A 69,934-nucleotide genomic window follows, 5' to 3' on the forward strand; every position below is an offset into this window, starting at 1 on the left:
ATACATAATGCACATATAATATATGTATGTTTTAGTCCAATAAAATAATTATAGAAGTTGCAGCTATAAATTGTTTCAATTAATTATCAAAAAGTATAGATCTAAAGCTACAACAAAAGAATTATACTAAATCATATCATATTTTATATTTACTCTTTAGATATGCTCATGTGGAGTCTAACAAAATTATATTTTATATTTTTGTTTTTTCTGTAATTTACTATGATTTTTAAATATTTAGCCAAAATAAATAAAAAAAGAAAAAGATAAACCTTTATAGCAAAAAACTTTGTACTAAAGCATACCATATTATATGTTTATTATGTAGATCTGCTTATGTGGTGTCCAACAAAATTAAATTTTCTATTTTATGATTTTTAATTAATTTACTATGATTTTTAAAATATTTAGCCAAAATAATTTTAAAAAAGACAAGACCACCGTTATAGCAAAACCACTGTTCACTGTAGTAAAACCGTCTTCGAAACAGTTTTAGGAGATAAAATGCACGGTTAGAAAAGTTGAAAGAGGTGGCTTTTAGAGTTAGGGAAGAAAAGCGGACTTTTGTGAAAGTTGGAGGAGCAAAAGTAGGCTTTTTCCTTAATGAGACTATCTCCAACAATGATCACCCAAAATAAAAAGACCCATTGTAAAAGGTTTCATATCTATTTTTAGTCTTCTCCAACAACAAGACCTAAAAGACAACACTCTCTGCAAATGGGTCTCGAAGAGATAGTATATCCAAATTTAGGTTATGCCTCTCCTTATACTCAAAATAGGTCTTATGTATGAGTACTCTATTGGAGGCTATAGGTAGTATTGTGTTGGAAACCTATTTTGCTATTTTGGGTTTAAGTTCCAAATGGATCTCGTATTGGAGACAGCCTGATAACAAAGCATGCAGCATGTGTGTAGTGAATCGGATCCGCAACAATGATCAAAAGCCCAGCAGGAGCGCTCCTTCTACATGGGCAGGCCCGGCACGCTAGGATCCATCTCGCTCTCGCCTGCTGTGTGCCGATGCAAGTTTTGTGACCCAGTTTTGTTGTCCTGTTTGGAACTGCTCACATGAAGTGGATTATCGTTGAAAAAAAAGCAGAAGTTTCTTTCATAAACGTGAAAACTACATAAGCAAGAAGTTGGGGAAGAGGCTCCTTCTCAGCTTCTCACCTTCCTCTGCCTCCCTTCGCCCCCATGGCAACCTTTTCGCCTTTCCTTATTGGTTCGGTCACCTTTGCCCACCCCACGCATCTCCGCCTTCCCTCGCTTCGCCGATGACCTTTGCCTCCTCTCTCTACCGAGGCCCTCTGGCTCTCTTGGGGCTCGGGCGCTCGGCACACCTCTACCACTGTCCTATCCTCCCATCTCATTCGACACTGGCACTGGTGATGTCTTTGACGGTGCGAGGAGATGCAGGTGGTGGTTGTGGCGTTGGACACTATGGGTGCGTTTGCGGGGGCGGCCCAGCGGCTCGGCTGCGCCTTTGGGCTGCAACTTGCCGTGTTTGTTTCCCTGGCCCATTCTGAAGCCTGGCTTCCGGCAGCCAAAATCGCCGTCTCCGCCTGGCCCTGGGGAAACGCCGCTAGGGTTCGTTTCTTCCCAGCCTGGTCGCTCGCGGCGCGCGGCGGACGATTTCGGGGCGCAGCGTGGGCGTGGAGGGTGGCTGGCGGGAGCTCGCGCGGGAAGGTGAAACTTCCGCGCGCGCGTTCTCACCTGGTGAAATCTCCCGGCTATAAGTAGTACCCGCCCTGGCGCTTCTCCTCCTCCCCTTCCGAGCTCAAATCCCTTAACCCTACCTCGTGAGAGACCGGCGGCGGTGACCACTGCGCGGCTGCGGAGGCGGCAAGCGTCGGCTTTGTCTCCGTTCCCGGCGTTGGAACCTCTGCGCCGCCTTGGTGCTGCTTGTGCCGGGACTCCGAGTTGGTGGCTTCTTCTTCCTCCTCTCCGACTCGTCTTCGTCCACTCCCATCGGATCCGCTTCCCCTACTTCCAGATCTGCTTCCTCTCCGTTTCGCCTACCCCGAGCCCAAGGTGAAATCGAGCTGCTGCTGTTGTTTTTTCTAGGGTCATGAATGATTTAGGGTTTGGGGGGATACATGCTTCGTTTGAGATTATACTTTTCTTTTTGCTGTTGTTTGCACTGTTGTTTATGTTGTTGTTTTTATGTTGTTGTTTATCAAGGGTTTCAGATTATATTGTTGTTTATACTGTTGTTTATACTCCCATCGTATTTTTGTTTGTATGGTCAATGATGTTGTCCAATCTGTGCACCCGGAGGCCTCATTTCGATGTTGCAGCCGTGCATTTTTCTTTGAATTATTTCATCAGCAAGCTTGTTGATGCCTGGCAGGCCTTGTTTAGCTGAACAGTAATTTTTATTTCATCTGGATGTAGATGGATCCCTCTGTGAGCCATGACATGATGCGCAGACAAGCTGCTGCCTTGACAGTAGTGATGGTGTCTTTTGTGACCACCAGGCTCAAAAGAAAGATGCCTGACTCTGAAACACAGCCTGACCCTGTAGCACCTATTATTAGGGAACAAAATGAGCAACATAGACAGCGGACTTTGAGCCTCATCTACCATTCCACTGATGTAGAGTGCATTTCCATGCTTAGGATGAGTAGAGCACCTTTTTTGCATTATGCAGTACTTTTAGAGTTAGGCAGCTGGTGACTGACAGGGAGGGTGTCTCAGTGGAGGAGCAAGTTGCCATGTTTCTCCATGTTGTTGGGCACAACCAGAGGTTTAGAGTTGTACACCATCCTTTTAGGAGATCTATTCAAACTGTCCACAAGCACTTTCATCAAGTGTTGTATGCTGTTGGTGAGCTTAGGGATGAAATCATCAAGGCACCTAGCAGTGGCACCAACCCTAAGATTCTTGGAAGTCATAGGTGGAATCCATACTTGAAGGTAAATGTTTGCCTAGGTTTCATGAATTGTTGCTAGTTACTATTATCTTTCACTCACCACTGGTTTTTAGGATTGTATTGGTGCCATTGATGGCACTCATGTGCTGGCAAGGGTGCCTAGGCACATGCAGCAAGCTTTCAGGGGTCGAAAAAAGGATCCAACACAAAATGTTATGGTTGCTGTGGACTTTGATATGAAGTTCACATATGTGTTAGCTGGTTGGGAGGGTTCTGCACATGATGCACACATTCTTTCTGATGCCATTGAAAGGGACGATGGGTTCACTGTCCCACAAGGTAATTGCACTAGCACATCACGAAAATGAGGACATATGTCATTACCACACTAGCTCACAGTAGATATCACATTGTAGGTAAATTTTATTTGGTGGATGCCGGATACGCATGTCGCAATGGTTTCCTCCCCCCCTATAGGGGGGTCAGGTACCATTTGACCGAGTTTGGGGGCACAAACAGACCTACCAATGCCAGGGAGCTATTCAACCTCAGACATTCATCACTTAGAGTCACTGTCGAAAGGGCTATAGGTGCATTGAAGAATAGATTTCGTATCCTGTACAATAAACCCTTTCATAGGTACAAGACTCAAGTCAGGCTTGTGCTGGCATGTGCCATCCTCCACAACTGGATCATTAGCTTTGGTACTGATGAGCATGTCCCCGCAGAGGAAGGATTCACTGGCACTTTACCTGATCCTCTTGATAGTGTTAGCTTGGAACAAGATTCACTTGTCATGGCTCAGAAGAGGGATGAAATATGCAATGCTATGTGGGAAGGAAGGGGAACTTCTAGGGTGTGATGGTGCATGATGGTAAGCTTGTTGAAAGGCCATTCTGTTATGCTTCTTTGCCCTGCCATGGAACTCTTGCTTGTGTGATGAAAATGTTATCATTTCTTGGACTTGGCTGAGACCAAATGTAATTTCATGTAATTCTGGTATTCTGTTGAATTGTTTTTTTTGCAATCTGCGTTCTCCATTATGCCTTTGGGTGTCTAATTGCATTTTTATGTTGGTACCAAATGTTAGGATGCCTGAACTCGGTGTTGATTTGGTTGGTGTGGATGGTGGTGTTGATGTTTTAGAAGAGATGATCAGGGTTGGGTCGACTGCTGCCCACCCTATTCCTGTAGGTGCTGTAGCTGCCCCAGAAGGAGCAGATCCTGCTCCTGCTCCTGCAAATGCTGGAGGTGGTAGGGTTATGAGGTGGAACAACAACACTTCAGGTTTTGTGCTTAGGAGGATGGCTCAGCTTGTTAGTGATGGTAGCAGGCCTGACAAGGTCTTCAAGGACAAGGATGTCAACTACGTGGCCAAATGCCTTAAGGAGTTTTGTGGTGAGATAGTGAGCCCAACTCAGGTCTACAACCACCTGAGGAAGTGGAGGCAGAAGTGGGCTAGGGTTGCTAAGTTGAAGGACCTTAGTGGGGCTTTATGGGATAGTGACACCAATGCTATCATGCTTGAGCAGGAGCACTACCTTGGTCACTGCAAGGTAGATGAGTTCACCTCTTTCCTATGTGTACTTACCCTCTTTTTTGTAGTGAATCAACTATAACTATATCTTTCCAACCCCTTCTTCAGGACCATCCAAAAGATTCTGAGTTCCTAAACACTCCCATTAGGTTCTACACAGAGATGGAAGCCATTTTTGGGGGTAATCTTGCCACAGGTAGGTATGCACTAGGTTCAGGTGAACCACTTGGTCAGTCTCAAGCTGACAGTGTTCCTACCAAGGTTGAGCCCCCTCCCATGACCAACAGCAGTAAGCAAACTGAGATACTCCCTGAGGGCAGCAAAACCACTTTTGTGCCTGCTTCTACTGTTTGTGGAAAGAGGAAGAGGAATTTCAGTGAGGATGAGATGCTTATGCTGACCAACATGTCTGACGCAGTGAATAATGTGGCCAATGCTCTCAGGGAGACTGGTGCTGCTTATGTGGAGGATAACTTGTACCAGGCAGTAATGGAGATGGAGGGGTACAGTGAGGACGCACTGCTGGTTGCCTATGGCCACCTCCTGGACAACAAGGCACAAGCTAGGGGCTTTGTGCTAATGAGTGGTGCACATAGGACCTTATGGCTTAGGAATTACCTAGCCAAGCACTACTTCATGTAGTTGGACATCAATGGGTGCATGTCCATGTGGGGGTTGACTGTTGAGATGTATAGTTCCTCCACCCCCCCCCCCACTCTCCCTTTCTTTTGGAGTACAGGGTACTTGTTAGGCTTTTGTGCAGGGTGGTTCTACTAACACCTAACCTTTTGGTGGTTCAGTTTAGTTGGGAGTGTGGGCAGCATTTGAGCCCTTAGTTAATTGGCCAGAACTAGTATTTGTAACATACTTTAAGCAGCCTCTGTTGGCTGTTGTTTATTTCATGCTTGAATTCTGTCTACACTGTTATTTGTCTACACTGGTTTTGTCTTTCATGTTTCCTGTGTACTATGAAGCTTTTTGGTTTCTTCTTGGCCGATGATGACAAAAATTTATGATATGGGTTTCCTGTTTTTGTTGTGTCATTCATCACATCTGAAGGAACCATAAACTTTACTCAGCAACAATTGGGTCTATGACTCAAGGTGATGGCTAGAAGTTTATGGTCCTCCAGATGCCATGGGTGCCACAAATGTTTGGATTTTCCATTACAGCTACCAATGATTACTGAGGTGGCTTTACATTTGGCCTATGATGACATACATAACAATCTGAGGTGGCTTTACACTTGTAATTGCTCTTGTTTTGTAAGGCTAGCATTCACTCATGGTTATCATCAGGACATGGGATACATCCATCCCCAATGCAACAGGTCTTGGTCTTACCACCTGATGGCTGAGGATGGATGTATCTCATGGCCCCATGGTACTCATGAAACAGTTCTTTGGGATCCACAAAGTTGCCACCAGTGAAGATTGTCTTAAGAATAAATTGTGCAAAGTCAATAAGGTCTGAGGCCCCCCCTTTATGTGCTTATGTCCTAGCCTATGATGTCACATGATGTAGTAATGAAGCAACAAATGGTTGCGGCATGGAAGAACTTCCATTTGGTTCAAACCAAACTGAAGTTCTTCAATGCCGCAGTCATAGTTGTTTCAATTTGGTTCTTTATGACTGAGGCTTATTCAGTTCCATTTCAAAGACTAGCAGAATTGAAATCTAAATTGATGTTCGGGTTTTTTTGAAGGAACATGACTTGGTATGTTGTGTACAAGGGATACAAGCCTGGAGTGTATGCAGACTGGGCTGACTGCAATGCACAGGTTGCTGGTTTTAAGAAGAACTGCTACCAGGGGTTTCCAACAAAGGAAGAGGCAGTAGCCTCTTTCTTAGAGTACCTGGGCTGTGATGAAGATGCCATGGAAACCAATCTCTTTCCCAAACAACAAGGCATCACTGAGCCCAAGCAAGTTGTTGGTACAATGAACATCTTTCTTCCTATAGCTATATCTCTGATTGTGCTCTTGGTGGCCATGGTTATGTATGTATCTAAATCTTGTTGCACTTGTCCTGCAAATAAGTAGGTCCTGCAGCTTTTCTAGCTTTCAGATTAAGTATTGTATGCTGAACTAAATTAATTCGAATGGGCAATGATGTTAAAACTGAGGCCCAATTTAGATGTTGTAACAAGGAGGATTTCTGTGTGTGTTATGTTTATTTTGCTGCATCTTTGCAAAATTCAGTTCAAAACATGTGAATTGTTGTATTCTGATCATGGGCCTGGCCGAGTTTCATATGTGCCAAACACAATCTCCATAAGGTAGTTGAGGTAGTTGTCCTGTTAGCCTGGCTCCCAACTGCTACACAAACACCAGCTACTTTGGGCCAGGCTAGTTTCATACAATGACACAAACAACAGCACTTGCTCCAAACAAGCCTGGCTTGGCTGGGCCTGGGTCTGATGGGCTAGCCAGGCTGGGCTGGTACACCCTCACAAACGCACCCTATATGGGCGGGATTAGCGGGTTCTGCTAAACACTCCTGCTTGACTTTTTTTTTTCTTTGCAAAGTTGCTTACGTAAAAAGCCAGTGAAAAAGTTGACTTATTGTCCATTTGGCACAGCTCCCAGGTGCTCCGGCTCCTTTTGCTCGGTCACTATAGTGCACTATTCACAAGCCAAAACGGATCTAGCTCCAGCCAAAATATAATGAGAAAATGAAGGAGACGGAGGCGCTATATATACTTTTATAGTACTGCTATAGTTGTGGAGTCAAAGCCGCACGAAGCCTCTCCAAGCAAGCTCTTATATAAAAGAAAAATCCTGAAAATAAAATGGATCCAAACATGGTATCTGCACCTGTGACACCATTTCACTGTTTGTTTTCAGGAGCCTTCACTGCTGACTGCTGTTTGTAATTCTCAGTGGCACATATCCTAAGCAAAAAAAAAAATCTTTTGATGTAGCGGTGATGTACTTGAAGTCCTGAACATGTTGTTGTGCAGTGGTGTCCGTGACTTGCCTGTACAGTGATTAGTCGACTGTACATGTTTCCGTCTCCGCGCTTCATGGCGCTCATGCAATGCAATGTCCCTCCCTAACAGCACGCGCAGTGCAAACAGGGACGGATCCAGGATTTTGGATCAATGGTGTCACTATGAATTTGTGAACCGACAATCACAGCTTATAGTAAACAAATAATACACTAGAAAGTTGATATGGTTTAATAGATCAAAGTAACAGATCAATGTATACATAGGCATAACATATGTTTACCTCTTATAAAAGCATTTTGCGGTTGCGATTTTCCATCTTTTGAAAGCGATCTATTATAACTTTGTCTGGGATTGTTGCTAGAAAGGCAGGCTCAACAAAGCAAATGATGCAGTCATTCATAAACTTGTTGCCAATACGGTTGCGTGATAAAGTCTTCACTGTTTTCATTGCTGAGAAGCACCTCTCTACAGATGCTGTGGCTAAAGGTAAAACAAGTACTATGACCTGCATAGACACATTGTATTATAGACCATTTCCAAAATTCATAAAATATAAAGAAAAGAAATGCAGCCACTAATACCTCTGAAAAGCAATTAGCAATGTCCTTCTGAATATTTGGAGCCACCATTTGATGATTTTCTGGAGCATTCCTTAGCACAACCCGCTTTATTTTTTCATTTTGCGCTGCCATAAGCTTTACCAACTCTATAAAATTTCCCCTATTAGGGGAGTCCCGCGACTCATCATTGCCCCGAAAAGCTAATCCTTGATGCAACAAGTACCTAACAGCATTTATCGAAGTACTTAGACGAATAAAGTACTACTCTTTGGCAACATCTTGCTGCTTGTTGAGAGCAAAAAGAATTGATTGGTTTGGCTTCAGCAAATTGTTACATCTTTTCACAGCTGTGTTATGATAGCTAGTTATCCCACCTATATGAGTATCCAGCCTTTGTTTGTTGTTCCATCCAGACCATCCCTTTATTACAAATGCATCATTTCCACCTTGCCCTTCAATACAATCTCTAAACAGGTAGCAGTATAGACAAAAAGCTTTATCCACCTTCGGACTATATTCTAGCCAATCATATTGTTCAAACCATTCATGATTGAACCGTCGTGGCTTTTTTGCTATGACTGTTTGTGGATAATCAAAACCAGGTTGTGGTCTGTGAGGACCTCTAACCAAATATCTTCTCCTTATCTCTTCTTGTAGCTTTAGGCCTGGATATTCTATTATTCTCTTCCTATCAGCCGGATCATAAGGAAGTTCATCTAGATTAACATCTCTTGGTGACAATATCCGAGTCTTATTCTGAACATTAGTGTTTGATGCACCTCTATCTGTATGTGAAGTCCCTTCATCAATGGCTGCTGCTGGTAATTTTCTTTTCAAGAAACGTTCCATCAAATTCATACTACCTGAACGTGTAAAAATTAATTAGAAACTACAACACATTTGCAGAAAAGAAAATGAAAAGAATTAATTTGCTTTTGCTACCTGAACCACCGGCCATTGTGATCTCAAGGAAGTTTGATAGATGATTACAAATTTAAAAGGCCCCAATGGATCGATGGATTAATCTGCCCTAGGAAAAAAATAACTTCACAACTTATTTGCTCAGTGCCAAATTACCAATAGGAGGTACAAATCAATTTGTGAAATTTGATGCCGGATTGAATTTGGGTAAAACCTTACCTGATGTTGATGTGTGCTCCTGCCGCCAGCCGCCGGCTGCTGTATGTCTTGCGAGTCTTCGTTCTGAAGGAAAGGAAGATGGAGGACTCCTCGTCTCCTGCGTAGGATATTTTCTTTTAGCTGGACCTGTAGCTCGTGATTGGGCTTTGTAAATTCATTTGATAAATGGGCCGGTGGACCAAACAAAAGCCTGCTCAGAAGAACAGGTCACGTGGCGAGCTAAGCTGCTGTCATCAATATAAAATGAGAAAGGTATATACGGCCCTAATGACAGGCACTGCTGTCCGGTGACAGCAATGACTCTATACTGGGTCCGTCACTGAGTGCAAAGATGTTTATATAAGCATCGCACAAGAGCTCTGAACCTACAGATATTCAGAATGAGATTAAGAACCTATTCAAACGTCAGTTGCGCCAACGAGAAAGTCACGGTGCCGTAGCCATATCAAGTGAGCTCTGCTCAGGCGCGCCTTCGGCCTTCTTCCCTCGCGCCGGTCCGGCTCGCATCCCTACAGTACTCCGACGACGCCATTCATCTCCGCGCTCTCGTACGTGGCGCCGCCGACCGCCGTGGTAGCGAAGGCAATCACATATTGGCATCACCACAATTTTCCGAGGTTTCGATTTCCCAACGGCGCAGGGCGGCAGGGGGTGGTGAATCTGACTGAATCCACGCAGCTCCCTCGGTGACAGGGCCGTGACGGATGGATTGGGCCAGGCCGCGTAGCGCTATCAATTTCTTCATTTCCATGTCACCCCGTCCACGCACGACACAGTGACACACAGGGCAGAGAAAGAGCTGTAGCTTTCGGAACTGACCGTGGCAACGGGAAGATCAGAATGGCTCCCCCCTAGTAGGATTTATAAAATGCTGGGCAGAATCCTCACGTTCTGAGCTGAAGGTGACGTTGCTGTATTGCCGTCTTCAGAAATATATAGTTCTGCTGGCTTGCCGCCGGCTGATAATTCGGCGGCTGACGGACATATACTTAGCTAGCAAACATACCTGGTCAATCGTTAACTAATCAACCCGCGTTTTAATTAATTATTAGCTGCGAAGGTGATGCATTGCCGCTATCCAAATTAAGCTGCGTCTCGAAAACCCGATCGTGATAGGCTCGGTTGAACCGACACGATTATTATTATTTTTCTCCACGTCAGGGATTATTTATTGAAAACGTTGCGATGGTGACACTTCCCTTCTTGTTGCCTTGTCAGTTTCCTTCGCATTTGGTTCTTTACGAACTGCTTGCTCGTGACGATTGTGCACTGTCACGATTGTGCAACAGCGTCACCGCTTTGATCTTTTTCCAGGTGGTGCAACAGCGTGCACTGTCACGTACGATTGCGCACTAGCTTGTTCCTCTCGGCCTCGGGAGATAAGAAAACGGCGGCGTCACCGCTTTGATCTTTCCACGCCCTTGCTTGACGGGATCAGCAGGCAGCACCCTGAGCGGCTGAGCTCTCGTCGGAAGCTTCGAGGGCTAGCGTGCGCGTGCTGCCTTCGTCCGGCGACGAGCACGGGCCGGCCCGCGACCGGGAGGGAGCGCAAGGAACCCGGCGGAGGCGGGCGGACGCGGCACCGCCGCGCTTTAGTTTCCCGTGGGCGCGACGTGACGACCGACACTCCCTGCCGGGACGGACGAGGCCGGACGACGACGACAAGTCGCGGACCTGGTGGCCGGACCGGTGGCGCCGCCGGGCCGCCCTTTCTCCATCTGCCGCCCGCAGTCCCGTCCCGGTTTTCTATCTAGAAGACAACGAGGGGCATTAGCAGACTAGCAGTTGTTGGCTTCCTTCCCGTACGTCTTCCATCCCCCCAGAGACGGATGGAACGCGCGGAACTAAAACTACGGAAGCAAGGTCGTCGCGCTCGCTCGAGAGCGAGAAGCTCTAGATCGAGCTGATGTTTACTCGTCTCACGGGTCACGAGAGCGCAAAAGGTGCACGAGCAAACACTACGCCACGGATATGAATGGAACAGCTTCTGGAGATGGAGTACTAGCTACATGCATGACGACGCGACCGACCGAGCTCGGCGGATCCGTGCGGTGCCGTTCGTGCCGCGCATCGACTTCATCCGTTTAAATGCGTACTATATAGAGTGGAGTACGGTGGGCTTTCCGCATACACAGCGGTCAATTTAGTTCGGCGAGCGACGGTTATGTGGCACAGAAACGGACACAACAAAACCTTCGCACTCAATATCTCAGTCAGTGACGAAAAAAACATGGAAATGTGTTGCCTGGTACTAAAATACACACGTGGTCGTTTCGTCGGCGAAAGATCCAACATGGTCGTGGGGTCCGTCGTGTGCCCCTAGGCTCGCGGTTTGGATTCTTTTTTTTTTTTGGCTAATACTAGTTACTAGCTGCGTGTCTAGATTAAGGTATGGTGGTGGAGCCAATGGTGTATCTACAATGCAAAATTTTTTACATTAATTGGTGCTTAATATCAACCACTAGCGCATCTCCCTTTAAGCACTCGTGCGGTCGTGCCTAGCTAAGCACCTTCTTGCGGCAAAAACAAAAGGCCTATAAATAGTTGAACACAAGCACGAAGGGAACGGTAAGAAAAATAATAACAAATGCCTAACGTACCGTTTATGAATCATTTTTCTCGCTAGTATTATCCACTGCCATTAAGAAGATCTCAAACCTTGACTTCCATATCTTTTTTTTTATTTTTTGATTAACAGTTTTAAACTGACATAATGAGATTTATGTTGAAAAGTAGTATCCTAATTAACATCAGAAACGTCTACCTCTGGCTTATCATTATCGAATACGCAACACGTGGTACACAGACGATGACACATGTTGGGGCTTCGAGAAGAAAATAAGAGGGTGTTTGGTTGGGGTTGTTAAAATTTAACAAGTATGGTAGCATTTTCATTTTATTTGATAATTAGTGTCCAATCATATATTAATTAGTCTCAAAAGATTCGTCTCGTAAATTACTCTCTAGCGATGTTTTTAGTTTCATAAACAGTCAACATTTAGTACTTTATACATGTGTCCAAATATTCGATGTGACAGACGATAAACTTTACCGCTTCAAACCAAACATGTCGTAACTCTTTTGCGTTGTGCCGTAGTGTTCTTTCTTTTGCACTTTTGTTTTTGGATTCCAAATAGCCATCCCTAAACCTAGGTATTATATAAGGATACGGGTGTTTTGCCTAGGCTAGACTAGGTACTCCGTGAGACTATAATGGATTATGGGTTCATCTTATAGAGTTTTTATTTAAGTTTGTAATTGACCTTGAAATGCTTTTATCGTGTAACAAAGAAACACACAAAAATATATGTAGTGGTAACCACAAAAGAATAGGGGTGGCCATGATCCAAGCCTCAAGGAAGCTCGTCCTCTGTTTGAGGGTATTTGATAGGTTTTTTTTTTGTTCGTATGAGAATAGCCCCGTCCTGTATATATAATTTGATTTGTATTTAGGAAATTTGTAGAGTTCTAAACAAGAAGCCATGCTCTGTATGCATCGCAAAACAGGACGATACAATCAAGCTAAGGAATTCAACAGTTCACACCCTTGACTCATGCTCAACGGCTTTTTTGCCCAGGGTACATAGCCATAAAAATTGAGTCTCAGTTATTGGACAACTTATATATTTTTTGTGATAGTATAGTAATTGTCAATATTCTAAATAAAGTTATTTTTGGACGGATCTAGAAAAATATTTACGGAAGACTTCTTCTATCTTGAGACAACTTTAGTCCTTTCTTACCGTGTGTTTGGTTGGAGAGTGGGGCGAGTCGGGTCAGAGTGAACCTGTTCTCGTGGCTGTTTGGTTGGAGGATGGGAGGGTTGGGTTGGCTCCAGCGTGGAATATTCCTCTCAAATGCGGGTTGGACTCGTCCGTCAAAATTTGGCGGACGGAGCCGCTCCAGCCGGGTTGACTCCACCAAACACTGAATTCCTTCAACCAAACACTTAACGAAGCCGTTTTGTCCCTAATTCTTCAACCAAACACTGAAACGGGTTGGCTCCATCCCCAAAAGCAGAAGTGTAACCAAACACTGGACGGGTTGGCTCCGTCTCCAAAAAGTGGGTTGGATCCAACCCAGCCCACCTAACCCCTAACCAAACACACGGTTAAAGTGTATCAATGACAAATATTTATAGAAGGGGATAAGAAGGGCCCCATAGGTTCTCGCGGGGGTCTAAAGCCCCCGGCAGCCCAGTCACTATAGAAAGCCATGCAGCGTGAGCACGACGGCCCGGCCCGGTAACTTGCGGGCCTAGGCGGGCCCGACCCAGTGGTGCAGACTGTGCTTGGGCCGACCTCTGAGCCCATAGGTTGCCATGACCCAGCCTGAGTTTTAGGGGTCGGCCCGGCAACGGTCCGATGCCACCTCATTTTTATGTTACATGTCTTTTGATGTCATTTCTATGACTTGAGATTGAGATTGTGAATCTGAGAAGTAATAATTGTAAAAACATTGATTGTGACATTATGTTGATGAAGTGATCATTGTCATTGTGTGGTTATTTTAATTTTTTTTACAAAACCACGCAATTTCACTGGGCTATGCGGGCCGGCACGACACGAATTCAGGCCCACAGGCTGTGCTTTGGACTAGCAGTCAGGCACAAAGCCCGGTGGGGCACGGTCCGGTGAGGCACGGTGTGCCGTGCCGGCCCGAGCGGCGCGGGCCGTGCCTAGTGCGTGCCCGGACCGGGCCGGCCCATTAGTCATCTATACCAGTCACTGAGTTGATGAAGTATCCAACGGACACCAGATTACCCTCACTCTCCGCGGCCTGTGCCGGTCCACAGTGCCACACGCCCACACGGGCCACACCACGCTTCCCCCTGGCACAGGCCCACAGTGCCACACGACGCCGCTAGGAAGGACTCTAGGTCACTAGGAGCAGTGGAGTACAAGCAAAACAGCAACGGCGGGACCATCCGTGTCCGAGCCGAAGGGAAGGAATTGGAATTTGACCCAATCCGATCCCGGCCAAGCCAACGCCGAAGCAATCAACCACCCCAGTGACGAACGGAAATCATGAGGTCTCCACAGCTCACCACCCAACTCGATCCGAGGTCGTCGAAACGCCGATGCCGTCAAGCCGTCAAGCACAACATACCCCTCGGTCGCCCCTGCCGGCCTTCTCCCCTCCATGCCGGCTGCCGGAATCCCATCAAATTTCCTCGTCCATCTCCTCGATCCGCCTCGTGCCCTCGTCCACCTGACCTGCCTCTTCTCCGAACCTATTTAAAAGCCGGAACCGCAGCGACCGAAACGAAAAGATCCTCTCCTGCCTCCCATCCATCGGCCGATGATCGCACCCGCCCGCCCAAACGCACGCGCACCTGCAGCAGCTGCCGCGTAGCGAGCCAGCCAGCCAATCTGGGTTAAACAAAACCCACCCAAATTTAAGCAATCCCAGTCCCAGCACGGAAACGGGTATTTTTTGGCCGAAAGCAAGGAAGGCAGGTGCATCTCCGCCGTCGCAAATTTCGCTTCGCTCCGCACCCGCACCCGCGACCGCCTCGTCGTGAATTCGTCCACCCACCCCCACCCATCTACCGCGCCGAGGGAACGCCACCGGCGAGGAGGTTACGCGGGGAGAAGAGAGGAGAGGAGAGGAGATGAGATGAGATGAGATGAGACGAGGCGCGACGGGGTGGTGGGCATGAGGTGCAAGAAGCACCCGTACCAGGCCGGCGGCGGCGTGTGCGCCACGTGCCTCTGCGACCGCCTGCTCACGCTCGAGGCCGCGCAGAACGGCGACGCATCGTCGCCGCCGCACGCGCAGGCCCCTCCGGTTCCGCCCGCCGAGCCCCTGGCGTTCCCGAGGTCGGTGTCGCCGTACGTGTCGCGCAGGAAGTCGGACACGGCGGGCGCGCTCAGGCACCACCCGAGCCTGCTCTTCTTCCGGACGCCGCAGGTCGGGCCCGCCTACGGCGGCGGCGCTGGCGGCGCGTTGGAGGAAGGCGACATAGCCTACGAGTACGAGAAGCGGCGCGCGCGCAAGTTCTCCGTGCTCGCCACGCTCTTCGGCCACCACCACCACCACCACCACCACAGATCGGAAGAGAAGCATCACCATCAGCAGGAAGGCGCCCCCAAGGAGCGCAAGAAGCGTTCTTGGACTTGGTTCGCCGGGATCATACCGCGCCGCCGCAAGAAGCAGTCAGCGGCGGCGGCGGCGGCGGTCTCGGCCACCTCGCCACAGTCAGCCCCGCCGAGGCGCTCCTCCTGCCGCGCGGTCAGCAACCGGGGCCTCTCGCCTGAGCGGGACAGCCACGGCGGCAGCGGCGACGAGAGCAGCTCGCCCGCCGCCGCGGATCATCCCCCGTGGCGGCCGTCCCCGTCCCCCATGCGGCGGACACCCTGCCGGCGCCGCCAGACGAACAGCATGCCGTCGGGTTTCGCCGTCTGCCTCAGCCCGCTCGTGCGGCCCAGCCCCGGCCGCCGCCACCGCCACGTCCAGCCGCCGGACCCCGGCTCCTTCTCCTGCGAGCTCCGGCCGTCGCCGCTCCACAGCCTCTCGTCCGCCGCCTCCGTTACTCGCTGTCGATCCAGGAAGCTCGCCGACTGCGGTCGCTTCCGGTGATCTTTGCTTCCATTTTCCTCCTTTCATTCCATGGTTCCCACCACCACCTAATCCAGATTACTAGTCCACTTTTTAGAATTTCTTTTTCTTTTTGGATTTATTACATTTTGTCTGTCCGTGAGGAAGAGTCTGTAAGATTGGCACACCCAAACCAAGTCCAAACCACCCCGTTGACATATAAAACTGCGTACTACTAGGTCACTACTGCTTGTCGGCCCAACATTTTGTGGCAATGTAACGAGCTGCTTGTACTACTATCAAGTAGAAAAACTACATGTTCATGTTTGTACAGCTACCTGTGTGATCTTGATTTCTTCTTTTGCAAAATTGAATAACTCTAACCCATGATTCTTTCGCAATGGCGTTAAGAAGGATTAAGCTTAATGATGTCTATGGTACAGGTTCTACGTACAGAATTAAATGCTGCTGGAGGTAGACAGATGGAGGAGAGAGACAGCAGCATTCGCACGGTCTAAAGATTAGTAAAAGAAGTTTCTTGATCGTTTTGTTTTGTGTCTGAATGAAATAGTCCTGAATCTGAAACCTTCTATGGCCGATGAAAACGAGAGGTGCATGATATTGATATTGATGCATCAATTCTACTGCTATAGTATATTTCAATTCAATTCAATTCCATTTGGTCAGAGGATTCACATGGCGGCAGGCAGCATATTGATGGTGGATGGATGGATGCCCAGTCCCTTCATTACTTATTTGCTGGTACACCAAACCACTCCATTTAATGTTCCCAACCCCTTTTCTGCGTAGTATTGGAGCCGTTCACCTCCACTGGCCATTTCCAATTCCAATTCTTTCAGGGACACAGGTAGAAGAAACAAACAGGCCATTTCCAGTTCCACAGACTCGAGCAGGAGTAGTACGTCGTCTTGAAAAGATGGCACGGTATATCTTTCTTGGAATAATACTTATACACTAATGTCAGACAGCAATTTGGAGGAGGATTCTCCTCGCGTTAGGGCCTCTCTTAGTGACTTCCGGGCTGTCCACGATGTGGAACATGTGTGATGATGATGTATTCCTGTGGGTATTAGCGTGACTGGCTGATGATGATGTGTGAACATACGTACACATTAGTGGCGCCTTGTGCTGTGTCTCCATGCCCTTTGGATCCATTGTTTAACTTGCACCTGGTGCCAGTGCCATCACCGTATCAAAGCACCGGTACTAATTGCTAAACAATGGTGTTATCACAGCTCACAGATAGCTACTGCTACCAATACACTCAATATAAAGACACTGTCGGTTTTGGCATGGTCTTGGGAGGTGTGGTTAGCTCGTGTTAAGCTGACCTGTTAAGCGTAGTTTATTACAGGAAAAGGTTGGACTTTCCAGCAAGCTTTGTTTTTTTCTATCCCCTCCGTGTTTCAAATGCCAGATACGCTATTGTTGTCCCAAGCAGACAGCAAACACACATAGATTAAAGTTTGTACTTTCCCCGGCAAATGATTTGCTTAATCCTTGGAAATGTTGCTGCCGAGTTCTGATTGGTCGGGAGTTCCTCGGTTTCAACTTGTCTTGCGTCTTCCCGGGACGCTGTACGTACTCGTGGTGTCCTGACGCCTAATCATGCGGCAAGTTGGGGATTTGTGCGCAACTGGCTGCTGCTGCGAAGCGTGAAGTCAACCTCCCTGGACTCAACCTGGATGATTTGGCCCCAGCAAAGTCCATCGCCCCGATCAAGCAGAACACAAATGTTCATATTGCATTGGACAGAGAGAAACTGAAGCATCAATCTAAACCCCAGCTTAGCCTTCATTGACAGAGAAAGGCAGACCAGGAGGATCGATCAGTAACAATTCTACCAACAGGTGAATGAAAACCGAAACTCCAGCGGTGGAGGGAGCAGGCAATCATGTCGCGCACACAACACTGCCGGACCGGCCTGGAGATTTGCCGGTCTGCCATGCCACTCGCGGAGCTTTCGTTTTTTTTTTCCCTTCGAGATCACGCTTAATGCCGGTAGTTTTCGCGGGGACGCCGGCCCAGCTAGCCGTGACGGATGACGGTGCGCTAGTGTGGTGGGTGGAGTGGAGGCGCCATGGCCATGATGACATGATGATGGCCAGGACTCGGTCCTCGGCGGACCCCGGGCACTCGGCTCGGCTCGGATCGGTCGCTGGCTCCCTGTTAGTGCGGTGTGGTTGACCGGCACCGGCCGCCGCCACCGCCAGTGTGTCTGTGTCGTGATGTCGTCGCTGCGGGACGCAGCAGAGCCGTAGCGCGCACACAACACACAACCCTCTAGCTTCTCGTCCTCCCATTGCGCCTTCGCCGTTGCCTTTCCAGGAGTGAGTGGTGGGGATCGGGCAGGTGGTGGCGCCGCGCCTCGTTGTTGCGGTGGTGGTGACCCCCTGTCGGATCGGGTTGGCGGCAGATCAGATGCATGCATATCCATCCGTCTGGTCGATCAGATCATATCGCTGCCCTTTTTGTGCTGTTTTTTTTTTCCTTTGCGGCCAAGGATGATTACCAATAGCGGCACAGGGAGTGCTTCCTCGCAACAAACTTCTGTTCAGATCTCGGGCTCCATGAACAGTTGGTCCGGTGACGAGTGTTCATTGCTTCGTGCATGCGGCTAGCTAGCTACCTTTTCGGATCCAGTCTGGTTTGAGAGGAATGTTTCTCGCCCGGGCATGGAAATGGAACGAAACGCCCTGTGCCCCCGGTTTGAACGGGAGCAGAGGTGATGTGTCAGCGCCAGCGGAGGTGAAGCAGATGGCTCGTAACTGCGTTCACAACAAAGCGAAGGCACTTAAATGAAGTTCCGTTAGGAGTTAGGACCATCGTCCGTGGTACTCTGGCTCCGTGCTAGCTAATCATATGCAGTTTAGCTTCTAACTGACGCGCAGCTCGTACCAGACTACCAGGACCCAAGCGTGGTGTGCACAAGAGGAATGGTCAGGTCGGTCAAAGGGCGGACCTTGCACGGTGTGTCAACGCGTAGTGTCATGAGTGCATCCGCCTCTCGCACTCTCTGTTCGCTTGAGCTAGCTACTGTCAAGTGATTCATCCGTTATAGTCGTTAGATAGACTCAGGGAACTAAAAGGAACATGGGCTCATTGACCCATTGAACGCTATATATCGATGGTAGAACACGCTGTCACACGGTCACGTCACATGTTGGCATACGGTTCAGCTCCCTGCTCGCGAGACCTAGACCCCGTTTGGATTCATATCTGCTAATGGTTAGCTGTCTAGCTGACTAATAGCTCATATTTAATATTAACTAGCTAACTATTGGCTATCTATTAGCCGGAGAGTGTTTAGATGCACAATTAATAAAAAAATGCTACTAAGATAACTATTAGCTGTTATATTCTGATTTGGTTCAACTACTGAGATAATTATTATCTAGATGTACACTTAACTATTTATTAGCTGCACCAGTTTTGATCCAAAAGAGGTAACTATTAGTAGATACTCCCTTCATACCCGAAATTGTTAACATTTAGGACATAATTGTGGATACCGAGGAGTGATTAGTTAGGAGATATTTTTCCATGTCTACCCCTATTAAATAGAGTTACGACTGCTCCTCAGCCAAAAAAGTTGTCTAACTCAAGTGGCTAGAGCAGCTCTTTGTGAGACTTGTTGTGGAGTGCAGAGTTCAAAACCTAATGGCTTAGTATTTTTGCCGATGTGGGCAGCCACTGCACACGCAAGCCTTCCTTTAACCAATACGGCAGCCGGCAGCCACAGTACGTGCAACACACAATGCTAGGGGCAAACGCGTCAACTTGGCACCTCTTACAACCAAAACTTCACTTTTTGTGGAAACATGCCCTCGACCTAGGACGTCACGTGTCACAGCTTGTCACAGCTACATGGCTCGTGTCACAACTTGTCACAGCTACATGGCCCTTGTCACAGCTACGAGAACCTTGTCGTAGCTTGTCACAGATATAGGATCTTTGTTATAGCTTGTCATAGTTACAGGGCCCTTGTCACAGCTTGCCACAGCTACATGGCCCATGTCGCAACTTGTCACAGCTACAGGACCCTTGTCATAGCTTTGTCATAGCTATAGAGCCCTTGTCACAGCTATAGGTCTCTTGTCACAGCTTGTCATAGCTATAAGGTCCTTGTCATAGCTTGTCATAGCTAGGAGACCTTTGTCACATCTATAAGGCTCTTGTCATAGCTTATCACAGCTACAGAGGCCCCGTCACATCTTATCACAACTATAGGACCCTTGTCACACATTGTCATAGCTATAGGACCCTTGTCGCAGCTATAGGACCTTTTTCATAGCTACAGGGTCCTTGTCATAGCTTGTCACGGCTTGTCACACCTAGAGGACCCTTGTCACAGCTATAGGACTCTTGTCATAGTTTGTCACAGCTACATGTCCCTTGTCACAACTTGTCATAACTATAGGGCCCTTGTCATATTTTATCATAGCTTGTCACAGCTACACGGCCCTTGTCATAGCTTGTCATAGCTACAGAGTCCTTGTCACATCTTGTCACAGGTATAGGACCCTTATCATAGCTACAAGGCTATTGCCACGCTAAAGGACCCTTGTTATAGCTACAGCCTATAGGGTCTCTTGTCACAGTTATAGCTTATAGGGTCTCTTGTCACAGTTATAGGGCTCTTATCATAGCTTGTCACAACTATAGGGTCCTTGTCACGACTTATCACAGCTACAGGGCCCTTGTCACAGCTTGTCATAGCTATGCGGCCCTTGTGACATCTACAAGGATCTTGCCACAGCTTATCACCAGTATAGGACTATTGTCATAACTTATCACAACTATAAGGCCTTTGTCATAGCTTGTCACAGCTACATGCCCTTTGTCACAGCTTGTCACAGGTATAGGACCATTGTCATAGCTATAGGGCTCTTATCACAGCTACAAAGCCCTTCTCACAACTTTTCACATCTAAAGGTCCCTTGTTTGTGACATCCTAAAATTTTTATGTGTCAAAATCAAGGTAACCTATCACTGCTACCAGACCCTAGCTTGTCATAGCTATATGACTCTTGTCATAACTACAGGCTCCTTGTCACAGCTACAGAGCCCTTGTCACAACTTGTCACATGTATAGGATTCTTGTCATAGCTTGTCACAGATATAGGGCCCTAATCACATTTTGCCATAGCTACAGGGCCCTTGTCACAGCTACAAGGCTCTTGTCATAGCTTATCACAGGTATAGGATCCTTATCACAGCCTGTCACAACTATAGGGCCCTTGTCATAGCTTGACACAGTGAGCATAGACGTTAATGTTTTACTCACAATAATAAACAACCTAGGTTCTTTGCACCCACTTGAACCCAAATCTCGGTGCTGTGCTTGATCACTACTAGCAGCTATGGCAGTTGGGCACTTGCTCCTGTGAAACACCTTACATTCCTTTGCTACTATAGAAGTGATTTTAAGTGACTGTGCCCAAATATTAACAGAGCTAGACACAAAATCAACCGCCTCCAAAAATGATGGGCTATTATCGAAGGCGGTCATATTTATTTATCGAGGCGGTCACCTTTGCTCACCCTGTAAAATCGACTTATAGAGGCGGTCAAAATCCAACCGCCTACTAAAATTGATTTACAAAGGCAGGCGCCTTAAGACAAACGCCTCTAAAAATGGGCTACTTACGGAGGCGGTCGTCTTAAGATGCCTACCTCCACAATTCTATTTTAGGAGGCGGGCACACAATAAGACCCACCTCCAGTAATATAGGCCTAGCTCGGAGCTTAGGCAAAAAGCCCATATCTATCCTCCTATTGGGCTTATATATAATGGGGCTTAGGTTATTCTGTCTCCACTCCCACTCATGCCCCTCCCATTCCTAGCTACAACGTCCCCTCCCCATCATGCCTTCTCTCTCATCCCTAAGCCTGACGCCATTGCCCCTCTCCATCCAATGTAGGCGCCCTCTCCTCTCACTAGCGAGTCCCTCTCCTCCTTCTCACTGGCGACTCCCTCTCTTTTCTCTCTGTTGGCTCCCCCTTCTCCTTCTCCGGCTACGGTGTGTGCTATGGGGATCGAGCAACATGGTGGAGGTAGTGGAGGGGCGTGTACCACGATGGAGGCCACATCTAGGTGTGCTCCACCCTCTTCCTCTCTCGTTGTGCTATATCTAGGCGATGGAGGTCTAATGACAGCAGCAGTGGGGAGGCAAGGGCAGAGGTTGGCCAGATCCAGGCGGAGGTTAGCTTGATCCAAGCGTGGTCCAACACCTTCATCTCCCATGGTGCTAGATCTAGGTGGTAGAGGCCCGATGGCAATGGCAGCGAGGAGAAAGAGGCAGAAGTTGGCGAGATCTAGGCATACTCCACCCCTTCCTCTCCCACAGTGTCAGATCCAGAAGGTGGTAGTAGAGGGCGGTGGCAGCGACAACTCCCTCGCTTCCAAGACCAACATTGGTTGTGTGTGGCTGTGCCTAGATACAGCGGAGGATGATCGGCATCACCTAGATCCTCCAATGGACGGGGGCGGCAGGTGTGGACACGACAACGGTGGGCTCAATTGGGCTCAACGACAGGCTCGATTGGGCTTGCTAGGGTTTTTTTTGTTTTAAAATGATTAATGGAGGCGGTTGCTTTATGACGTTGGCCTCCATTAATACTATTAATGGAAGCGAACAGAATAACTGTCTCGGTTATTCATTCATTAACTGAAGTCTTCCATTAGAGCCGGTTGCCAAGTCCGCCTCTATTAATAAAAAATGATCGTCTCCATTAAAAAACTATAATATTGTTTCTTTCCAAAGCTCCCAAGCGATAAGAGTGAAGATGGAATCACCCTTCCTTTCCTCCCCATTCCATTGCTGCCGCAAAAATCAGGCTTAAACTATTCCTCTTTTCAACAAAATACATCTAGATCAGGCTTGTACTATTATAGTATCTGAACTATAAAACAACGTTTGCAGACTTTCATTTCTAAAACTATTTTTACTCTAATAGCTAGTATTTTTGTGAGGCCCATAATCCTAACTAGATCCGGGAATATGCAGGGTAGCATATTTCTTCTTATTGGTTGAGCTGGTGAATTGTCCAATTACATTGATCAAGATTTAAGAGCCAAAAGTTGCTTTGATTTCCAAATATGCTTCAAGTTACTATTTCCTCTCTAAAATATTATGAGAACTCCTTCAATACTCCTCTTTCTAAAATTAGTGCGGATCTCAAAGCAAACAATCTAAATAATCATTTTCTTAATTATTTTTCTCATGGATCCCGCATGGGCCTGGCCCATCTTGCCCAACTCCATCCGGACCCAAAGCCATTTGTTCGATGATCTCGGACCCAAAGCCATTTGTTCGATGATCTGAGTGATGGGTGTCAGTGTCAACGAGCGGAGCATTCCTGGCGATTGTCCTCGTGCGCTAGCAGCCGGCAAACAGCAGCATATCCATCCCCCCTTGTTCTTCCAATCTCGTGCATTCAGATTCTACTCTTTTCTTTTCCTCGTGCGGCGTAAAGCAATAGACCTGTGCAATTGGCAGCTACGCAACGAGCACACAGCAGCACCGCAGCTCCATCCCCTCGGGAAGGGCCATCGTCATCTCCTTCAATGAAGCAACGGGGCAGCACGGAAGAGGGAAGACGGAACAATGGGATGTGAGAGAGATGATTTGGCTTCGATTCGGGCTTGACTCAGGATTGGATTGGATGGGCTGGACCTAAGCGTGACCCAGACCAAAATTCAATCGTAATAAAATATTTATAATTATCTTAATGAGCTGCTTTGAGATCCGCAACAGTTTTACAAAGAGTACCAGAGGAGTTTTAAGAGTAGTTAGTTAGAGGATGTTTGGCACGGCTACTCATGAGAGACTTCTCTAGAAAAGCTGGAGCCGTTTTGGCGAAGCGACAAATTGTGGCTTTGTCAAAACGGCTCCGATTCTAGAAACGTTTGACAGAGCTTCTTTAGTCGAGCTAGAGTCGGAGTCGGAGAGAAGCCCTACCCAACAGGCTCTTAGATGCGCTACCTTAAGATTCACACAACTTTTAGAAAGAGAAGTATTAGAGCAGTTATCAAATATTATTCCTCTTTTCAGTAAAATACATCTAGATCGGTCTCATTCTATTACACTATCTGAACTCTTAAACAATTTTTGTAGACTGAGTTTTAAAGTATTTTTATTTACTATAGAGTACTGTTGTATTAGACGTTAGACACATAGTCCTCACTAGACTATGGAACATCAGGCTTTATCACTAGAAAGAGAAGAATTCAACGGTTACCTAGCACGAAGGCGGTTTTTTTTTAACTTTAAGGATACATGTCTTAAAGTACTTTCGCATTGAGAATTTGAGATATGTTTGCATATTTTTTAAAACGAATTTAATAGGTGAGAAAGTAAGAGCACATGCCCTTAAGAGCAAAATAAACTTTATCTAGCACTAGATCATGCAGCAGCCACGCAGATTATTATGAACACATACGCATGGGCTCTGTGAAAGAAAAACGCATCGAATCCTGACGAAGACGAACGGCGGGTATCAGCAATGGATTCAGAGGCTCCTGGCGATCATCTCCTGACACCGGTCGTACGACTCCTGCTTCTCCAGCAAGAAGTTGGCACGGCACCTCGCGATGAACTGCTCCGCTAGCCGGTCGATCTCGTTCCCGCCGCCGGCGGCGGCATCGGCGTCTTCCTCCCCTTCGTCGTCTTCCTCTTCCTCCACGACCATAACCTCGTCCGGCATCTCCTCCTCGAGCCAGCGCAGGTACCCACAGTACTCGCCCGCCGCCACCGTGCCGCCCTCGATGCCGCCGGGAGCCGCTGCCGGGACGACAACCGCGCTCCACGCCGAGTCGTAGCACGGGTACACCTGGTAGTTCACGTCCAGCGCCTCCTCGGCCGCGGTCCGAGCCGGCGACAAGCCGCCGGACCAGGTGAGATGCGACGGCCTCTTCGCGAAGCCGCCGCTGGTGGCGGCGGGCTGCTGCCTGCTGGTCCTCTTCTTCTTCTTCGAGCTGCCGCAGCCGATGGCGCTGTGCTGCTTTCTCCGCCGCCGCTGCAAGCCCCACTTGGTCCTGCCGAGGGCGTCGAGGAGCACGGACTTGACCCTGGCGAGGGCGCGCAGCACGCGGCCGAACCGCGGGTACACGTGGGACTGCAGGATCGTGCTGATCTTGGAGCTCGGGAGCAGCGCCTCCATGTGGAGTAGTGGAGCTGGCCGGCTGGATCAATGTTGGCACTGGCACGGGCGCACAGCGGTGGAGAGATCCGAGATGGAGATGGGAACGTACGGTACGGAGGTGGTCAGGTACGGTGGAGGCGTGCCGATCGACGGCGCCCGCCATTGCTACATGCCCTTTATAGGGACCGCCGGACCGGCCCGGCCTCCTCGTGTACGGAAATGTGTGTCACCGACTCACCGTGGTCACAAGAGCGATGCAGAATATCGTATCTTTTTTTCGTCTAATATTTTGTTTATGTATCATTTATTATTAAAGTAGAAAAGTGTGTACGTACAAACGACACGCTTTAATCCCCTAGGTTGTATAGAGTTAAAGCAGAAAACCAGACCTAGTTTGTGTTTCTGAATTGTGAAGAATCTAGATTGAAATTAAGTAAAGATGATATGAATAGCTTAAGAGGTTGAAAAATAGTGAGATGAGTAAGAGATGATGTGAATATATAGTTATTAGAGAATAATATATATGGATGGCTTATATGTTAAGATAGAGTTCTGATCAGATTAGCTTTATAAGAGATAAGATATAGATATCCATCGGGTGATCACGAGTTTACGATGTTTCAGTTGCAACATGGTAAGGGTATATTTCTACTTGCAAAAGTGGAATACAGGGTTTGATCGGTTAATCAGGATATCAAGATCGCAGGCGTCCTAATGGAATTTGGAGATCCTATTTGCAGTTTCTGCGTGTATTTCAATCTGCTCTGAAAATTTGGGCATATATAGTAATGGGGAAGCGTGAGATATCATCGTGCTTAAGGCCTTGTTTGGAAATAAATTATCCGCATCATCAAGAGGGACTGAGAGGAACTACTTATTAAGCCCTCTTTGATTGAGAGGAATTACTTAAGACCTCTTTGTTGATTGAGAGGAAATAGATTAGAGTATTGACAATGAAATATGGTCATGGATTTTGCAAATACCTCTTGTTGTCCAGCACTTATTTCGTCGGATGACCGTGTTGATCTTAGGATACCCCTATGCATATTTTTGACAGATCTTCTCGAAAGCTGTTCATGGATGTTTATTTCGAACGAAGAACGAGCATCAGATTGGCCTCATGGTGTCTACACCTCCATCCACTATGTATCTCCTAGTGCTATAGTATGCTAGCAAGATTTATCGTCAACATAGACTTCTGTGCCTAAGCAGTCAGCAAGATGAGAAAGTGTTGTTTGTCATATATATTTATCTGATCATCAAGAAGCAGCATTATACATTGAAGAGTTGGAGTATTAGTAATCAAAGTTGCTTCTACGGAAAAGGAAAAAATAAATCTCGTTATAAGGATGCGGTAGGGTTCAGTAAGTCCGCGTGCATGCTTACGATTGTGTGTTCAGGAATCAGAGTCTCTCCAACGTAGAGTAACATTACGGTGTCACTATCTGATAAGCGCTCAGCTGCATGCATGGTGTGCAGAACAGCTGGACCCCTGGCCAGATTAAGCAAACAAGCAGCATCAAACGGCCATCCTCGCTGTGATTTATCCCATTTCGATCGGGAGCAGCAGAAGCGGAGCAAGAGAAGCACGAAGAGTTTCTCCTCCACGGAACGTTGCGTGGCCTCTCAACACTCTCTGTTATGAACCCTTCTGGTCTGCATTACTCCAATAAGCTCTGCTGGTCTGTTCACACTACAGAGGACACTGAGGATCCAGCCTGGCAAGCTAGCTAGCTCCTGTCTTCTTCCTCCTCCGGTCCTCCTGCCGGCCACTTGTGTTCGTTGCGGCCAGTCGTCGAGTGACGAGAGGCCATGAATGCATTGTTGGCCGCGCTGTGCATGCATCCCTAGCTTCATCACAACTCTTCTCATGCATGACGTAGTACGCCATGGATGGATGCGTGCACGCACCTGGGGCGCTCATGCGCCCTGCGTGGCGCGTGTGGCTGCGAGAGGAAGAGGACGTGCGAATCCAGTTGTTGGGATACTCTCTCGCGCATGCCTGCGGGTGGTGTGCTTCAAGCGAATGCGAAGCGGCCGGCCGGAGCCATCAAGCATCAAATCATTCGTGACTCGTGAGCACAGGCGCAACGGCGGGAGGAGCCCGGGATTCCATTTGCATCACCCGTGTGGATTCGTGATCGGACCTGCACCGGATCGGCCGGCGTCGGCAAGGTCGATCATGCCATGCGCTCGCTCGCTCTCGGTGATGGCTGCGGGCGGGAAGCCGGGGACTGATATGTGCGGCACACACGACACGGTTATTCACACGGCAGCGCGCGTGGCATCGACGCGTCGTCGCCGGGGCCTGACGAGCGAGAAATCCATCTAGAACGTCGTCGTTGGAACCTGCTCCCCCTGCTGCTTGGCAATGGAGTCACTCGTTGCTACGCGTCAGCTGTGATCTGTCGACGTCTTATAATTCAGAAGAAGAATGAATGGAGTATACAGAGAGTGATGAAATGCAGGGTCCCGTGCGGACTGTGACCGACGAAGGATGTAGTGTAGGCACAACGTTTATTTAATTTCGGAGATTTGTTTTTGTTTCTTTTCAAAATTTACTAGATAAAAAGAACTTTACTGAAATATACCCTCTCCAGTTGAAGCTATGGGGTTTCCAAACCACAAATTTTAAATTCAATTGGCGAAATTTTCATTACCGCAAACTGAATTGCATGTTAAATTTTCCTTTTATATTTATTTTTAAATTATCATAACTTCTACATGAGGGCTCAAGTGGAAACAAAATTTATATGAAAGTTATTTATAACTCAACAAGACATATACCCCTTTAATTCATGATTATTTTATTTTAAATAGTTTAGTGCTAAAACAATTCATCCAGACCAAAACAATATATCCATTATTTCATAACCAAGATGAATTTAGTCAAAAAAAATGTTGGGAGTATAACTCATTGAGCACTATGATTTTGATAAAATGTTTTCATATGAGACTATATGAAAAGTTATGATTTTTTTTAGATACATATGCAACTTAAGGGGGTGAACAAATGATCTCAATCTATCCAAATGACCTCAATCTATCCACTCACTACCACAACATATCTTAGAAAAACACAACCTTTTCAGATAACCTGGTATAGAGATAAATTTATGTCACCATTCTTGAATTATTTTTAAGTTTTTTTAATAGTTTTTAAAAATATTCAAGTCCGATTCACGTCCTTGAATTGTTAAGTTAGTCTGATTTACTCAAGCAAACCCAAAATCAAAACCACCTAGAGTGCACAAACAAGCGGTTAAGGGGTAAAAAAACCGTTTTTTTGGTAAATAAAGGGGATTCGAAGGGTTCAAAAGGATTTATTTCCCTTCCAAAAACCTGGATACGGTGGGATGGGGTGGGGCGATCCAGGACAGTGTTTGGGGGCGTGGAGGACGGAGTCGTCCTCCAAAGGGCATATTCCCTCGAGATCCGGGGCAACCCTGTCCAGGGTCATCCCACTTCGACGACGTTTATTCCCCGCTCGGCACTTCGGCAGTTCGACGGCGCATGCGAGGCGCCCGGGGGTCGGGGGACGGCGGCCGAGGACGCCGCGGAGTTCCAGCGCGAGCTCCTGCGTGTCCACCGCAGCGCCCGTGCGGACCTGGCACACAGATCCTCCGGGCCGAGGCGACCGCGACGGGCAGATGCTGCGGCGGCCAGGGACGCCGTGGAGCTCCGGCGCGAGCTCCTGCTATCGACGGCGTCGCCTTCCCCGTCGAGCACGCGGTGGCAGCGGCTCCTCTCCTCTCACTCCGAGCTCTCGCGCGCTGGGCGGCGGCGGCGCGATTTGGGGACGCGGCGGCGAGCTCCCACGGGCTGGGCTTGGGGCGTGGCGGCGAGCTCCCCCGCTGACTATCGCACGGGGGTAGAGTAAGCATTCTTACACCGACATCACAGATTCACACACAGTAGAGTAAGCAAGCACGTCTCTCTCTCCCATAGCCGAGAATACAGTCTATAGCTCGCTCTCTCCGTTCTTGTCTCGGCAAGCAAGCAATTGGCACCAACATTTTCTCATTTGTTCCCTCTTTTTCTATTCACATTCTCCTTTCATGTCTACTCTACAACATCTCATGTCTACTCACAGAGGCACTGACTACACTGGACTTGGGCCTAACCCAAAGTCAGATATGAGTCCAAACCCAAGAAAATGCCACCCACGTCCTATGCACACGCGGCGGACGATCCTCCTTAGAAAAAAAAGAAGTAGCTAGTTCCTAATTAGATTGTTTTAAAAACAGGTTGCTATTATAAGATCCCAAACGTGTGGGTTTCGCTATAATAGGATTCCAAACATCTGCTTCGCTATAACGACTCTCGAAACATTAACACTCTGCTATTATAACATTATGGCCTTCAAATAGACAAATTGAACTCAAATCTCTTTAAATTCAAATATTTTCATTTAATCACATACCATGATGTTATAATAGATTTTAATTAGAAGTGAAAGGTCCCGTCTTATAATAGCAGCAGTGACTAATTTTCTTTGATTTGCGTGCATGATAATGGTGGTGCAAACCGTGAGCTCAAGTGCTGCTACAAGGCCACCGTGGACGGCTTCAGCGCAACGGACTTCCACCGGCGGTGCGACTTCAAGGCCCCTGCGTCGTCGTCGGCTACACCGGCGGTGGCTTCCGGTTTGGCGGGTTCAGCCCGGAGGGGTACCGCAGCACGGACGACTACTACGACACCCTGGACGCCTTCCTCTTCTACTGGCCCGACCAGCTTGCTGCGCCGGCGGAAGCCGCCACGGAGGCTTCACCGCCGCCGCCCGTGGTGCTGCCGAAGGTGGGCAAGAGCGGCGCGACGCTGTTCGACTATTTGAATTTGAAGAGATTTGAGTTTAATTTGTTTATTTGAAGGCCATGATGTTATAATAGCAAAGTGTCAATGTTTCGAGAGTCGTTATAGCGAAGCAGATGTTTGGAATCCTATTATAGCGAAACCCACATGTTTGGAATCCTATAATAGCAAATTTCTCCCGAACGTCTTTGCAAGGAACCCTTGACCTCGTGCGTTAGGTTCTTCGTACTTGTTTCTTGGCCCTGTTCGATTATCTACGTGCTCGCTTTCGGTTTAGGATTTCTTGCTACCGTTGTTACGAGCTGTTTTGGGCTAAAATCAATTGATTTTCAGGTGGGGAACGACTCCCCCCCCGTTGAACCTCAAAAAAAATTTTGCAGCCTAAGGCCAAGTTCCTGGACCGGGGAATCAAAGAAGTCGTCAGGAGTATCTGCTGTGGAAACATGGGGTTAAGTACCTTCTTTCGTCTGCATGTTCAGTGCTTGGTCGCTTGTAATTCCATATTTGATAATGTATAAGTCTGAATGACCGATAGGGCAGTCCAGTTCGTGGCAATAAGCAGATGTCATAGTAAGCTTTTACTTGTGTTTCTCTTTTAGGAAACACATCATGTCCAATGAAGCAGCAAATCATCCTAGAACTACTGGTATTTATATTGTAGTTCATGACCTAATGCGGTATATGTTTGTATACCGAATTTCTTGGCAAATGCCCTAGCTTCTTCTTGCGGGGTTGGACAGGGCTGTCTTGTTGTCATTGATCTGCTTGTTATTGCCTCGGTGGGGTGGTTTCTAGCGTGAGCATGGTGGAGAGGAGAGGAAGCGATGTCCTTGTGATCCTGTTTGTATCATCATCCATCCACAACCTAGCCGTGACGTGTATAGTCCAGTTCATCCATTGCAGATCCCTTTGCTGTATGGAGTTTCTGATGTTATACTTAATTTGGTCAGGAGTAAATGTATATTACTGTTTTTCTCGTGTGTTTGTTAGCTTGTCCATTGTTTACACTTCAGGTATCAGCAGTTCATTTAACAATAAACTGGGATGCTTTACTTCTTTCAAAAGTAAATGCTTGTATCTGTATATTTCATACATCTGTTAGTCCTTCTCTTCTTTACACTTTAGATACGGATTCGGTTGAGCCAAAATCAAATCGTGATGGTATACCTCCTTACAAACAAATGTTTATTTCCGTATGTTTCATTCTCCTGTTAGTACTTCCCTTTTTACGTTACAGATGTGAATTCAGTTGAGTTAACATCAAATTGTGATTTTGTATTTCATTCAAACAGATGCTAAGTATGTTTCATGCATCTGTTAGCTCTCTTATTCTTTTACACTTCAGATATGAATTCAGTCAATTTAACATGAGATTGTGATGCTATACTTCGTTCAAAAATAAACGTTTCGTGCTTTTGTTAACTCTTTTCTCTTTTACACTTCATATATGAATTTAGTTGGGTTAAATTAATCAATTTGAGACACTGACTTGTGACATTCTTTTTTTATTGACGTTCCAGGAAAATGTCATTGAATTCTGATGAACCTAAGAGTCGTGCCCGGACAGACTTTTTGCTCAACAATGAAGCAGAGGTTCAGAAGTTTTGGGATGAGAACAAGGCTTTTGAGGCTGATCCTGGCAATGAGTCTCCAAGCCCTGGGGAAAAATTCTTTGGGAACTTTCCATACCCTTACATGAATGGCTTGCTGCATCTGAGCCATGCCTTCTCGTTGTCCAAGCTTGAGTTCGGTGCTGCATACCACAGGCTTCGTGGCTCCAATGTCCTTTTTCCCTTTGCTTTCCACTGCACTGGAATGCCCATCAAGGCCTCAGCTGATAAACTTGCTAGGGAAATCCAACAATATGGATATCCTCCAGTGTTTCCCGCGGCTGAAGGTTCTAGTGCCGCAGTGGCAGATACTATCCAGGCTGACCAGGCTGATGTTGTTGCCCCAGATATGTTTAAGGGGAAGAAGTCCAAGGCTACTGCAAAGGCTGGCGCACACAAGTACCAGTGGGAGATCATGAAGAGCTTTGGTCTAGATGATGAAGAAATTGCCAGGTTTCAAGATCCGTATCACTGGTTGACTCGCTTCCCTCCATTGGCAAAGGAGGTTCTCAAGAAATTTGGCTTGGGTTGCGACTGGAGGAGGTCATTCATAACTACTGACATGAATCCATAGTATGAAGCTTTTGTCAAGTAGCAGATGAGGAAGCTGAAGAAATTGGGCATTGTTGTTAAAGACATGAGGTACACAATCTACTCTCCATTGGATGGCCAACCTTGTGCCGATCATGATAGAGCAACAGGTGAAGGTGTGCAACCACAAGAATACATCTTGATTAAAATGGAGGTGATATCACCTTTTCCTCCCAAGCTGAAGGCATTGGAAGGGAGGAAGGTATATTTGGCAGCTGCTACACTAAGACCTGAGACGATGTATGGACAGACAAATTGCTGGGTGCTTCCTGATGGAATGTATGGTGCTTTTGAGATCAACGACACTGATGTCTTCATCCTTACAGCAAGGTCTGCTCTTAATCTTGCATACCAACACCTATCCAGGGTCCCAGAAAAACCAACCTGCTTATGTGCGCTTTCTGGCAATGATTTGATTGGTTTGCCACTGAAATCTCCTCTTGCCTTCAATGAACCATATATGCTCTTCCTATGCTTACTGTCTTAAATGATGGCATTGTGATTAGTGTTCCAAGTGATTCACCTGATTATTTCATGGCACTGCAATGATTTAGTGGCAAAGCCAGCATTGAGAGCAAAGTAGGGAGTGAAAGATAAGTGGGTCCTTCCATATGATATTATACAGATAATCCACATTCCTGAATTTGGAGACAAGTCAGAAGAGAAGGTTTGCCATGATCGTAAGATTAAAAGCCAGAACGACAAGGAGAAGCTTGCTGAAGCAAAAAGAATGACATATCTGAAGGGATTTACTGATGGAACAATGATTGCTGGTGAGTTCAGAGGTAAAAGGTTTCAAGAAGCGAAGCTGCTGATTAAAAGCAAGCCTTTGGAAGAAGGCACAGCCGTGTTGTATAGTGAGCCGGAGGAGAAGGTCATGTCTAGGTCTGGTGATGAATGTGTTGTTGCCCTCACTGATCAGTGGTACATAATTTATGGTGAGGCTGAATGGAAGCAGAAGGCAGTCAGATGTTTGGCCCGCATGAATACATTCTCAACTGACACCCGTAATGGTTTTGAACACACATTGGACTGGCTGAACCAGTGGGCTTGTTCGCGTTCTTTTGGCCTTGGTACTCGAATTCCATGGGACGAGCAGTTCCTTGTAGAATCTCTCTGATTCAACCCTATACATGGCTTACTATACAGTTGCACATCTTTTGCAAAATGGTAATATGTATGGGAAAGAAATATCTTCAGTAAGGCCAGAAGAAATGACAGATGAAGTCTGGGATTTTGTGTTTTGTGATGGCCCAGCACCAAAAAGTGACATCCCTGCTGCTCTGTTGAACAAAATGAAGCAGGAATTTGAGTATTGGTTTCCATTTGATATCCGTGTGTCTGGTAAAGACCTTATTCAAAACCATCTGACATTCTGCATATACAATCATACAGCACTTCTTCCTGAGCACCATTGGCCTCCTGGTTTCCGCTGCAATGGGCATCTTATGCTTAATTCTGAGAAAATGTCCGAGTCCACAGGAAATTTCCTAACTCTTGAAGATGCCATAAAAAAGTACTCTTCTGATGCCACTAGATATGCCCTTGTTGATGCTGGCGATGGTACGGATGATGCTAACTTTAAAACTGAAACTGCAAATTCTGGTGTTATGAGGCTTACAAAAGAAATTTCATGGATGGAAGAGGTTACAGATGCTGAATCTAAATTAAGAGCTGGGCCGCCCACTACATTTGCTGACCGTGTGTTTGCAAACGAGCAACATTGCAATCAAAGAAGCTGAGAAGAACTACAATGCTTTCATGTTCAAAGATGCCCTGAAGTTTGGGTTCCATGTCCTCCAATTGGCTAGAGATGAGTACAGACTCTTGTGGCGCAGCAGGCATGAACCGTGATCTGTTGTGGCGATTTATGGATGTCCACACCAGGCTCATCACCCCCATCTGCCCACACTATGCTGAGCACGTGTGGCAGAAGATCGTGAAGAAAGAAGGCATAGTAATAAAATCTGGCTGGCCAGACGCAGACACCCCCCAGATCCGACTCTGAAAATTGCAAATGAATACTTGCAGAATTCCATAGTTTCAATGAGGAAGCTGCTTCAGGAGCGAGAGTCTGGTTCCAAGAAGCCTAAGAAAGGAGCTGCACCAGACCTCCATCCGAGGAAAAGAAGATGAGCATTGGCCTTATATATGTGGACGAGCACCACTCTGGCTGGAAAGAGCAGTGCTTGAGGGTGCTGCAGTCCAAGTTTGACAGCCAAAGTTGCTATTTCGCACCTGATAAGAAAATAGCACAAGCTCTGAAGGGGTGTCCTATCGGGCAGGAAATGAACTAGAAGCAAGTTCAGCAGCTGTGCATGCCCTTCATCAAGATGAAGAAGGATAAGGCTAGGGATGTTGGTACTCAGGCACTATACTTGAAGCTTCCATTCAGTGAGATGGATGTTTTCCGGGAGAACTTGGAGCCGATCAAGAGGCAGCTGGGCCTTGAGCATGTTGAGGTGCTCCCAGCATCTGACGAAGCTGCTCGCGAAGGCAGGTGAGCATGCTTCGCTGCTAGAGAAAAAACCACCATCACCTGGTGAACCCACCTTCATCTTCTTCAGCAAACGGAGCTGAAAGCGCTTGCACCATTGCTAATAGTCCGAGCATATGGCCCTTTTCTTATTCATTTTAACGCACATTTAAGAGTTGTAGGTTAAATATTGAGAACAGAGTATGTTTTCCTTTGGTTTGGTGAAACCAGTTTCTTTTTTCTGTCAATAGCGTATGTTATCCTTTGGTTCGGTGAAACCAGCTTTACATCTTTCTGTTCCGGTGTATTCATTACTATGATTAGACTGCAGAAATAGAGGTTAAAGCTCATGATGATTACATTTTTTAGTATTACAATGTTTGAAACAATGTCTTTTTGAACAAGATACAACACATTCATGTCTGTGCGTGCATTCTCCAATGCGGCGCTGCGCGCTTGCATGTGTTGAGCCAGTCCGCGATGCATAGTATAAGTGAGTTTATATGGACACGATTAGTATGAGGACCAGCCCATGTGCCTCCACTACCTCTGTGGGATAGAAATGGTTGGATACATATTGATGTGTCTATTTAGTGATGTAAATAATGCGTATGAGATGGTTCTATTTGTAGAAGGAAATATAATGTGGCACTAAAGTTAAGAATGCTGCTAGATAAATTGTTGCATAGACAATGAAGCATATTAATTTATTATGTAAAAAGGCATAGAAAATTTTAGAGTAAGGAAAAACTGAAGCATTGACTCGTCTCTGTAAACCGAAGTAACGGTGGGTGCCCGTTCGGCGGTTCCCTCCTTGCTGCCGCGCCCGGGAGAGTAAGCAGAGCTGGCGGGGAGCATAAGAGGTCATGATAGTGACTTAGTGAGGGTGGTGATAGGCTGCGGAGGGCTAATTGCAATTTACACGGCATGTGGCTGCTGAATGTACACTTTAAAAAGCTTATGCACCCAAAACTACACTTTCAAAGTTCATGGACCTAGGTGATACATAGACAAAAGTAACATATGGTACATTTTTCCTGGCCTGGTTTAGTTCCCAACAAATTTTGCAAAATTTTTTAGATTCCCGTCACATCGAATCTTTAGACGTATGCATAGAGTATTAAATATAAACGAAAATAAAAACTAATTGTACAGTTTAGTCGGAATTGACGAGACGAATCTTTTAAGCCTAGTTAGTCCATGATTGGACAATATTTATCAAATACAAACGAAAGTACTACAGTGTCGATTTCCCAAAAATTTTTGGAACTAAACAAGGCCTACCAGCATGCACACCACCTAGAAATACTATATGTCAAACCATAGAATCACAATATCACAGTTAATAACAACAACAAAAGAAAATCAAGGCAAGCAAGTATTTACGAGAGAATTAGAAATCTAGAGAGCATGCCTCCGGAAATGTTATTCTTATTATCTTGGGGATAATACAACCGTACATATGACAATACTAACAGAAGTATATACCTATGAATTCTGCAGCCTGAGATTCTTTAATGAGCTTCCTTTTGGCTACAATAACTAGTATCTCCTCAATACCAGCAACTTAAAGTGGTATAGGAGCCACAAAGAACAATGTAATAAGCCAACAAGCACTTAGGAATTCTCCTCCACACTTACTGAAGTCTTCCTAGCTTTCTTGTCACTAATATATAATTGGTATCCATATGAAACAAATCCCCAGATGGCCATCAACATAGCAATAATCTTCACTCCATTCATCTTGTCGTGGAAGAAAATCACAGCAAAAACTGGAATGATGGGTAGAGCTAGTGTGCTTATCACATTTGAAAAGAGTGATGACACAACAAAGATCAAACCCACCACTCCTACAGAAGCTATCTGCCAAGATACAGCAGTCCATAGAAGTGTCATCACATATGACAACCTCCCTGAGCTGAAGGCATGCATCTCTCCCTCTAAAGTCTTCCACTCACCGCTTGCAAATAACCCAACAAGAGAAGCTATTGTTGCCACTAGTGCTGTATATATCTGCATATTCAACACGACTGAGAACGTTTCCTTCTTAATAACCTTCTCAAATGTGACTTGCATTAGAGAGAGTATTAGTGAGTATGTGGCTGAGGCTCCTAGGGTCAATGTGAAACCCAATATGTACTTCCCACGCGACAAACCATTAGTACCCTGAGAATCTTCGTCGACTCCAAGAAGTGCAGCAGAAAAGGTAAGGAGGATTACCGAGTTGAGGATCAATGCAGTGAACTTTTGAGCATTCAGGACATAAGAGAAGACAGCATTGAAGGCCAGCTGACTAGCGCATATGAGCGAATATGTTGATACAGGAAGGTACAAGAGGCCATAGGAATACATCAAGTCATCGGCAGCAATGATGAGGCCCAAGACAATGTATATAAGAGTAATTTTGGTGACAGAAGTCTCAGGGTTACTGGTGGTTGTTTGAGTAGAAGGCGACTTTGAACGGAACAGATATAGGGCGACAAACAATACTGGAAAGCCAGCGGTTTGGACAAATGTGGACATCCATTTGCTGTTTCCACCTTGGTTGTAGTAGAACCTACCAAGGAGTGTCGATGCTGTCTGACCAGCAACGAGGAAGAAAATGTTCAGAGCTACCATCAACCACCAATGCCAATGCCTGGTATGGGAGTTTTGAGGAGCTGTTCCGTTAGTAGATGAAGTTTCAGGTTTGGACGATCCTGCAAACGACAGAAGGCATCATATATCAGCATACAAAAGGCAAACAACTATAAATGCTAAGCACTCACGGTAACAGGAGATCCCAAACTATAAACGCTTGTTTCTTAGACAAGTGAAAACCCAGCTTGGCTGCTTTTCCTGACGAATAGGGCATAACCCCCACAGTGCTCTAAATTACTGCACACAAAAAAAAAATTGTCCACGGTATTCTGAAAAAAAAAACAGCGCTGTTCCCCTAAAGCTGACATTATTATTCCCAAACAAGAAAAGAATAATACAGGCCTGGTTATTAAAGTGCAGAAACCAAAGGTTTCCTACACATCCTCATGAAACGTTGCAAATATTTGAAGTCGTAATTAACAGCTGAACCAGCTCTGGTGAACGACCAATCAAACACATTAACTGAATGGACAGTAACTGAAAACGGACGCACGCGCACATGCCACCGAGCTCATGCAGCAATCACAAAACAATCATGAGCACGCGCACTGACCACTGAGGAAAGGAGATGACACACAAACCCCAATACCGGAACCAAAAACCCATTGACCCAACGGGACGCCATACACCAGCAGGCAATTCATCGAACACCTCTCGCGCTTGAGCGTTCCAACGACGTACATACCCCTGAAATAAACCCGAGAAAAAGAAGAAGAAGATGTATCGGGGCTACCCACACACTGCAGAGAATGAGAGAATCCAATCTACGATACTCATCCGCGTTCCTCTCATCGCATCCTCAATGATGAGCCGACATAGTTCACATCCGTCAGTCGAGAGAGAGAGAGAGATAACGAGCGGAGAACTGACCTGCGATCTGTACGTGGACCTCATCCTCCCTGTCCCTGATGCCTCCGCCGCCGCCGCCGCTCCCGCTCCCGATGCTGCCGTCGTCGCCGGCCATGCCCTTCCCCGCGCGCGATCCGACGCGAGTGGGCTCTGGGCTGTGCTGCGGAGGACGCGAGAGAGGGAGAGAGGAGCAGGCGCAATTGGTCAGCGACTCAGCGTGGGAGCGCCGCACGGGGGGGGAAGGTTGGAAAAGCGGTGCACGTTCCTGGCGGCGGCTGCTTGTGCTTGATTTCCTTCGTGTAGTGTAGGGACACCAGGAGTCCAGGACGCCGCTCTTTTTGGAATGGACCCTTGCGCTTGCGCTTGCGCTTGCAGCGTGGCCTTTCCGCGTCGCTGTCGTGTGACCACGGGCGCCCCCATTCGCCCGCTCGCGATCGCAGCTCATTTTTTCCTGCGTGCGGCCGCCGGCCGGCGGGGCCCTAACGGATTGGTTAGGTCGGTACGTAGCACGCCGGAGTTGAGTAGTTGACCATCCAAACCCAACACCGAAAAAAAAAACAAAATTGTGCTTGTTCGATGATGAGATGAGATGAGAGCTGCTAGTGTTGTTACACGATGCTAGCTGCGGCTATAGCGCTACCCGCGCAGCCTGTATAATCCGATCTCCACGGTGCGGCGGCGGGACGTGCTGACTAGGGTTTTTTTTTGCAGCCAAAACGCACGGCGAGACGGAGAAAACAACGTGAAACGGGAACAGGATGCTGCGCTTGTTGTCATGTGGTGTGGAGATCGCGGGCACGGGAATGCGATTCCGCAAAACCAGTGATGGCCGAGCTAGCGGCGCTGTTGCGAGATTTTTTTTCTCCGTTTGGATGCTCGCAGCTCCTGACCGCACGTTGGTCGCGTACGCGCCGCTGTTTTCCGTGTACACAAGCACTGACTTCGCCGGACGCCGCCCTCTCAACGAGGCGGGACGGCACGGAAGTTTTGATCCCCAAGCGATGACGACGGCTGAGAGCACAGCACAGAGCAGCGGCCGGAAAGAAAGAGCCGGTTCGCTTGAGCTGTCATTGGCCCGCTTTCATGGAGAATTTTTTCATACTCAAAGGACAATTGACAAAGGACTCTTTCCACATCTCTTCTATGCCGGCTAAACAACCGTATGTCCAGCCCAGTTGCTTTATGGGCTTGAATTATAGAAGCTCACAAGGATAAAACAATGAAGAGGAACCGAATACGAACAATATCTACATATCCAATATAATATGGGCCATTTTTTTTCTTAGATTTGAAGTCAGATATATGGATAATGTTGGATTTTCATCCCATAGATGTGATAGATATCTGATTCTAAGTACTCGATTTTAGATATGAGTGGAGATATTGAATGGCCATTTTTCAGATAGGAATTTTCTATTTATTCTTATGCTAAAAAGTAACAGACGTTATTGAAAAATACTTGTTCCGTTTTCACTCGATCATAAACATGCATAACATATCCCTAAAAAATACCAGGCATAATAGAAAATATGACACATTCGCGACTCAGTATATTCTTCTAATGCCAAATAGTAGTGTTATTATATTCTTTTTCTAAAGGAGTGTGGTTCTGTACTAGCATTACATTACGGAGTCCCCTTCCTAATCTATTTATTATAATCGTACCTCCTCTATCCTAAAATATAAATGTTCAAAGTTTGTTCTAAGTTAAACTAGTATATAAATTTGACTGAATTTATAAATAAGACTATGTCTAAGATAATAAATGAATAAGAAAATAAGAAAAATAACAATTTGATTACCATACTAGTTGGAAAGAAAAAGTCTATATAAAGTGTCCACATATAACACCATTAGTGAAGGAAAAATCGGAATAAAGGCTACAGAAATTTAATGGTTAAATTCTAAATAAAATACCTAACTAATGTGTTTCCTTAAAACAATGGCTTCAAAGAAACCCCATGTTCGTTGAAGGAACGTGAAATCCAAGTCTAATCAAGAAAAGAAAAGAATCTACATTGTTCGATTTTAAGGTGATCCGCCAGCTATGATTAAACCATGGAATCCATGTCTAATATGATTAATGAACATTAAGATCTAGACATTATAGGAGTTTAATAAAAAAAGAACCCACATCGCTAGTTTTATGATGATTTAAGGGCTTAGACTAAACCAAAAAGTCCATGTTTAGTACAAGTAACAAATAGTAATTTTCTTCGCAAAAAAAAAACAAATAGTAATTTGAAACAATAAATTGATAAAAAGTAGCAACTTGATTTCCATACAAAAATAAAAATACCTAAATAAATGGATTATGTAAAGCACGATTAGTAAAGGCAAAATGTGAATTAAAAACTATGAAAAAGTTGATACCTTGATTTCTAAATGAATTGTAAAGAAAATATACCTAAATTATATTAATATAAATAGCAAAATTACAAATTGCATATTGTATTTAAACAGTAATGTCAGAAAAAGGCACCTAAATAAAAAGGTTAATGTATTACAAGTTCTGTAAAGTGTTATTATAATCTGATTATATTTTTGTACACTTGTATATGAGCGTGTTTGATGTTTTGCCCAAGCAAAGTTGTCTGGCCAGGAAATAATCCAGACTACCTACTTCCTCCATACCCATAAAAAAAGTAGTTTAGAACAACGACATGGTCTCCAAGCCAAACTTTGACTTGAAGTGTTTTTATAAAAATATTTATTAAAAAATGGTATATGTATATTTTTATAGAAGTATTTTTCAAGACAAATCTATTCATATGGTTTTTACATTTTTCAAACTCAACAAACTTAAAAATTATTTATGATTATATTCCCAATATTTGATCCAAATCTTGTCCAAAGTAAATTTCTTTACGGATATGAAGGGAGCAATAGCAATCAAGATCATTGCTCCAAAGGTAAGCTGCCTGCCTGGTCACGAACCAAACTTGCCTTATACAAAGCTCCCCTTGTAGAAGCTAGCTGACAAGACAGCTGCTGACTACTACTAACAACTGTTTTGCCCAGCCGGGCTCATGGACTTGCCACAACATAGGTCCACTGTCCACCCACAAGTAAAAGAAGAGGCCCAAAGGCAAAAGTGCACTGCAGCCGGCAGCACGCGTCGCTTCCACTCAAGGCTTCAAGCGTCCCGCACAGCTAACAATCCACGTTCAAAGATCAAAAAAAGGCGCGACACAATTCCAGACGTGCCACTCGCCCATCACCACCATATCGCGCGCATGCATGCGAAGCATGCACGGCACTACACACAACCAAACTCCGACGACATAACGAACAAGGGAAACAAAAAATAAGAACTCAAACAACATCTTCTGCTGCCAGTAAATACTCTCTTGTCCCGTAGGAAAGCTTATTATTATACCTGCATTACGTCCATGCTTGTATTATCAAGCACGGTGTAAATTACAGGCGCCCTTAATCACTAATCTTTGGCCTTGGCGTTCATGCTGGTGGCGGCGTCAGTGACGCCGCGACGGCGAGAGCGACGGTCGCCAGCTTCTTGAACTCGGCGTCCTCCGCGGCGAGCGGCGACGTGTCGTCGGCCTCGCGGAACGCGTCCTCGCACGTCTCGGGCGCGTCCAGCGCCGCGCTGAGCTGCGTGACCGCGTCGTCGATGCCGCCCTCCGCGCCGTGGGCGAGCTCCTCCTCTGCCTGGTCGAGCTGGTCCACGGCGTCCGAGTATACCTCCGCGCACACGGACAGGCGGTCCCGCCTCCTCGCGTCCCCCTCGAGCGCGCTCATGGACGCGACGCGCGCGGCCGTCGCGTTGGCCTTCGCCTCGGCGAGCCTGGCCGCGATGGCGGCGAGGCCGCGCGCGTCGGTGGCCTCGGCGCTGGCCTTGTCGGCCTGGAAGATCCTAATGCAGTAGTCGTAGCCGATGGACGGGTGGCCGGCGGCGAAGGACCTGCATGTGTCTTGAAGCGGGGAAGATCTGCACATCGGCAAGATGAGCAGGGCGAACAACACGGAGGAGACTAGCTTCATGGTGGCGCCGGGTAGATGGCTTGCGGGCCGGGGGCGGACGTGTTGAGAGTTGGATGTGGATGGTAGACGCAGTTGGTGGCTTGGTGCCGCCGGCCGGCTCCTACCTAAGTAGTCGTGCAGACAGAAAATTGCCCTCCGAGTGTAGAATATCCGACTAATATTTCTATCTATATATATATATATATATATATATATATATATATATATATATATATATATATATATATATATATATATATATATATAACTTGTACAATTGTCAACTCCGATTCAAGTCCCACAACACCCAGTATTTTATATGGACTAGGAGTGGTTTTATCTCGTTAAAAAAATCAATGTGGTATTATTTTTAGATGGTTTTTAAAATTTTCGTTACATTAGGCCAAAACTAGCATAGGGACAAATTTTAGTGTCAACAGCAAGGCACGTTAGATTAGGTGTAAACCATAAAAACCTGGAAGGAGTAGTCTGCGGCCTGCAGTGACACAGAAGAGGGCCGATCACGATGCCCGCCCGGGTCCAGTCGAGCCAGGAGAATCTCGGTCGGCCCATACTGAAAAATAGGCCCATTGCCACACTGCTCCGGCTCCGGCCACAGCCGAGACGAGACTAGGCAGCAACCGCTTGCTCAGATCGGCAGCTTCGGCGGCGGCGACGGCGGCGGAGATGGCGATCCGGTACTGGCCGATGGCCGCGGCAGCCGTTGGGTTCCGCCTCGTCCTGGTTCTCTTCGGCGGAGACCTCCACCTTGCCTCTCGCCCTGAGGTCTCCACCCCCCTCACCTCCCTTCGCCGCCGTAAGCGCCTCCTCACGCCCTGTCCTCCTTGTGATCCTGGACCGTCGTGTGGCTTCGTCGTAATTCGAGCTTTGCTTTCTCTCTTCTCTGTCTTACAGTGGCGGAAGGCTACTGGCTGAAGCAAGCGTCCGTGTCGCCGTACTCCGGTAAGTTACACGACCATGGTCTTGCACCCTTCTCACTTTGTCATTTGCATCTGAACTCGCGACCAATGAGCTAGTAGTAGTTACTGCACCGAGTTTATATGCAGTGGATTAAGTAGCACAAGGTGTCTTTCCACATAAAAGACGAAGTAGCATAGGTTTGCTGTAGCGATTTGCTATATCTAATCTAAGTGTCATCACATGGTTAATGAAACACATTTTGATTGTTTTATTGCAGTGCTGTGTCTTGTAGTATGAACTGGAAGGATGATTTATTCTGTTGATCGATTTCTCTTTCAGGTTCTATGTATCACGGTTCTCCGTTGCTCCTGTCTGTTCTTGGTCCATTAACTAATAGCAGGTGATTATCCCTTTTTATGATGCTTCTCTGGTTATATTTGTGCTCTTGTTGCTCCTGCTATACCTTCCCAGCATTTGTTTATTTTGACAAAGTTTTATATGAAAATTGAAATGTTAACATCCATAGATTTGATGGTATTACAGGGCAGATGGACATCATGCTCATATTTACTGCAGGTAGAGATATGTTGGTATCTACCTTTTCTTGCAACTAATGTGTGCTTTTAGCTTTTTATAAGATTTACAAATTGTTGATGTATAGTTGACTTTTGTTGAAAAAAGAGTTGGTTTCCCGTAGCTTTCTTTTATTTGTCTCAGCATGTGACTAAAAGTAAAATAAAATCCTCAAACATCTTCCATAGCTTGAATTTTGTTGGTGGTAATGTAATTCCGGTTACGCTCATCAATGCACGACACAGTTTGATTTTTGTGGCTGTAGATTTTCTAGCAGCCATGCTCATCCGAGCAACTGGGCATAAACTCCAAATGGCACGGAGCAGAAGTTTGAAGTTGCTTGATCTCACAAAGGCAGTAAACGATACAGGTGGATCTAATGTTATGTTTTTCCATTCCTCTCTGAATGTGCCCTATCAAACACTACCTTAAATGGTGAAATATTGGGTGCAGGGGGAGTGGGGGCTACAACCCTCTAAAAACATGCACACCCGTATTGCATCCATGGATGTACTTTGTCTCAAAACTTGGGATGCAAACTTGTTTTGTAGAGATTTGATGAGTTTGCATCCCAACTTTTGTGATAAAGCACATCTATGGATGTGCATCATTGGAAAACTTCTAAGCATTTTTTTGTGTGGTAGGAACGTTTCTGCCAAGATAGTGTTCTGCACACAATATTTTCCCAGCTTAAAAGTGCCTTAGTTTCTTACTCTGTTCCACCATTGTTTTACTTGTTTTGCCACAAATTGTTTCTTATAATATCAATATGATTTTGGTACTTGCTACTTATAAACTGCAAAATTCAAAAATAAGCATAATTTAGTCACAAAGTTAGTGATTGGCAGCTTTCTTGTAATGCACCAGTAACAAAGTAGTTATGAATTTCTCACATTAAAACTGAAGTTGATAGCCTCTGCTTTCATGGTAACTCTTGTTTTCCTGTCTGTAAGTATGGACAGCATATTGTGGAAATATTCTTAGTATTTAACAGCCTAATGCTTTCAGGTTTCACTTACTCTTTATTATACTGGTACTTATTATTCATAATGATATTATTGATGCAGTTAATGTAAGCGCTGGAGATGTTGCTTCTCTCATATATTTGTGGAACCCTTGGGCAATAGTCACTTGTGTGGGTTCATGTACATCACCAATCGAGAATCTAATGGTTGTAATAATGATCTATGGAGCCTGTTCACGTAAGATAGTCTCAGTTTTGTGTTCCCATTCCTTACTTTTCTATACTAGTATCAAGATAAAACCTCCCAAAACTGGAAATCACACTTTTATCTCATTTTGCTTCAATTTCTATTTCAAAATGGATCCTGTAGCATCAGTTAGTAGCATTGTCATTGAGATTGAGATATTGATCCTTGGGTAACCTATAATTCCCAAGTTTTATGCTGGTTAATAAATCTTTGTAACTTTTTTAGGTCTGGCTCCTCTTGCTGCTTTTGGATATGTTATGGCCACGCATCTCTCTCTTTATCCTGCAATTCTCGTTGTACCGGTCAGTACCACAACTTCTGTTTGCATTTTCTGTTTCAGTTCAAATGTCTGATCAAATCTGGTACTAACCTTCATGGTTGTTTACTAAAAATATAACTCTGTTTCAGGTCATTCTTTTGCTGGGTTATGGTCCAGATGCTCCTCCACCAAAAGTATTTCTTATAAAAGACAATGATAAAACAACCAGACAGAGAGTTGTTCAGCAGTTTTCATGGAAACCGGTACTTCACTTTATATTTTGGCTGTTTATCTGGTCGTGCCATGTGTTGTTATTGAGCAGCGTGATTCTGAAGAAAGTTGGTGGCCTCCACGAGATGTTTGAAAAGTAAGATGCTATAAGCTCCTTTTCTGGCCTTCAGTGGGACGTGTTTCCTGGGATGTCACCAAATTCATCCCAAAATGTGCACTAGTTTTGCCCTAAGCCTTCTTCGCATATAATATAAGACAGTTTTTCTTAAAGTAATGAGGTATAACTTTGATTAGGAGTTCCGTTCAGATATTTGCAAATCATGTCGTCCTTGTAAAGGCGGTTTTTCGTATCCTAGGAGTTCAGTCTCTGATATTATCCCAATAACAACTTTCTTCAGTATCTGAGCTTCATCCCATAGCTCTTTTCATTTCCAATCAACTTGTTTTGTCCGTCACCTGATTACCTGATGTGCAGGACATATGGTTTTATACTTACAGTGAAGGACCTATCACCAAATATCGGTGTTTTATGGTAAGTGTTGAGAATTTTCTAATAGAATATTTGTCATTGTCGCTCAAGCATATTTCCAATGTGTCTTATGCACTTTGAGAATGACTGCAGGTACTTCTTTGCTGAAGTCTTCGACTTCTTTAGGAATTTCTTTCTTATAGTCTTCAATATGAACATCATTTTTATGGTCTTGCCATTGGCTGTCCGATTGAAGCATCGTCCATGCTTTCTTGCATTTGTTTACACTGCAATTGTGGCAATATTGAAATCTTATCCGTCGGTGAGTTTTTTATTATTTGTATGATATTTCTAATAAATTTGTCTTTCAGGTGCAAAATATTGCCATAGCTGTCTGTTTTGTTTGTGTGCTCTGGTTTTTATTTTCAATCTGTTGGTATGTCTCTTATTTTGATTTTTTACTGAAGGCTGGAGATTCAGCTCTGTATCTTGGTCTTCTGGGTTTATTTGTCAATGAATTAGCAGGTAGGTAGCAGTTTTACTACATAATGTTTTTAATGGTTCCTAGAAAATTAATAATATTTATGTTTACATCTTGCAGAAATGCAGTTCACATTCTTCTTGTTTTTCGGATATATTGGAGTCTCCCTACTTAGCCCTGTCATGCATAATCTGTGGATCTGGAGGGTCTCTCTCTTGCTCTGTGAATTAACACCTTTGTCAGGGACCTGTAATGCAAAGATTGTCTGTAGTATATCGTTGCTAACCTGACAGGGTTTTCTTTTCAGGGCACTGGTAATGCAAATTTCTACTTCGCCACTGGTTTGGCTTATACTTGCCTTCAGGTAACCAAATACTCTTATCATATGCCCCCCCCCCCCCCCCCTCCTTTTTTTGTGACAATATCTACCATTCAACTGCCGGCAGCTTTTCTTGTAAACAATTTTTTTTTAAAAAAAATGTAGAATTCTCAGCAGGAATTTAGAATTTTGTTTTTGGAGTTACCTGTTTTTGAGGGTATTGGCCAGTTCATGTTTATGTTGCTACCCCAAAGGTGGGTTTGAAAACTCAATCTTGAAAGTGAACTTTAAGATCCAATGTGGGAATTTATGCGTAGGGATCAAACACACACACACACACACACACACACACACACACACACACACACACACACACACACACACACACGCATCTGTTAAAGTTGTGAAGGTTAGGCAAGGCCAAAGGGGCCATTGGCGGCCCCCTCCTTATTCTTTAAACTTCTTCACTTGACCTTAGTTACCAAATTTGTTTAAACATAGCACGCTGACCCCACCCCCCAACGGAAGAAGTCCCCAACTTCTGTCATCGAGTTCCAGTCTGTTCTAAAATGGCAATTTCTCTAACTTACCAAAGTTCTGTTTTTCAATTTGCAGACTGTGTTGCTGGTAGAGAGTGTAAGTTCAATGATAAAGCACGACAGAAAGCTAAGGTTACTTGTTACAAGCTAACTTGGTACATCAGACAATTCAGAAGCTCAAGTGGCCAACAGCTCCGATGCTTGCAATTTTCTTTCTGGCGCTCTTGATTCTTGAACACAAACAGCTCCTGACCCTGGAGTTTGTAGATGTAGCTCATATTCGGTGTAGCATGTTGTATTGTAGACCCCCCACACTTGTACAATACGAGGACCACAACTCCTTTAACAAAGACAGAACACGACAGGGCTCGCCCTTGGTGACTAAACTCGTGCTCGCTACCGAGCATTGTGATGATTCTGTGATCTTTAGTGATGCAGCTTGGTTGAATTGCCTCGCGTACAATTAATTCCGTCAGTCTGCTGGATCGTCGATGAAACAATCATTTGAAAGTTAACCAAGCAGATACCTAATTTTCGTGTCGTCAGAGCAAGGTCATTATTATCCACGCGTTGCAGTTCGAAGCGTACGACAGACACGTCTGCGGTTCAGAGCTCTTCTACGATTCTACCGTTGGGATTTAACCCTCGTCCTTGTAGTTGCAGTGTAGTAATCTTTGTTTCCACCCGGTACCGTGGTAGTTTTGCTGGTACCAGTAAGTGTACTGAACCCGACAAAATCTGTCCTGTTCCTGCTGCAGGCACTGTCTCAGTGTACCTAAATGACACTGCTAACCACCCACCCGTTCCATCAGATATAGTAGTACTAGTACGGAACTGGAGAAATCCATTATTCCTACGCCATGCTTTGCTAATCAGAATCGAATGCCATCGACAGGCGACGCCCAAAGCGCGAAGCAGTTTCCCGTTGTTTGGTTGCGAAAAGCCGGGCGCGCGCATGTCAGCTCTCGCGTGGCTTCATGGTTTCCGTGCGCGCGCGCGCGCAGTGGCGAGGCGAAGGGGAGGGCGAAGTAGGCGGCCAAACCGGATCGGCTGCTAATGGCCGCCGCCGATGCTGTCACCGCGTCACGTCTTTCGTCTTCAGCCTCGCGGGCATGTCTGTTTTGCTGATTTGCTTATAGGCAAATCAGCTAGCATTCAATAATATTTTCCTCTTACAATATACTGAGTTGTATAACTCAGTACTTTCTGCCACGGCTTATTAGCCAAACCAACGAGACGACTTCGGAGACCGGCGAGTCATCGTCGTCGTCCTCCTCCTGGTTGTATTTGGAACTGTTCCTCTGCAGTAGCTTCGCTCGACACGGCTCGGCGTTCTGACACACAATCACGCATTCATGCACGCACGCGAGCACTGGTACGTGACAAGCGGTCACATTCGACAGGTACTGTGCAGTACTGGTAGTAGTGACTACTGATAACCTTTCCCTAGACGACGAGAAGTGTCACTTTGGCTAGGGTCTTGTTTAGTTATTTTTTTTAAACAAAGACCGTAAGTTTAAAAAAATCGTCTCGCAAATTACAATCAAACTGTACAATTAGTTATTTTTAATTCATAATTAATGTTTTATGTATGTGCCGTAAGATTTAATGTGACGGAGAATTGGTCCTCCTTGTATCACTGCCCTCATCCTCGCAACGGGCATTGGTCCTTCTCCTTTGCTAGACTCTTCTCATCCTCCGCCGAAGCCAACCCTCATCATCTGGTGGCACGAACGCGGTTTTTTTTTGTGCTTAAGGCATATGTCCTCACTTTCCTACCCATTGGATTCGCTTTGAGAAGTGTGCAAACACACATCTCAAAGCAGTTTGGCATTGAGATGTATGTTTACATATTTCTCAAAGCGAATTCAATGGGTGGGAGAGTGAGAGCACATGCTTTCAAGGGCAAAATAAACTTTAGCCTGGTGGCACCCCTCACTCGCAGGCGGAGTGCAAGCACCAGCTTATGTTTGGGACTGTCCTATACTGTTTTTAAAAGTTTGTTTCACGTTTTTTCAAATAAATTCTAGCTTCGCAAACTTTGCTTCAAGAAGAAAATGGAGGAGAGAGAGAGAGCATATAATAAAGAGATGCTCCTAAAACTCCAAATTTTTGTAAAACTATTGTACGGTAGAATTTGTGAAGCAGAATTGATGAAATAGTCTCAAAACAAACTCTATTTTTTTTGTGAGACTGCGCGCAAATGAGAACCAAGGCCTTGTTTAGTTGCAAAATATTTTGCAAAATGTGAATAGTACCAATTTCGTTTGTATTTGACAAATATTGTCCAATCATGGACTAAATAGGCTCAAAAGATTCGTCTCGTCAATTTCGACCAAACTGTGTAATTAGTTTTTATTTTCATCTATATTTAATACCTCATGCATACGTCTAAAGATTCGATGTGACGGGGAATCTGAAAAATTTTACAAAATTTTTTGGAAACTAAACAAGGCCTTGGTTATTGACGCCCTGAAGTGGCTCTCGGAGTGGTCAGCGAAGTGCTACCAGACGCAGAATATCTTCACTCATGTTCTACAGTGCACGCACCTGTTCACTTGTCTAAAAAATCCACAATACTATTTAATAATTTATTTTGAGAAAAAAAAATACTGTCAAATAACCAACAGATTCAATACATAGACTCAAGCGAGGTATCAACCGGGCCTGCCAGCGTCACAGCTTCCACTCGCTTATCACTTACGTGTCCGCGTGGTGCAGTGGCCATTGCGAGAAGCCCCGGCCGGCCCTATGCAATGCAACGTCCACGATCACAGGGAGCATACACTGGTACCTAACACTGTCGCTGCATACACAGGTACACGCAGTCATGGGCGCACGGTCAAGCAAGCCGACGCTCGATCACGTTGCCGGGTATTGAATCCCTTCACCCACCCCGCTCAGGTTCAGCTACATGGCGCTCGTGCTGTTGCTTCCATTGGGCTCCAGGGCAAAGCCGTGAGGCGAAGGACGCCCTGCGAGAAATCACATCCGTGCACATGCAGCGTACGCTGGGACAACGAGGCCGGCGATCGTATTCTTTTTTACTGGACCGACCGACGCTTGAACGGTGGTGCTTCACTGCTTCTCCCCGCGGCGCAAAGCAAAGCAGCTACAGCGGCCGACGCGGGGTCACCACGCCGTGGTAGGAAGCGGAGTTTAATGGCCGGGCATTCATTCCGCTTGGGGGTGAGCGCGCGGTTGGGCGCTGCTACTACCCCCTGCCTGTGCAGCTGTGCTGTGCCTGCAGACGACCATGGTCCATGGCCCATAGACTCGAATTCATCAATGCATGCGTCTCGCTTAATATGCTTGCCGAGCCTTGCCGCCGTATGCCGCCCTTGCCGGATACTCTGCGGTGTGGCCGGTGCAGTGCGTTTGGTGGCTGGCAGAGCCGTTTCTTCACGTACGTACGTCAAACGTTGGATCACCCGGCTAATGATGAGCAGGTCCACATCGATGGAGACGAGTGAGTATTCATACACTTTTGAGCAAGGAGGCCCAGTTGCTTGTGGTCTCACAAAACTATATGTCCTGGGTCCTATATATATATATATGTATCCATTGACACATACACAAATTGGCGGATACAAATTCATAAACAAGAATGCAAATGCAACTCAGATTCACAAACCAGGACCCAAGTTTTGGCGAAGTACTAGGTCGATGTCACGGCGACTTGACGAACTGCGCGCGCGTGCCCAGGCCAACCATTTCCTAGAGGGTGCATGCATGGACCACCGGCGCACCAGCCACCAGCAGCCAAGTTCCGGCGCCACGACAAAAATCGGAATTCCCAGAAAAGACTCATAGGAGTACTCCGTATACAATTCCCTCGTCTCGATTTGTCTTGATCCTGAACATGCAAGAAACGGCCATGGCATTCACAATCGCCTGAAAGATCACCAACAGTGACTTGCAATCCGCGTGCCCATCCGATCCATTCCTGGACAGTGGACACGAGTACTCCTACACGACACGACTGACTGCGAGTCTGGCAGTCTGCAGCGCACTGCGGCCATGGCTATGGCTGCCACACACACACACAGGTGACAACCACACGCGCACCAGCACCAGCCACCACCACCACCACCACCAGTCCACCGGATATCCCAGTCCAACACGGTCAGAGGAGAGGACGACCCAATTGCAACCAACCAAAAGAATCCCGGCCTCCTCAAATCCCCCAAATTGCATCGCATTGCTGCTCCGGAAAAGAACAAAAATCGCTCAATTTCAAAGAGAAGCTTCGGAGACGCTAAACTCACCTCAGGTCTCTGCAGACCCTGCTGCTTGTTTCTTGTGTTTTTACAATGGAATGGGGGTCCTAAGTAAAATAAAAAAAAATTGAACATGGAAGGAGTTCACAAAAACACCCTCGTGCGATCCAGTAATTACAGCTTCCTGGCTATACCCCGACGATCCAACGGTACAGGGCCACGAACGCCGGCTCCTCCTCGTCGGGCGCGCGGTGCATCGCGGCGCCCGTCGCTGCCTCCGGGTCCCACCGCCACGAGTCTTCCTGCCGGTAGCTCTGGCTCTGGCTCTGGCTGCGGCTGTGGTGTCCCTGGCCCTGGCTCCACCGCGCGCTGTGGTGCCCCTGGCTCCACCGAGCGCTCCACCGCCCGGAGAGGGAGGAGGCCGAGGACGCGAGGCGGTCCACGTACTCGCGCAGCCACCCGCGGGACCCGGCCGCCTCCGCCAGCGCCTCGCCGGGCGTCGCCGGCGCCGCGGCCTGGTGGGTGGCCGACTTGGCCGCCGCCGACACCGCGGGGCGGGTGATGCGGGACACGACGGCCTCCACCTCCTCGTCGACGCGGTAGTCGAAGGAGCCGAGCGAGTAGGTGCGACGGTCGTCGCCCGCGGCGGAGGAGCGGCGGTTGCTCACGCTACCGATCTCGACGCGGAAACTCCTCGAGTTGCTGCTGACCCGCGAGTCGAGCGGCTCCTGCTGCGCGGCGGGCCCCGCGGCGGGCTGCGGCGGCGGTGGCGGCGCCGTGGGGAGCGGCGGGTGCGGGAGCGAGACGGCGGCGCGGCAGAGCGGGCACGACGGCGTGGTGCGCAGCCAGGCGTCGACGCAGGCGGCGTGGAACGCGTGCCTGCACGCCGGGAGCAGCCGCAGCTCAGCGTCGGGGGAGAAGGGCGAGAGGCAGACCGCGCAGTCCGGGGAGCTCTTGGGAAGCGCCGCCAGCGCCGACGCCATGGTGAACAGCGGCAGCGACGCGATCAGACGCTCCTTCTCGTCGTCCACCTCCTCCGCGGCCTGCGCCTCCTCCGGCCCCACCGCCGCTGCGCTCCTCCTCGTGGACCCCACCTCCGCCGCCGCCGCCGCCGCCGAGGACTCCTCCTCCGACGCGCGGCGGGCCCTGGTCGTCGGGAGCGGGCTCGGGCCCCGATGCGACGACGACGATGAGCGGGAGAGGCAGCGGAGGAGGAAGTGGATCGAGACGGAGGCGAAGACGACGAACGCGAGCAGCGCGGCGATGATGAGCAGCGAGGGGGAGAGGTTGAACGACGACGACGACGAAGACGAGGGCGGCGGCGACGGCAATGAGGGCGGGAGTGTGGCCGCGAACGGGTCGCCGGCGGCCGGCGGCGGGAGGGCGTCCATCAGGGGAGCAGCGGCAGCGGCAGCCCACGAGAGCGGTGGTGTGTTTATGGCGGCCTGCAGGCTGTAGCCTCGCGCCTTTTATTTATGGGTTTTGGAGTGCGTGGCGTGGTGGACGGGGGAGGAGGAGGCGGAAGGGGACGGCAGCACCAGCAGTCAGCCAGTCAGCCAGCCACAAGCCACAGCCCGCAAGAGAGCTTTACGCTGAGAGGTGTAGACGGAACAAAACGCTCTACTAGTAGAGGAGTAGATCAGACTGAGATTCACCGGAAGCTGAGGATGTGACACTCCTCTAGTTTCTCATCTACTACATATTAGCACTATTTTTAGATACTAATTAAAAGGACCAAATGTAGATTACTTTTAATTTTAATTGGCGAGTTAGACCACGATTAGTTCATATGGTGCTATAGTAAATATGGGCTAATCAAGAGCTGATTAGCTTGTCTCCAATTAATCACCGCTAGCTCATACAATTAGTTTTGAAGTTAGTTCATGTTTGCCCATTTTAATTAGCGTCAAAATACAGTGCTAAATTTTAGCTGCCGGATCAAACCGGGCCGAATTTTGGTTCGTATCGAACATTTGCGTTGATGACTTCTGACTTGGCTTGATTAATATATAATAATATAATAATCTTCTATCTTATGAGGTGTGACCGTACATGTGAGGTGTAGCAAAATTGCACAAGTAAGGTCAACCGGCTGTTGTCTAGTAGATGATTCATCCTATTGCTCTTGTTATTTCCCAGTTCAAGTCAAATGAACTTTTTTTGATGCTGGTGCTCGTAATTTCCAGGGGATTTGTAACTTGTCCTGGATCATTTTTTTTCAAACTTACTTTTATTATTTGATCTGGTCACGACAGTGTTTTTCTAGTACAATGTGCGGCCACGGTTTTCAGAATACCCGTCATGAACACTACCGAGACCGACCACATGAACATGTATAAATTGCACGTATCATTGTATAGTATGATAATAATAATAATTTTTTTTCCAGTGATAAGATCATCATGCCACATTTTTTTTAGAAAACTATTCCTATATATGGCCAAGTAAAGTTTATATATATGTCATAAGTTAGCTCATCCAAATAGGCAAAATGACAGTTGCCAAGTCTACAACAAACATCTAATTGCTTGCATCATCGAAGATTTGCGTTGATGACTTCTAACTTAGCTTGGTTAATACATAAAACATGTTCCCTTGTGTTATCGTCATTCAACAATATTTTTCTATTACAATAACTTTTTAATAATATTTTTAGCCATGATTTTTATGTCAAACGAACAGGCTCAATATAATAAGTTTCTCCCTTTTGAGGTGTGGCCTTATGTGTGAGGTGTAGCAAAATTGCACAAGTAAGGTCAACCGGCTGTCGTTTAGTCGATGATCCATCCTAATGCTCTTGTTATTTCCAAATTCAAGTCAAATGAACTTTCTTGATGCTGGTGCTCGTAATTTCCAGGGGATTTGTAGCTTGCCCTGGATATTTTTCAAGCTTACTTCTATTATCTGAATCTGGTCACGGAAGTGTTTTCTACAATGTGCGGCCACGGTTTTCAGAATGAGCGACCATATGAACATGTATACATTGCTGCGTATCATCTGACCTTTACCCTTATATCCCAACACCATTCCAGTCTCTTCGATTGACAATCGACGAACCACAGCAGCAGCAGCTGAAAGACCAGCCCGCAACCCCGACGCCTTCCTCCACGTATACTCCTTTTGTCCCACAAATAAATACATTTTCTCTACTGGTATGATTACCATTCGTCTTATTTAATTTTTTTGCAAATAATAAAATAAATAAATTATTATAAAAATATAAATATATCTAATAGTAAAATAAGTTATAAAAAATAAGTAATATTTATTAAAATTTTTGAATAAGACGAACGGTCAAACATGAATTATAGAAGTCAATGAAATGTGTTTATTTGTAAGACGGAGGTAAGTTAGTTAGAGTACTCGCCATATCCTCTACGTAGTCATGGCTCTGCTTGGCGGCCGTACGGGGCGGACACGCCGCGTCAGCGGTGGCTCAGCTCGGAGGTCGGCTCAGCCAACTGCGGCGTGTCACCTCTTCCTCGCCCTCGGCGGTGGCTTCACTCCGCTGCTCGCCCTCTTCTTCTCTGGACGTCGTCCTCTTCTTCTCCACCTCTGTCCCATCACCCAAACAACAGTATCGAATCAAAGATGCTCGCCCTCTTCATCTCTGCCTCCGTCCGGTCGCCCAAGCAGCAGTTCCGGCTGCATCGAATTAGTCGGACCTTTGCCTATCAGGTGTTTGAAAAAATATCTTCCGGACCGGTTTGTGTGGCGGTGGTCGCCTGATGGTGTATACTCCTCGTCCTCGGCGTACAAGGCCTTCTTCCATGGCCTCACGCTTCTGCCTGGTGCGCGTCAGCTGTGGAGGGCTTCGGTTCCGCCTAAGGTCAAGTTCTTCGCTTGGTTGGCCTTGCATGGTCGCATATGGACCAGTGATCGACGTCGCAGGCACGGTCTGCAGGACGATGCTTCCTGTGCACTTTGTGACCAAGAGGACGAGACCGCCGACCACCTGCTGCTCGGCTGTGTGTTCACGAGGGAGGTCTGGCATCGTTTGCTTCGCAGCTTCCGTCTACCTCTGCAGCCGCCTGCCACGCCCTCGAGGCCTCGACCCTCGTCGATTGGTGGTTGTTCTCGCGTGGCCTGCTGCCACGTGCGCTACGCCGGGGTTTTGACTCTGTTGTTCTACTAGGCGCTTGGTCCATCTGGAAAGAGCGCAACGAGCGCAACCGGAGGGTCTTTGAAGGCTTCCGCTCCAGCGCCCTTGAGGTGGTCCGATCTATCGTCGAGGAGGGGCAGCTGTGGGTGTCAACAGGGTTCAGGGCCTTGGAGGTCATCGTCGCGCAATCCCTTAGCGAGTAGTCCGCGTTGGTGGTGCGTCGTGGGTGTCTCCCACGCCTGTCTTTTTTAATCTCTTCTTTTCCCTTTCTGGCATCTCGTCGGGGGGTGTTGTTTTGGTTTTATTTTCATTGTAGAACTGTGAACTTTTATCCCTTCTTAATGAAATACACGTGAAGTCGTGTTCTAGAAAAAAAAACCACGGCAACGCGGGGGTGGGAGGGGGGGCGTACTAGTTGTATATTATGACTATAGTAAAGTTTTTTCCTGTGATCAGATCATCATATGCCACATTTTTTTAGAAAATTATTCCTATGGCCAAGTAAAGATTGTGTCTAGGTTAGCTCATCTAAATAGGCAATATGACAATTGCCAAGTCTACAACAAACATCTTTGCGAAAGTAACAACTTTTAGAAAGAAGAGTGATCCCTATGATTTCCCTTCAAAGTAAAGGATAGTTTTACTGCGCTAATATGTTAAGGAGTACTCCATATCCTTTAAAACGAAAATGAAGTCTTAAGATAAGTTACTGCATTGCACTTTGATCATTTGACAAAAGCAGTCAGCCCTACCCTACATAGCACAAACTTGAGACTGCATTGGCAGCTGGTGATGTAAAGTAATCTATCAATCATTATCCAGAATCTATCATCATCCAGGGCAAGCAAAGTGTCACAGCTCACAAGTCACAACACAAAAAAACAACATGGAATGACACAGAAAAGGTAGAGTTGGAATAGTGAAAAAAACTCGTTTCAACGCTGGTACTTTAATTCCTGCTAAGAGCCTATTTGGATTCACCCAACTAAAGTTTAGTAGCTAGATAAAATTTCAAATGTAAAACTTTAACCCGTTAAAAGTTCTTCCAGCTAAACTTTATCTAGAGTGTTTGGATTCTCCAGCTAATAGACTTAACTAAATTTTAGTTGGCTTTAGCTAGGTTAAAACACAGCTAAACTAAATTTAGTCAGCTAAAGTTTATCTAGTGCATCTAAACATGGGTCCTCAAATCGGACGCCGGTGTATTGTGATTGTGGGCTTCTGGCACAGACTCTAACAACATGTGGCATATGCAGACACGTGCTTTGGCACAAACAGTTTAGCTGTGTCCAGTATCAACGTCATATTCCAAAAACACTCATCCTAATGATGTTGACAATCAGAAATCGAGCCGTATGGTGGATGGAGAAAAGAATCGTCTGTGTTAGTTTTGGGGGGTCTACAGGCACCAGCTTTATTGGATCGAACACAATCTATGGGGCTTTTACTTGGGAAGCTACACTGCACCTCAAAAGGGGGCTTCAGGAAGAAGCTGCTCAAGCCCGGCCTTTTCAATCATGCGCAGCACTGTGGCGATTGGCGAACATACCACGATCCTGAACTACTACTACTGAACTACTGTAGCTAGAATAACAGCACCGACAAAATATCGGTTGAGGCAGAATTAGGGCTTGTTTGGCACAGCTCAACTTCACTAGTGAAGCTGTTTTTTTAGAAAATAGCTTCATGAGTGACTTTCTAGATGAAGCTGAGCTGTTTTGGAAAAAGTGTTTGGCAAAATAGCTTCACCAACTACTTCATGCATAGTTGAGAGAGAGAAATGAGGGAGAAGCTGCAATAAGCTACTCTTTTCCAGCTTCATCCAACTTATGTCTTTGTGAGAGGAGGAGAAAAACAGCTTCACCTATGAAGCTGTTTTGGAAATAAATGTTTGGCAAAAAAACAGCTCACAACAACTCATGAAGCTGTTGTGAGCTGTACCAAACAGGCCCTTAATTCGATCAAATCAGCCATGAATTCGCGTCAAATCACTAGGCAACAGTAGTAGTGCGCTGAGTAGTGTGATTAAACCCTACTGTGATCGAGATCTATATATGGGATTGGTTAATCTGCTTCTGCTCAAGGTAAACGATGCTTGGAAATACATGCATGGAGCGGTAACTTTTCTTTTTATTTGCTAGATTATTAGAGATTGGGAGCAACATCGTCAGATCGATGGAGCACAAGTACTCTGAGCAATGTAATGCCCTGCTGGTACGTTCTGGGTACGTGCCATGCCGCTGCCATAACGCCTCACGCCCGGGAATTTATGAACTACATCAGACACGTAGCAACCCTGTGGCCCCATTGCTTTCACTGCACTTGTATGACCTATTGGACGAATAATTACCATCAAATCTAGGCCTTGTTTAGTTAAAAAAAACCAAAAAAAATTAAGATTCTCCATCACATCGAATCTTACGACACATGTACGAAATATTAAATCTAAACAAAAACTAATTGTATAGTTTGTCTATAAATTACGTGATAAATCTTTTGAATCTAGTTAGTATATAATTGGATTATATTTGCAAAATAAAAACGAATATACTACAATAGCTAAAACCAAAAAAATGGAACTAAACACGGAAAAAGGTCACTTAGATTGATTAGATTCCATATTCTAAGCTGGAGTAAATAAGTACGGCCACTTTCTCGACCGTCCTCTTTTTTTTTAAAAAAATGTTGTATTTGGAATTATAAATCTTCTTAAATATCATGAGATTAAATGAAAAGTACACTCAGTTAATATTGTTTGCATCTGAGAATTCGAACCAAATCTGTCACAAGGCAGGCCCAGGGGGCATGTGCTAATATATCTTGACTGCTAATTTTGCATTGACTGAACAATCCGCTTGCAATCGTTGAGAATGATTTGGAGACATGTTGGAATTTGACTTGGAATTGTTTGGCCATTTCCAAATTCTCTTGCACATGCTTAAGAGTGGTTGTTGGCCTGTTGGAGGTAGAAGCATCATGCAGGTGCAGCTACAAAAACAATAGCATGCCGATAAAACTTTGCTGTATAAATAATGGCTACTGAGCACTGGCCATTAAATTAATATGATATCGCGTACATATGGATGGATAATGCCATGATCGATCCATTAATCACGGTGTAGGATTGTTTTTGGCGTCCAGCACAGCGAGATATGCTGTTGCATGCCCTATTAATTGCGTCACATGCACGTTAACAAGTATATATAAAATGCTAATTCGAGATGCAAATATTTCAGATTGTATAAATTAATACTGCTCGTATAGTATCTGTAAAGCGCGTAGGCAGAATTCATTGGTGTTGTGTAGTACTAGTTTCTTTCAAAAATATTCGGAGTACTACTATTATACTCAGTGGAAGTTCAGCCCGTTCGCTTGAGTTGAATCTAACAACTATTTAACAGTATTTTTCTCGCACAACAAATTAATCAACAATACTTTCTGTCTTGGCTTATCAGTTTTGTCCTTTTTCATTGATTATTAATCATATTACTAGCATGTGTTAAGGGTTACCTTTTCCCCCAAAATAAATGAACAGGGGATCTAGCCTTAACTCGTGAAAAAATATAGCACCTGCATGAAGAGGCTCCGCGCAGTGAATCAAAACCTGGAGGGTGGTAAGTCCAGTCTCAATGCATAGTTTCATAGCACAGTTACCAAGACTATAAACTAGGTAACCGAACTACATGAGTTTCATGGGAATGAAACTTCTCTCTCATCTGATGAAACTCATTCATTTAATGACTCTGCCAAGTCAGCAATTTTGCTTATGTGACACCATATTTAATGTGCATGACACTCTCATGAAACATGCATTGAGACTGGCCTATCGTGCATCTCCATTGGATCTCTCGTATTGCATCTCTTATAAATTGCCTTAAAAGAGTACTCTACAATCAAGTTAGGATACTACCACAACAGATTATCTAAAATTTATCTCTTATGTTTCTCTAGGGATAGAGGAGAGATGGGTTATCTCCTTTATATTAGTAGGAGAGATGGTATTTCTTTTAGAAGATCTTTTAAAAATGATAGGTATAAGAGATTGGATAGGATATTGCTCTAACACGTTTATTAAGTTAATTTATTTTAGCTTTGACTAAATATATACGATAAAATAGTATCATGTTAAAAATATAATTCTAGCTTCCTATCGGGTCAATATATCTCAACTTTGCCAAAAATATGTGAACGGACATTAGGCCTTGTTTAGTTTCAAAAAAATTTACAAAATTTTTCAGATTCACCATCACATCGAATCTTTCGACACATGCATGGAGCATTAAATATAAATATAAATAAAAACTAATTGTATAGTTTAAATGTAATTTACGAAATGAATCTTTTAAGCCTATTTAGTCTATAATTGGATAATATTTGTCAAATACAAATGAAAGTGCTACATATTCATTTTGTAAATTTTTTTAGAACTTAACAAGGCCTTAAGCCTAGTGGTTGAGCTCCTCAACAACACCCTAGCCAAGTTTGAATCTCCATGGGGACAAATTTCTAGATTCGAATCACGGGGACAAATTTTTGGGCCGTGTTATAAAAAAACAAATAGAGGGCATGGAAAAAAACTTTTCCTAAATATGCATACAAATTTAATATTATTCATATATCAAGTAGTTATAATTAGATTTATCATGAAAACTTAATTATATAGTACTTTTATTTGGAGTCATAGATATTAATAATATTTTTTATAAATTTAGTCAAATTTAGTCGCAGTTTAACTCGATTCAAATACCGAATACGTATATTTTTTGAGTTCCCACGCCAGAACTGTTGGGGCGCCAACTATTGGTGGGATTCGATCGATCACTTGGCATCTGAACATATGGCCAGCATTAACTGTCCAGAGTCGTGTTTGGAATACTATGCTGAATAACCTTGCTGTTCCAACAATACGTGTCTGGTGTGTTATTAGTTCCGAGATTGAGCACGCTATCGAGAGCGAAGATGTGACGTGCCAATGTGCCATGGCCGGCCGGGCGTGCGCACACTGTCACAGATCAAAGTTGATGCAGATCTGAAGAAATGCACGGCGGCGCGGCGGTAATGGTGCTGGTGCACGACCCAATTAACCCTCCTAGCTAGTTTGTCCATTGGTGTCTGTGTCTCGCATCGTAAAGCCAAAACAGTTGGAGTTGGTGGGGTTTGTACCCGGCACGGGGCAAGAGGATTTAACCGGCTCAACCTCTTGCGTCCTTTGCAGGGATCAATCGGCGTTCCACTGTACAACTGGCCATTATAATAGCACAAATTTTAGAAGTTTATGCGTGACCTTTTTTTTTCTCAAATACATAAAAAATTTGTGTATCTTTTGTATAAACACAATGTATGTAGGGCACGCGGCTCAATAGCGAGGTGCCTTTGAATGTATAAAAAGAAAATATAGAAGTTTATACGTGACCTTTTTATATGTAGAAAGTTTGATAAACGCAACGCATTTCTGGAGAGCGCCCTAAGAGGTCTACATGGATCATAGTAACACAATCTAGGAAGATGACATTGTGCTTCTGCTTTTGTCTACGCGACTCCTTCCTGCTGTCCCGCAAGTGTGCTTCTAGCGCTTCGATGTTAGAAGCATTGGGCCCGGTCTTGTACGTAGAGTGCCTCGTAGGCCTTCATCACAAACGCGCTTGGATCCACTCTCATCGATGTTAATTTCTGCATATAATTGTGTTTGCTTGGATCCACTCTGATCCATGCTGATTTCGAGTAATTCTATTTCCTTGACAAGTTGATCGTATACTTGGCCTTTTGACTATAGACTCTAGTTGATCTGATGTTACTACATGATTATACATAATCACTCTACACATATATCTGATGCTTATGCTAAGAGCCAGCCAGGTCCATATATGGAAAAAAAATATGGGTACACATATGAGAGCTGAGCAGCTGCAGATCTAGATGAAAGTTTAGGGGGGCTGAAGTCATCATCTTCAATCTTCAACTTTTCCTCAAAGCATATGATAAAAATTCTTGGAGGGGCTATAGGGGGCTCCATGGGATTAGCAACGGTAGGGAGCCCCTCTCCCAACCACTAGATCCGTCTATACTCCTATCTACCAACATCCAATCACCATGTTCTCTTGCCCGGGATGGACAATGGTCGGTTCCTTCAAAAGGAGACGTGACGCTAACTTCTAACTGCGGACAACTAGGAGTTGTCACAGCCACATGGAGGAGCTCGCTGTTTCCCTCAACAACGACGACTTGTAGCTCCCTTTTTCAGAGCTAGTCGAGGTGTTGGCTACTACATGTGTTACTCTTCTTTGCGTCTTCATGGGCTTGGTCATGATGGAGGACAAAGGGCTTATGTGGGAGCAAATAGACTCAACTTTGAGTCAGCTCACCAACACCTCACGCACCCAGTCGAGGTAAGGGCCAAATAGAAAAATGTGAAGAAGTACAAACAGTTCGTCAAAACTACTCACGCCAAAAATGGAGGTAGGGGAAACTTAGACGACAAAATTTTGGCTAAATATGATAGTATGTTACATGTATAGCTTGGAGAAAAGTGTTGGAACAACAAATAAGAATGAAATCAACATTCAAAGGCACCTCGCTATTGAGCCGCGCGCAGGGCCATCCTCTGCTAGGAGCCGTCTAACTGAGGCACCGTGAATGCAAGAGTGTCGCCCATTGAGGTAAGATTACTGTCGACAACCGCTATGCTGGGGTACGGGGAGGGCGATGGGAGCCCCGCCACCGTCTGCAGAGTTATGTTAACACTTAGACCTTTCTGTATTTTTTCTCAAGATTATCAAAGACAATAACTTCCTTTCAAAATATGCTAAGAAAATCATAAATCTAGTTACATACGAGATATAAAATGTGTGACATGTAACTTTTAAATTCTGTTGTTATGTAGATCCGGAATAATTTTTCAATAAAATAAAATAAATAAATCCGGTTAATATAAGCCTACCTCGCCCTATGGGTGGATCAGCCTAAGGGGCCGGGGCTTGATAAGCTAGCTGGATAAGTTAAGGGAGCTAGAGATGCCTTGAGACACACTACAACCTTGTTCTTTGTCCTGCCATGCATCCCGTCCCCTGGTGACCCTTCCAAAGCAGCAGGCAGCGACGCACCCATCACATCGCTAATTCGCCGTTTGTCTGAATCATGAGAACAAACAAATCAAAGCTAGACTTCTGATGATGCGTGCTGCCCTTGTTTGTTTATAAATTATATATAATACTATAACCCATGGGGCAATGTAATCGGGAGGAGTCCAGGAATATTATTGTATCTCCAAGCATGCTACCCTTGCTAGCTTCTTCGAAACACTTAAAAAATATGGGTAACAGTAGTGCACCACAGGGCTTGCTGTTTCTACTACAGTTTCTTCTTCCTCTTCTCATGTTGCAGTTGCAGGGGACCTAGGGATCCAGGACTGAGGCGTGTGACGTACCGTCTTTTTTTTTCTTTGACATGATCGAGATTGCCAAATTTCGTTGTTTTATGTGATGTCATTAACGGTCAAAATTGTTGCTAATACCGATGGTTCGTACTGGGTCCGGATCATGTGCGTGGTTCCATTTAGAATCTGTTCTTGAGATGTGAAATGCCGTTAAGCAGTAGTACTTGTACCTCATTGTAAAAGTGGAGCTTTTTGCTCACAGTAAGATCACACTCAGACTTGCCTGAACTACTGACCTCCACTCCACCAGTTCTACTACACCTTCACCTTTTACATGTAGCCCAAAAGTAGCAAAAGATGATTCCTTCGTTCTTTTCTGCTATTATGGACTAGAAGAAAGCACTACCTTGCAATAGATGGCAAGTGGGGATTCTTGTACTAACAAAAATTGATGCCCAGTGCTAAAGCTGCAGCTTCAAGGCATGCCTGCGTCTTCTTCTTGGATACCAAATGCAGTCGTGATATTGGCGCGGCATGAGAAGCCTGGGAATAGGGAAGCGGACAGAGCTGTTTGGTGCTCAATTTGAGTTGTTGTTCTGCATTCATTCCATGCATCATCATGATTCGCGAGATCCTCTTTGTCTTTCTCTGTCTCTCGGCTCATTCGCTCAGCCCTGATGCCATGGCATGATGAGCATCAGCAAGGAGTTGGACTTGCCTGCTCTATCTGAGACCTTTTGATCTTTTTTAGCAATCTGCCAGGGATATGTTATTATGATGTCACAATGCAAGACGCCAAGAGCAACCCAACAGTCCATATGAATCCTTGAGAACACGACTGCTATCTCTTGCATCCCCGTGCCTGAATTTCATCCCGGGAATGTTCCAGGCGCGCGCTCAGTTTACCTGCCATGAATAACTGAAACCATTTAGGACCGCGTGGTTTACTCGGCAACCTGCATCAGTGACCATGATCAAATCAAATTCTTGCCTAGCAATATAGTAAACCTTATCCTCTTGGATGGTGATCTGCTGACGTGCACTGCAAATCTGCAATGCGGCCGGCCAACGACTCTCGGGTAGTCAATTGCTTGATCCGTGTACGGGGTGTGGTGTAACGAAACACCTGGTACGATGCGGAGAAACAACACGTGATGTTCCTTTCCTGAAGATTAAACAAAAATTACTGTCGTAATCGCCTTTCTGAATCGAGGGTTTACTACAACAATGTTATTACCTCTACCTCTACTGATCTATCGCTTGCAAGAGCAGATACATCAAATCCAGGCGACGTGACGCGTTCGCATGTGACCTAACTATCCGTGACATCATCACCGTTGCCCAGTGAGTCCCAGATGCTGCCAGCCACAGACCCATACGGAAGATGAAGGAAACGCGGTTGACTAAAATGACTGCAGCTTCATCGTTCTGGTCTTAAGTATCCAGTCCATGCAAGTTATATATATGACTATGTAATGTATGTATCCGTGTGTGAGAGAGCTTTATTTGTGAAACTTGAAAGTACAAGTAAATTACGAGTCAAACATGTCTGCAAAGACGGCAAAATTGTTGTTCACCAACAAGAACGTGCACATCCTAATCGGGGACGGTGGAAAGAGGAAAAGCAGGTGTCCGTGCGCCTTTTTTTCAGTTTTTGGACAGGTGGAAAAAGGCAGAGATGTTGGTACTGGTAAGTTCGTAGGTGATCGACGTTTTACGTAGGCTTGGGATCAGAGAAAAAGGGGTCAGCGTTTCACTTTGCCTTTTTTGTTTGTCGACGATGTCTTTGGTTTTGTGCCGTGGATGCCACGTTTAAGTGAAGCTTATGCGAGAATGCTGTTGGTGATGCGTAGAATCCGTATAGCAATTTCTGGGTTGAACACGGTAACCAGTGACATATGAGGTGAAGTAATAATAAGTGTTGTTTTATTTTGGAACTGTAGATTTCGTGGGCGTGCGGCGTGCCCATTAGGAATGTCATAGTCTGTCATAACTTTACTGTTTCGAGGGAATTGTTTAGTGTAAACAGGTATTGATTATTTAAATTTTCTACTCTTACCAAACACAAAGATCAGAGTGGCGCAGCGGAAGCGTGGTGGGCCCATAACCCACAGGTCCCAGGATCGAAACCTGGCTCTGATAAATTTGTTTTGATGTTTTTTCAGTTTTTCTGGCTCTGATAATTTTTTTCATGTTTTTCAAATTTTTTACCTCTGATTTTTTTGATGTTTTTTAAATTTGTTTTGTCTCTTGTTTCCTCCTTTCAAATTCAGTTCAGCTTCTCTCGTTACCCCTTTCAGAAGTCAATTCTAAACCCTTTTTTTTTTGTTAATTCCGTCCCTTGTTTCCATTTCAACTTCAATTCAGACAATCCTAATCTGTTTTTTTTTGGGTTAATTCCATCCATTGTTTCCCCTTTGAATTGCAATTCAGTCACTTCTAAAGTCTCAACTGTTTTTTTTTCTTTGGTTAATTCTGCTCTGTTCCGGCGTCCCTGGTTTCCTCCTTCCAATTTCAAAGTCATTCTACTAAACTTGCCGGCTGGCCGCAACTGCGAGCCCCTTCGCCGTGCACCCTCAGCATCAGCAGACCTTGATCCATGGCATTCACCAAGATGCTATCAGGCAAGCCAGTGGAAAAATCGCTCACTAGCTTGCACATCCGGTGTCCATTCCTTCAAGGCTCCATTCAGCAAAGCTCAAGTCAGGAATGCAGTATTCAGAGCTAAGGCAGAGGCAGCCAAAGCCTTTGATAAAAAAAAAAGGAGCTAAGGCAGGCACAGGTACTTCTACACATCATCTCGCAAACGTAATAGGCATGTATGCAGATCGATGACAAGGAGATCATACATCCCATTTGATTTATTTTCTTCCTATAAATTTGAATCGTTCATACATCATACACACTCAGTTAACCAACACAGTAGCCAGATGTTATACATCATACACACTCAGTTACTCAAGCAGTAGCCAGATGTTATTGAGATTGAAACAGATGGGGGGACAAGCAGCTTCTGTTACTTAAACTGATATTACATCATAACATCGTCAGACATCTCTAAAATTTCTTGCACACAAACAATGACGTCGACAGCTAAAACAAAATGCCGTCCCAGTCATGAGTCATGGCTGTGTTAGCCGCATCGGTACAGGCGGTATGTCATCGCAATTAGTCTCAATCTCAACATAAGAAAGGCAAGAGAATGCTTCTATTGAAGCATTGATGACCGGTAATCAAATCATGTGTGTCTGACTATATGTACAAGCTGCCACACCCAGGAGTACATCATTCCAAGGCCACAATAGAATGACACCATTATGAGAGGTAGGAAGGGGAGCCTCTCGCCAAATACATGATGGTGAAACACTCGAGACCATAATTCTATACCTGCAATTCCCAGAAGATAGCTTAACCCAATCCATCCAATGATGCCATTCTTCTTCACTGTGCTGCCTGACCGATTTACTTTCTTTCCTTCTAGGTCAGAATTTGCAGCAAAATGGGATGTAAAACCTACCCACATGAGGGCGGCGTAGGTCAGCAGCAGCATCACCTTTATCAGGTACTCTTGGTTCTCAAACAACAGCGGGAATAGAGAGTAGCATGAAACTGCAGACACAAATTTTTTTAAGCAAATGATTAATTGGCAATTAGCCAGGTTTATCACATTTCTGACATGACAATCATAATACTAGTTAAAAAACATAATATGGGAATAAAACAGATACTGATTACTGAGGTGGGCAAAATCATAAAAGAATCTTTTTTTCCTGGCCAGAAAAGGCACCCAAAGACGTTGCTTCAAGAAATGTCAAAAGTGGAACAAAGTTAACATTGAACTGTAACCAAGAGCAAAACATACCTATGGACAACAAAAAGTAATGCCTGGAATCGTTCAAGCTATCCATGGCAATTAGGGCAAGCGGGATAGTGAAATGAAGTGATGCCTTCTCATGTACATGCCATCCAAACATAAACCCACATGTGCATGCATATGAGACCCATCTAATAATATGCTTTGGTTGAGGATTAGAGAATGCTTTGATAAGACAAGGAGCCATGGCAAGAATGACCAATAAGAATGTAGCAATTGGGGTGACCTGCAATCCATTAAGTTCACAGATGTGAAACCATAAACCCATCATGTTTCATTGGAATTGGAATAAACAAGGCAGAATGGATGGTGGAAGAAAGAACCTTCGGAAGAACAGCGAAAGGAGACGAATCACCAACGAGTCCCCCAGTAAACGAAGCTTCAGGTATGGCAATATTAAAGCCTAGTCTTCTAAGAAGAAATGCAAGAATCTTGTCAAGTATAATATAGAATACCCAAAAGTTTGGGGCCCAGTAAGCATGGCATAGGCCTCGCCCAAAGGGAAACAATCGGTTAATTAGTTGTTGCATCTGCAAAATCATAGAGCAGTAAGAATTGTAGTCATGTTAAAACAATACCACATTTATACATGTGAATATATTGACTATTGAGAGGATTTTTTTTCACAATAGCAAAGGCATATATTACAGACAATGTTGTATCACACCCCTTGCAAAGTGAAACAAAGAATAAAACATGCTAGACACATGGGTATATATTGCTAAAGGTTGGCGCTAAACTTCCTACAAAGTTCAGTATATCCAATCCCTTGCATCGAAGAGTGTAAAGCTACTTCTTTTTGTACAGACTTTATTGTTTCTTATTGTTAATATATAATCAATAGAGGCTAGACCTCCTATTCTTTCAAATAAACAAAACACAAAAAAGATGCAGAGCACTGAAAATTCATATATCTACAGGTTACATTGGCACAGGGCATTAGCAGTACATTGGTAAAACTTGTATGAAAACACTATTTAGCTCAGAGGTTGCAGACGGACGAGGTTAACATGGTCTTACTAAGACAAACTCCATGGTTTTGATGCAAGCTTAAACACATAAGAAAATTTGACAAAACAGCTACACAGTGCGCTACTAACTTATAAGCCTTCTCTACAGGATTCAGCATCAAATTAATTGAATTAACTGCAGAAAGATTGCAAATATTACATACAATGTTTGTATTACAGGGAATAAAATCACGAAGCCAAACTGCAAATAAAACTGGTATGCCATATTGACTAAAGTGGAATGCCAAAATTCCGATGAGGTTGAAGTTTACCAATACCCACTAGTGTTTAAGAGTGCAGAGTTCTAAACATTCAAATATCGATTCCAGGAATTCAATAGCTCATTTGACAAAAAAGATTAATAGTGCAAAATGCAGAATTGACATGATTGGTTAGCTGTATGGAAACATTATTTTTTATTCAGAGCTTACAGAAATAACAAGATTAGCAGAAAAAAATTACTAAGTTAAACTCCACTGCAATTATCACAACTAAAACCAATAGTTCACTGGCGGAGCTACACAAGCTGAAACAGCTCCAGCCCCTAAGTAAGAAATTGAGCAACATGGTGCATTGGTGCTTTACTCAAGTTTAAACCTCCTCTATCAGATTTAATGTCAAATTAACTGAATTAGCTGCATTACTCACCATGTCTAAACTGTTCACAGATCACAAGCCTCATTTCCTACTTTCATCAGAAACTAGATGTTTACCAATAAGTACTGTATGGAGATAGCCAAGATACGAACAATTTGTTGAACCCAAAACTTCAATTAACCAGATTCACTCACCTGACCATAGTACACAAAGGGCACAAATGCTGCAGCAAAAACAGCAGCCACTCCAGAGCCCATCAGCACGAGCCTTCCCAGCCCCTTCACAACACCCCGGCCACAGCAATAATGCCGGAACAGATACATAAAGTACACCGGCGCTGCCACGAGGAACAGGTGCTTCGAGCAGAGCAAACTTGCGAACACGACTCCCCCGGCAAGATCCCACCCCTGCTCGAGGAAGTGCAACGAGAGTAGCAGCAGCCCCATGAGGAATCCATTGTACTGGAAGTGGACATGGTCGACAGCGAGCAGCGCCGGCGACCATAGGACGAGCGCGAGAGCGAGGAACGGCCGCTGCTTCCGCCGCGCGTCCCTCGCCAGTAAGAGGACGGAACCGAGGAGGAGGAGGTCGGAGAAAGCGACAGTGAGGCGGAGGTAGAGGAGATGCGCGAAGGGCGGCGCGTCGGGCACGGGGACTGAGACGAGGGCGGCGTCGACGAGCGGCGCGGGGAGGGAGAGGATGCGGGAGAAGTAGGCGAAGAAAGGCGGGTAGTCGAGCGTCCACTGGGAGGAGGCGTCGGTGTACCACTGCCGCGCGGGGAGCGCGTGCGTGAGGGCGAGCCAGTAGCGGTGAACGTCGAAGTCGGTGGAGCGGTAAGTGGGGACGAGGAGGAGCTTCACGCAGGTGGCGGCAGCGAAGGCCCAGGCCACCGCCACCGCCGCCGCCGGCGACGGCGAGGTGGTGTAGGCCATCAGGGCTGGGTGGTTCACTGGTTCGGGTTCAGATCTGGGGAACGGCAAATCGAGTCGCGACGCCGCGTTGTACGGGTCCTCGTGTTTGTTCACTTTGTTGGGCCGCTACAGAGTGGGCCGAGTTTTCGTGCCATGACTGCCGTCGGCGGATTCCATTCCATTTTGGGTCGGCGGCGCCAGAGCCCGTGTCAGTGTGCCGGGCCAAGGCCCGGAGACGGAGACGATGAGCCGGCGATGGGTGTGGGGCGTGGCAAAGCGGAGCACGCCGAGGACTGGAGGAAGGTGCAGTGGTACGCGTTTGGCAGACGCCCGTTCCCAGCCGGACAGGGAGTTTATCTCAAAAAAAAAAGGACGGGGAGTTGGGCCTTCAACACAAACACAGGGCACAAATGGCAGAAATGGGCCTGTATTTGGATCGCGCGCGCGATTGGCAAATGAGCCCTCGTCCACGGTGCGCCCACGGCTACCTGTTCGGAACATTCAGATCGTTGTTTTGTTAGGCGACTTCGCGCCAAAATTACACCAGCTCGCTGCCACTTCTTTTCTTTTTTGCGACTCACTGATTTTCATATTATCATGGGACAACCAGGTTACGGTCATCGATCAACAGGTTACCCACACAAGCTGGAGCCGAGTGCCACACAACCAGCCTATTGGTACCTGAGACCTGCTTTGCCAACATATCAGCAACACGGTTACATGATCTAGGGGGAAAAGGCAGTTCTGAAATCAGGAAAACAAAGACTAGTATCTCTACACTCCTTGATGATCGCTGCCACTTCTTGCTCAGAATTCAGACACGGTTTCATTCACATTAGGCTGTCATTGAATGGCTTAAGCCATTCAGGACCATCGATGAACGCCGTCGTCAGAAATGGCTGAGCTTGCATCTTGTTCAACTTCCGGGCGTAAGAGACCCTGCCGGCCATGTTGGCTCCATCTCCGGTGCAGTCGAACTCACCGTAAAACACCGTGCTGAAGGTACACACATGAATCGTTAGCGGCTGTTAACATAAGTTGAAAAGAAGACGTGAGTTGAAAATGATTACTTGTTTCTCTGGGGATCTCCCCAGTTGTCCCTAGAGATGAGCAACG

At 45.7% G+C, this 69,934-nt stretch overlaps 8 protein-coding genes, 1 non-coding gene and 1 pseudogene across 10 annotated transcripts in view; 4 read left to right on the plus strand and 6 right to left on the minus strand.

Moving 5' to 3' along the window:
• On the plus strand, positions 13,587-15,971 carry LOC8073900. Its single transcript, XM_002452677.2, has one exon. It carries the CDS (start codon positions 14,721-14,723, stop codon positions 15,642-15,644), a length of 924 nt encoding a protein of 307 aa, XP_002452722.1. The 5' UTR covers positions 13,587-14,720; the 3' UTR covers positions 15,645-15,971.
• Positions 23,914-24,988, minus strand: LOC8073901. Its single transcript, XM_002454409.2, has one exon. It carries the CDS (start codon positions 24,786-24,788, stop codon positions 24,138-24,140), a length of 651 nt encoding a protein of 216 aa, XP_002454454.1. The 5' UTR covers positions 24,789-24,988; the 3' UTR covers positions 23,914-24,137.
• LOC8073193 lies at positions 28,196-34,633 on the plus strand (annotated as a pseudogene).
• On the minus strand, positions 35,625-38,321 carry LOC8078382 (probable purine permease 11). Of its 2 annotated transcripts, XM_021460555.1 has the most exons (3): positions 37,770-37,847; positions 37,028-37,586; positions 35,625-36,958 (listed from the first exon to the last, which is right to left on the minus strand). In XM_021460555.1, exon 3 carries the CDS (start codon positions 36,876-36,878, stop codon positions 35,877-35,879), a length of 1,002 nt encoding a protein of 333 aa, XP_021316230.1. In that variant the 5' UTR covers positions 36,879-36,958; positions 37,028-37,586; positions 37,770-37,847; the 3' UTR covers positions 35,625-35,876. The 2 variants fall into 2 exon arrangements, with proteins under 2 accessions (XP_021316230.1, XP_002454455.2); XM_002454410.2 differs by lacking the exon at positions 37,028-37,586 and having other exon boundaries at positions 37,770-38,321.
• LOC8073194 (pectinesterase inhibitor 12) lies at positions 41,034-41,876 on the minus strand. The gene has a single exon (XM_002454411.2). It carries the CDS (start codon positions 41,748-41,750, stop codon positions 41,208-41,210), a length of 543 nt encoding a protein of 180 aa, XP_002454456.2. The 5' UTR covers positions 41,751-41,876; the 3' UTR covers positions 41,034-41,207.
• On the plus strand, positions 42,325-47,199 carry LOC8073195 (phosphatidylinositol glycan anchor biosynthesis class U protein). Its single transcript, XM_002452683.2, has 14 exons — positions 42,325-42,546; positions 42,645-42,692; positions 42,990-43,050; positions 43,194-43,226; positions 43,469-43,593; positions 44,291-44,425; positions 44,660-44,736; positions 44,843-45,060; positions 45,400-45,456; positions 45,547-45,715; positions 45,861-45,918; positions 45,995-46,080; positions 46,182-46,238; positions 46,809-47,199. The coding sequence occupies exons 1-14, from the start codon at positions 42,417-42,419 to the stop codon at positions 46,881-46,883; spliced, it is 1,329 nt and encodes a 442-aa protein (XP_002452728.1). The 5' UTR covers positions 42,325-42,416; the 3' UTR covers positions 46,884-47,199.
• LOC8078383 (E3 ubiquitin-protein ligase ATL4) lies at positions 50,949-52,899 on the minus strand. Its single transcript, XM_002454412.2, has one exon. The coding sequence runs from the start codon at positions 52,341-52,343 to the stop codon at positions 51,141-51,143; it is 1,203 nt and encodes a 400-aa protein (XP_002454457.2). The 5' UTR covers positions 52,344-52,899; the 3' UTR covers positions 50,949-51,140.
• Positions 64,497-64,568, plus strand: TRNAM-CAU. The gene has a single exon. It is a non-coding gene; the product is annotated as a tRNA-Met (tRNA).
• LOC8078384 (probable dolichyl pyrophosphate Glc1Man9GlcNAc2 alpha-1,3-glucosyltransferase) lies at positions 65,259-68,892 on the minus strand. Its single transcript, XM_002454413.2, has 4 exons — positions 68,102-68,892; positions 66,624-66,830; positions 66,289-66,526; positions 65,259-66,035 (listed from the first exon to the last, which is right to left on the minus strand). Exons 1-4 carry the CDS (start codon positions 68,837-68,839, stop codon positions 65,665-65,667), a joined length of 1,554 nt encoding a protein of 517 aa, XP_002454458.1. The 5' UTR covers positions 68,840-68,892; the 3' UTR covers positions 65,259-65,664.
• LOC8073197 (probable pectinesterase 8) overlaps positions 69,649-69,934 on the minus strand; it is a 2,036-nt gene continuing 1,750 nt past the window's right edge. The window contains exons 5-6 of the mRNA XM_021459594.1: positions 69,889-69,918; positions 69,649-69,814 (exon numbers count right to left, since the gene is read on the minus strand). Of these exons, the coding sequence (XP_021315269.1) occupies positions 69,649-69,814; positions 69,889-69,918 (196 nt within the window). The remainder of the gene's footprint in view (positions 69,815-69,888; positions 69,919-69,934) is intronic.

The sequence above is a fragment of the Sorghum bicolor genome, chromosome 4 (assembly GCF_000003195.3).
Source record: "Sorghum bicolor cultivar BTx623 chromosome 4, Sorghum_bicolor_NCBIv3, whole genome shotgun sequence".
NCBI classification, from domain to species: Eukaryota; Viridiplantae; Streptophyta; class Magnoliopsida; order Poales; family Poaceae; genus Sorghum; species Sorghum bicolor.

Coding starts and splice junctions, on each gene's coding strand:
- LOC8073195 (XM_002452683.2), top strand. CDS start 42,417: ATGGCGATCCGGTACTGGCCGATGGCCGCGGCAGCCGTTGGGTTCCGC. Junction 43,594..44,290: donor AAAGGCAGTAAACGATACAG/GTGGATCTAATG, acceptor TTATTGATGCAG/TTAATGTAAGCGCTGGAGAT. Junction 46,239..46,808: donor TGGCTTATACTTGCCTTCAG/GTAACCAAATAC, acceptor TTCAATTTGCAG/ACTGTGTTGCTGGTAGAGAG.
- LOC8073900 (XM_002452677.2), top strand. CDS start 14,721: ATGAGGTGCAAGAAGCACCCGTACCAGGCCGGCGGCGGCGTGTGCGCC.
- LOC8073194 (XM_002454411.2), bottom strand. CDS start 41,750: ATGAAGCTAGTCTCCTCCGTGTTGTTCGCCCTGCTCATCTTGCCGATG.
- LOC8078384 (XM_002454413.2), bottom strand. CDS start 68,839: ATGGCCTACACCACCTCGCCGTCGCCGGCGGCGGCGGTGGCGGTGGCC. Junction 66,831..68,101: donor CCTTTGTGTACTATGGTCAG/GTGAGTGAATCT, acceptor ATGATTTTGCAG/ATGCAACAACTAATTAACCG. Junction 66,036..66,288: donor TTACTTTTTGTTGTCCATAG/GTATGTTTTGCT, acceptor TTGTGTCTGCAG/TTTCATGCTACTCTCTATTC.
- LOC8078382 (XM_002454410.2), bottom strand. CDS start 38,193: ATGAGCTGCGATCGCGAGCGGGCGAATGGGGGCGCCCGTGGTCACACG. Junction 36,959..37,769: donor GGTCCACGTACAGATCGCAG/GTCAGTTCTCCG, acceptor TGTCGTTTGCAG/GATCGTCCAAACCTGAAACT.
- LOC8078383 (XM_002454412.2), bottom strand. CDS start 52,343: ATGGACGCCCTCCCGCCGCCGGCCGCCGGCGACCCGTTCGCGGCCACA.
- LOC8073901 (XM_002454409.2), bottom strand. CDS start 24,788: ATGGAGGCGCTGCTCCCGAGCTCCAAGATCAGCACGATCCTGCAGTCC.